The sequence below is a fragment of the Somniosus microcephalus genome, chromosome 4, assembly GCF_052327205.1.
Source record: "Somniosus microcephalus isolate GS21.2 chromosome 4, FLI_Smic_1.0, whole genome shotgun sequence".
Taxonomy (NCBI): domain Eukaryota; kingdom Metazoa; phylum Chordata; class Chondrichthyes; order Squaliformes; family Somniosidae; genus Somniosus; species Somniosus microcephalus.
Genome location: NC_140990.1, coordinates 107,064,791 through 107,136,879, shown reverse-complemented (window position 1 = coordinate 107,136,879; position 72,089 = coordinate 107,064,791). Strand labels below are relative to the sequence as shown.

Below are 72,089 nucleotides of genomic sequence, written 5' to 3'. Positions count from 1 at the left end.
TGGTATCAGAGGGAATTGAGGAGAGCAGGGAGAAAGGATCTCTGGGTTGATGTGCAGTGAGTTCAGTTAGTTGGTATCAGGGGGAATTGAGGAGAGCACGGAGAAATGATCTCTGGGGTGATGTGCAGTGAGTTCAGGTAGATGGTATCAGAGCGAATGGAGGAGAGCAGGAGAAAGGATCGCTGGGGTGATGTTCTGTGAGTTAAGGGAGATGGCATCAAAAGGAATGGAGGAGAACCGGGAGAAAGGATCGCTGCTGTGATGTTCAGGGAGTTCAGGTAAATGGTACCAGAGGGAATGGATGAGAGCAGGAGAAAGAATTGCTAGGATGATGTTCAGTGAATTCAGGTAGATGGTAACAGAGGAAATGGATGAGCGCAGGGAGAAAAGATCGCTGGGTAGATGTTCAGTGAGTTCAGGGAGACTGTATCAGAGTGAATGGAGGAGAGCAGGGAGAAAGGATCATTGGGGTGATGTGCAGTGCATTCAGGTAGATGGTATCAGAGGGAACGGAGGACAGCAGGAGAAAGAATCGCTGGGATGATGTTCAGTGAATTCAGGTAGAGGGTATCAGAGGGAATGGAGGAGAGCAGGGAGAAACGATCCATGGGGTGATGTTCAGTGAGTTCAGGGAGATGCTATCAGTGGGAATGGGGGAGTGCAGGGAGGAAGGATTCCTGGGGTGACATACAGTGAGTTCAGGTAGATAGTATTACAGAGAATGGAGGAGAGCAGAGAGAAAGGATCACTTGGGTGACGTTCAGTGAGTTCAGTTAGATTGTACCAGAGGGAATGTTAGAGAGCAGGAGAAACAATCGCTGGGGTGGTGAACAGTGAGTTCAGGTTGAAGCTATCAGAGGGAATGGAGGAAAGCAGGGAGAAAGGATTTCTGGGTAATGCTCAGTGAGTTCAGATAGATGGTATCAGAGGGAATGGAGGAGAGCAGAGAGAACGGATATCTGGGGTGATGTGCCCTGAGTTCAGTTAGTTGGTATTAAAGGGAATGGAGGAGAGCAGGAGAAAGGATCTCTGTGTTGATGTTCAATGAGTTCAGTTAGTTGTTATCAGAGGGAATGGAGGAGAGCATGGGAGAACGGGTATCTGGGGTAATGTGCCGTGAGTTCAGTTAATTGTTATTAAAGGGAATGGAGGAGAGCAGGGAGAAAGGATTACTGGGGTGATGGTCAATGAGTTCAGTGAGCAGGTATCAGAGGGAATGGATGAGAGCAGTGAGAACGCACCCCTGGGGTGATGCTCAGTGAGTTCAGGTAGATTGTATCAGAGGAAATGGAGGAGAGCAGGCAGAAAGTATCCCTGGGGTGGTGATCAGTGAGTTCAGGTAGAAGGTATCATAGTGAGTGAAGGAGTGCAGGGAGAAGGTATCCCTGGAGTGATGTTCTGTGAGATCTGGTAGATGGTGTCAGATGGAATGGAGGAGAGCAGGGAGAAAGGATCCCTGGGGTGATGTTCAGTGAATTCAGGTAGATTCTATCAGAGGCAATGTAGGAGAGAATGAGAAAGGATCTTGGGGTGATGTTCAATGAGTTCAGGCAGATGCTATCAGAGGGAATGGAGGAGACCAGGGAGAAAGGATCCCTGGGGTGATGTTCAGTCATTTCATGTAGATGGTATCAGAGGGAATGGAGAAGAGCAGGGAGAAAGGAACCCTGGGGTGATGCTAAATGTGTTCAGGTAGAAGGTATCAGAGTGAGTGAAGGAGTGCAGGGGGAAGGGATGTCTGGGGTGATGTTCTGTGAGATCTGATAGATGGTATAAGAGGGAATGGAGAAGAGCAGGGAGAAAGGATCGCATGGGTGATGTTCAGTCAGTTCATGTAGATGGTTTCAGAGGGAATGGAGGAGAGCAGGGGGAAAGGATCTTGGGGTGATGTTCAATGAGTTCACGGAGATGGTATCAGATGGAATGGAGGATAGCATGGAGAAAGGATCCCTGGGGTGATGATCAGTGTGCTCAGGGAGATGGTATCAGAGGGAATGGATAAGAGCAGTGAGAAAGCACCCCTAGGGTGATGCTCAGTCCGTTCAGGTAGAAGTTATCAGAGTGAGTGAAGGAGTGCAGGGGGAAGGGATGTCTGGGGTGATGATCTGTGAGATCTGATAGATGGTATCAGATGGAATGGAGAAGAGCAGGGAGAAATGATCCCTGGGGTTATGTTCAGTGAGTTCAGGTAGATGATATCAGAGGGATTGGAGGAGCGCAGCGAGAAAGTATCTCTGGGTTGATGATGAGTACGTTCAGTGAGATGGTATGAGAGTGAATGTTAGAGTGCAGTAGAAAGGATCCCTTGTGTGATGTTCATGTGAATTCAGGTAGATGGTATCAGAGGCAATCTGGGAGAGCAGGAGAAAGGATCGCTGAGTGATATTCAGTGAGTTCAGGGAGATGTTATCATAGGGAATGTATAAGAGCAATGAGAAAGCACCCCTAGGGTGATGCTCAGTGATTTCAGGTAGATGGTATCAGAGGAAGTGGAGGAGTTAAGGGGGAAGGGATCTCTGGGGTGATGTTCTGTGAGATCTGATAGATTGTATCAGAGGAAATGGTGCAGAGCAGGAGAAAGAATCGCTGGGATGATGTTCCGTGAGTTCAGGTAGATGGTGTCAGTGGGAATGGTGGAGAGCAGGGAGAAAGGCTCACTGGGGTGATGTTCAGTAAGTTCAGATAGAGGGTATCATAGTTATGGGAGGAGAGCAGGGAGAAAGGATCACTGGGTTGTTGTGCAGTGAATTCAGGGACATGGTATCAGAGGGAATGGAGGAGAGCAGGGAAAAGGATGACTGGGTTGATGTGCAGTGAATTCAGGGACATGATATCAGGGGGAATGAAGGAGAGCAGGATGAAGAATCGCTGGGATAATGTTGAGTGAATTCAGCTAGATGGTATCAGAATGAAAGGAGGAGAGCAGGGAGAAAGGATCCCTGGGGTAATGATTAGTGATTTCAGGTCGAAGGTATCAGATTGAGTGATGGAGTGCAGGGAGAAGGGATCTCTGGGGTGATGTTCTGTGAGATCTGATAGATGGTATCAGAGGGAATGGTGCAGAGCAGGAGAAAGAATCACTGGCATTATGTTCAATGAGTTCAGGTAGATGGTATCAGAGGGAATGGAGGAGAGCAGGGAGAAAGGATACCTGGGGTTATGTTCAGTGAGTTAAGGTAGATGGTATCAGAGGGATTGGGTAAGAGCAGTGAGAAAGCACCCCTAGGGTGATGCTCAGTGCGTTCAGGTAGAAGGTATCAGAGTGAGTGAAGGAGTGCAGGGGGAAGATATGTCTGTGGAGATGTTCTGTGAGATCTGATAGATGGTATCAGAGGGAATGGAGAAGAGCAGGGAGAAATGATCGCAGGGGTGATGTTCAGTCAGTTCATGTAGATGGTTGCAAAGGGAATGGAGGAGACCAGGGAGAAAGTAGCCGTGGGGTGATGATCAGTGAGTTCAGCGAGATGTTATCAAGGGGAATGGAGGCGAGCAGGGAGAAAGGATATCTGGTGTGATGTGCAGTGAGTTCAGTTAGTTGGTGCCAGAGGGAATAGAGGAGAGCAGGGAGAAAGGATCGCTGGGGTTATGTTCAGTGAATTCAGGTAGATGGTATCGGAGGCAATGTAGGAGAGCAGGGAGAAGGGATCTCTGGGGTGATGTTCAATGAGTTCAGGTAGAGGGTATCAGATGGAATGGAGAAGAGCAGGGAGATAGGATTCCTGGGGTGATGTTCAGTGAATTCAGGTAGATTCTATCAGAGGCAATGTAGGAGAGAATGAGAAAGGATCTTGGGGTGATGTTCAATGAGTTCAGGCAGATGCTATCAGAGGGAATGGAGGAGACCAGGGAGAAAGGATCCCTGGGGTGATGTTCAGTCATTTCATGTAGATGGTATCAGAGGGAATGGAGAAGAGCAGGGAGAAAGGAACCCTGGGGTGATGCTAAATGTGTTCAGGTAGAAGGTATCAGAGTGAGTGAAGGAGTGCAGGGGGAAGGGATGTCTGGGGTGATGTTCTGTGAGATCTGATAGATGGTATAAGAGGGAATGGAGAAGAGCAGGGAGAAAGGATCGCATGGGTGATGTTCAGTCAGTTCATGTAGATGGTTTCAGAGGGAATGGAGGAGAGCAGGGGGAAAGGATCTTGGGGTGATGTTCAATGAGTTCACGGAGATGGTATCAGATGGAATGGAGGATAGCATGGAGAAAGGATCCCTGGGGTGATGATCAGTGTGCTCAGGGAGATGGTATCAGAGGGAATGGATAAGAGCAGTGAGAAAGCACCCCTGGGGTCATGCTCAGTCCGTTCAGGTAGAAGTTATCGGAGTGAGTGAAGGAGTGCAGGGGGAAGGGATGTCTGGGGTGATGATCTGTGAGATCTGATAGATGGTATCAGATGGAATGGAGAAGAGCAGGGAGAAATGATCCCTGGGGTTATGTTCAGTGAGTTCAGGTAGATGATATCAGAGGGATTGGAGGAGCGCAGCGAGAAAGTATCTCTGGGTTGATGATGAGTACGTTCAGTGAGATGGTATGAGAGTGAATGTTAGAGTGCAGTAGAAAGGATCCCTTGTGTGATGTTCATGTGAATTCAGGTAGATGGTATCAGAGGCAATCTGGGAGAGCAGGAGAAAGGATCGCTGAGTGATATTCAGTGAGTTCAGGGAGATGTTATCATAGGGAATGTATAAGAGCAATGAGAAAGCACCCCTAGGGTGATGCTCAGTGATTTCAGGTAGATGGTATCAGAGGAAGTGGAGGAGTTAAGGGGGAAGGGATCTCTGGGGTGATGTTCTGTGAGATCTGATAGATTGTATCAGAGGAAATGGTGCAGAGCAGGAGAAAGAATCGCTGGGATGATGTTCCGTGAGTTCAGGTAGATGGTGTCAGTGGGAATGGTGGAGAGCAGGGAGAAAGGCTCACTGGGGTGATGTTCAGTAAGTTCAGATAGAGGGTATCATAGTTATGGGAGGAGAGCAGGGAGAAAGGATCACTGGGTTGATGTGCAGTGAATTCAGGGACATGGTATCAGAGGGAATGGAGGAGAGCAGGGAAAAGGATGACTGGGTTGATGTGCAGTGAATTCAGGGACATGATATCAGGGGGAATGAAGGAGAGCAGGATGAAGAATCGCTGGGATAATGTTGAGTGAATTCAGCTAGATGGTATCAGAATGAAAGGAGGAGAGCAGGGAGAAAGGATCCCTGGGGTAATGATTAGTGATTTCAGGTCGAAGGTATCAGATTGAGTGATGGAGTGCAGGGAGAAGGGATCTCTGGGGTGATGTTCTGTGAGATCTGATAGATGGTATCAGAGGGAATGGTGCAGAGCAGGAGAAAGAATCACTGGCATTATGTTCAATGAGTTCAGGTAGATGGTATCAGAGGGAATGGAGGAGAGCAGGGAGAAAGGATACCTGGGGTTATGTTCAGTGAGTTAAGGTAGATGGTATCAGAGGGATTGGGTAAGAGCAGTGAGAAAGCACCCCTAGGGTGATGCTCAGTGCGTTCAGGTAGAAGGTATCAGAGTGAGTGAAGGAGTGCAGGGGGAAGATATGTCTGTGGAGATGTTCTGTGAGATCTGATAGATGGTATCAGAGGGAATGGAGAAGAGCAGGGAGAAATGATCGCAGGGGTGATGTTCAGTCAGTTCATGTAGATGGTTGCAAAGGGAATGGAGGAGACCAGGGAGAAAGTAGCCGTGGGGTGATGATCAGTGAGTTCAGCGAGATGTTATCAAGGGGAATGGAGGCGAGCAGGGAGAAAGGATATCTGGTGTGATGTGCAGTGAGTTCAGTTAGTTGGTGCCAGAGGGAATAGAGGAGAGCAGGGAGAAAGGATCGCTGGGGTTATGTTCAGTGAATTCAGGTAGATGGTATCGGAGGCAATGTAGGAGAGTAGGGAGAAAGGATCTCTGGGGTGATGTTCAATGAGTTCAGGTAGAGGGTATCAGATGGAATGGAGAAGAGCAGGGAGATAGGATTCCTGGGGTGATGTTCAGTGAGTTCCGGGAGATGGTAGCAGAGGGAATGGATAAGATCTGTGAGAAAGCACCCCTAGGGTGATGCTCAGCGAGTTCAGGTAGATGGTATCAGAGGAAGTGGAGGAGAGCAGGCAGAAAATATCCCTGTGGTGAAGATCAGTGCGTTCAGGTAGAAGTTTTCAGAATGAGTGAAGGAGTGCAGGGGGAAGGGATCTCTGGAGTGATGTTCTGTGAGATCTGATAGATGGCATCAGAGGGAATGGAGGAGAGCAGAGAGATAGGATCACTGGGGTGATGTTCAGTGTGTTCACGGAGATGGTGTCAGAGGGAATTGAGGAGAGCAAGGAGAAAGGATCTCTGGGTTGATGTGCAGTGAGTTCAGTTAGTTGGTATCAGGGGGAATTGAGGAGAGCACGGAGAAATGATCTCTGGGGTGATGTGCAGTGAGTTCAGGTAGATGGTATCAGAGCGAATGGAGGAGAGCAGGAGAAAGGATCGCTGGGGTGATGTTCTGTGAGTTAAGGGAGATGGCATCAGAAGGAATGGAGGAGAACCGGGAGAAAGGATCGCTGGGGTGATGTTCAGTGAATTCAGGTAGATTCTATCAGAGGCAATGTAGGAGAGAGTGAGAAAGGATCTTGGGGTGATGATCAATGAGTTCAGGCAGATGCTATCAGAGGGAATGGAGGAGACCAGGGAGAAAGGATCACTGGGGTGGTGGTCTTTGTTTTCAGAGAGATGTTATCAGAGGGAATGGAGGAGAACCAGGAGGAAGGATCTCGGGGGTGATGCTCAGTGAATTAATGTAGATATTAGCATATGAAATGGATGAGAGCAGGGAGAAGAGATCTCTGGGGTGATGTGCAGTGAGTTCAGTCAGTTGGTATCAGAGGGACTGGAGGACAGCAGGAGAACCGATCGCTGTGGTGATGTTCAGTGAGTTCAGAGGGATGGTATCAGAGGTAATGGAGGAGAGCAGGGAGAATGGATCCTTGGTGTGATGTTAAGTGATGTAAAGGAGATGATTTCAGAGGGAATGGAGGAGAGCAGGGAGAAGGGATCACTGGGGTGCTGTGCAGTGAATTCAGGGAGATGGCATCATTGGGAATGGAGGAGAGCAGGAGAAAGAATCGCTGGGGTAATGTTCACTGAGTTCAGGTAGATGGTATCAGAGGGAATGGAGCAGAGCAGGGAGAAAAGATCCGTGGGGTGATGTTCAGTGAGTTCAGGGAGATGCTATCAGTGGGAATGGAGGAGTGCAGGGAGAAAGGATTCCTGGGTTGACATACAGTGAGTTCAGGTAGATAGTATTAGAGGGAATGGAGGAGAGCAGGGAGAAAGGATCCCTGGGGTGACGTTCAGTTAGTTCAGTTAGATTGTATCAGAGGGAATGTTAGAGAGCAGGAGAAAGAATCGCTGGGAAGATGTTCAATGAGTTAAGGTAGATGGTATGAGAAGGTCTGGAGGAGAGCAGAGAGAAAGGATTTCTGGGTAATGTTCAGTGATTTCAGGGAGATTGTATCAGAGGGAATGGAAGAGAGCAGGGAGAAAGGATCACTGGGGCGATGTGCAGTGAATTCAGGGAGATGGTATCAGAGGGAATGGAGGAGAGCAGGAGAAATAATCGCTGGGTTGATGTTCAGTGTGTTCAGGTAGATGGTAGCAGAGGGAATGGATGAGAGCAGGGAGAAAGGATACCTGGGGTGATCCTCAGTGAATTCAGGGAGATGGTTTCAGAGGGAATGGAGGAGAGCAGGGAGAAAGGATACCTGGGGTGATGTGCAGTGAATTCAGGGAGATGGTTTCAGAGGGAATGCAGGGAGTAGGAGAAAGGATCGCTGTGGTGATGATCAGTGAGTTCAGGGAGCTTGTTTCAGAGGAAATGGAGAAGAGCTGGAGAAAGAATCGATGGGGTGATGATCAATGAGTTCAGGTAGATGCTATCAGTGGGAATGGAGGGGTGCAGGGAGAAAGGGTTCCTGTGGTGATATACAGTGAGTTCAGGTAGCTAGTATTAGAGGGAATGGAGTAGAGCAGGAAGAAAGGATCCCTGGGGTGATGTTCAGCCAGTTCAGGTAGATGGTATCAGAGGGAATGGAGGTGAACCGGGAGGCAGGATCCCTGGGTTGATGTTCAGTGAATTATTTTAGTTGGTATCAGAGGGAATGGAGGAGAGCAGGAGAAAGGATTGCTGGGGTGATGTTCAATGAGTTCAGGGAGATGGTATCAGAGGGAATGGAGGAGAGCAGGGAGAAAGAGTCACTGGGGTGACGTGCATTGTCTTCCAGGAGATGGGCTCAGAGGGAAATCAGGAGACCAGGTAGAAAGAATCCCTGGGGTCATGTTCAGTTAGTTAAGGTAGTTTGTATCAGAGGGAATGGAGGAGAGCAGGGTGAAAGGATCCCTGGGGTCGTGTTCAGTGGCTTCAGGTAGATGGTACAAGAATGAATGGAGGAGAGCAGGGAGACATGATCCCTGAGGTCATGTTCAGTGAGTTCAGCTAGATTGTATCAGAGTGAATTTTAGAGAGCAGGAGAAAGGATCGCTGGGGTGATGTTCAGTGATGTCAGGTAGATGGTACCAGAAGGAATGCATGAGAGCAGGGAGAAAGGATCTCTCGGTTGATGTGCAGTGAGTTCAGTTAGTTGGTGTCAGTGGGAATGGAGGAGTGCAGGACAAAGTATCCCAAGGGTGTTGTTCAGTGAGTTGAGTTAGTTGGTATCAGAGGGAATGGAGGAGTGCAGGACAAAGGATCGCTGGAGTGATGTTCAGTGATTTCAGGTAGATGGTATCAGAGATGAGGGGGAATTTCTTCACTCAGAGAGTGGTGAACCTGTGGAACTCATTGCCACAGAGGGCAGTGTACGCCAGCTCATTAAATATATTTAAGAGGGAATTAGATATATTTCTACGGGCAAAAGGGGTTAAGGGTTACGGAGAGAAGGCGGGGACGGGATACTGAATTAAAGGATCAGCCATGATCTCATCGAATGGCGGAGCAGGCACGAAGGGCCGAATGGCCTACTCCTGCTCCTATCTTCTATGTATCTATGTATCTATGTATCAAAGGTAATGGAGGAGAGCAGGGAGAACGTATCCCTGGGGTCATGGTCAGTGAGTTCAGGGAGATGGTATCAGAGGGAATGATTGAGAGCAGGAGAAAGAATCACTGGGGGGATTGCATTGAGTTCCGGGTGATGGGTTCAGAGTGAATGGAGGAGAGCAGGGAGAAAGGATCCCTGAGGTCATGTTCCGTGCGTTCAGATAGATGGTACAGGAGTGAATGGACGAGGGCAGGGAGAAAGGTTCACTGGGTTGATGTGCAGTGAATTCAGGGAGATGGTATCAGAGGGAATGGAGGAGAGCAGGAGAAAGAATCGCTGGGATGATATTCAGTGAATCAATGTAGATGGTATCAGAGGGAATGGAGGAGAGCAGGGAGAAAGGATCCGTGGGGTGATGTTCAGTGAGTTCAGGGAGATGCCATTATTGGGAATGGAGGAGTGCAGGGAGATAGCAATCCTGGAGTGATATACAGTGAGTTCATGTAGATGGTATTAGAGGGAATGGAGGAGAGCAGTGAGAAATGATCCCTGTGGTGACCTTCAGTGAGTTCAGTTAGATTTTATCAGAGGGAATGGTAGAGAGCAGGAGAAAGGATCGCTGGTGTGATATATAGTATGTACATAAGAACAGAAGACCATAAGAAATAGGAGCAGGAATAGGCCATACGGCCCCTCGAGCCTGCTCCGCCATTCAATAGGATCATGGCTGATCCGAATCTAGACTCACGTCCACTTCCCTGCCCTCTCCCCGTAACCCCTAATTCCCTTATCTGCTAGGAAACTGTCTATCTCCATTTTAAATTTATTTAATGTTGCAGCTTCCACAGCTCTCTGGGGTAGCAAATTCCATAGATTTACTACCCTCTGAGTGAAGAAGTTTCTCCTCATCTCAGTTTTGAAAGGGCAACCCCTTACTCTTAAATTATGCCCCCTAGTTCTGGTCTCACCCATCAGTGGAAACATCCTCCCCGCATCCACCCGATCAAGCCCCCTCACAATCTTATATGTTTCCATAAGTGCGCCTCTCATTCTTCTGAACTCCAATGAGTAGAGTCCCAACCTACTCAACCTTTCCTCATACATCAACCCCCTCATCTCCGGGATCAACCGAGTGAACTTTCTCTGAACCACCTCGAGAGCAAGTATATCTTTTCTTAAATATGGAAACCAAAACTGCACCCAGTGGGGTTACGGGGATCGGGTGGGATATGTGTTGGTGCAGGCTCGATGGGCCGAAATGGCCTCTATCTGCATTGTGGGGTTTCTGTGATTCTGTTATATACCAGGTGTGGCCTCACCAATACCCTGTATAACTGCAGCAAGACTTCCCTGTTTCGGTCCGACCCGAAACGTCAACTCAAATTTCTGTCCACGGATGTTGCCTGACCTGCTGAGTTTTTCCAGCATTTTCTGTTGTTATTTCGGATTTCCAACATCCGCAGTATTTTGCTATAGTACATTTATCCCAACTCTTTGTTTTCTGTTAGATAGCCAATCTTCCACCCATGCCAGTATATTATCCCCAATTACTTGATTTTTTATCTTGATCAGCAATCTTTTGTGTGGAACCTTGTCAAATGCCTTTTGGAAGTCCAAATACACTACATCCACTGCTTCCCCTTTATCTACCCTGTATGTTACATCCTCAAAGAATTCGAGCAAATTTGTCAAACATGACTTCCCCTTCATAAAACCATGCTGACTCTGTCCTATTAAATTATGTTTATCCAAATGCTCTGTTACTGTTTCCTTAATAATGGACTCCAACATTTTGCCAACCACAGATGTTAGGCTAACTGGTCTATAGTTTCCAGCTTTTTGTCTACTTCCCTTCTTAAATAAGGGTGTTACATTAGCAGCCTTCCAATCTGCCGGGACCTATCCTGAGTCCAGGGAGTTCTGGAAAATAATCACCAATGCATCCACAATCCCTACCGCCACTTCTCTCAAGACCCTAGGATGTAGGCCATCAGGTCCGGGGGATTTATCCGTCTTAAGTCCCATTATTTTACTGAGTACCATCTCCTTAGTGATTTTAATCGTCTTTAGCTCCTCCCCCCCCCCTCTTTGCCCCCTGTTTGTCCAGTGTTGGGATATTTTTAGTATCCTCTACTGTAAAGACTGATACAAAATATTTATTCATCGTCTTTGCCATCTCCATGTTCCCCACCACTAGTTTCCCGGTCCCATCCTCTAAGGGACCAACGTTCAATTTAGCCACAATTTTTCTTTTTATATAGCTGTAGAAACTCTTACCATCTGTTTTTATATTTTTTGCTAGTTTACTTTCATAACCTTTCTTCCCTTTCTTAATTAATCTTTCAGTTATTGTTTGCGGGCTTTTAAAAGCTTCCCAATCTTCTATCCTCCCACTAAATTTGGCTACTTTATATGCCCTTGTTTTCAGTCGGATACTATCCTTTATTACTTTACTGAGCCACGAATGGCTGTATTTTCTTTCACTCCCCTTTTTCCTCAGTGGAATATATTTATCTTGAAAGATGTGAAATATCTCCTTGAATGTAGACCACTGCTCTTGTACCGTCTTACACTTTAATCTGTTTTCCCAGTCCACTTTAGTCAATTCTACACTCATACCTTCATAGTCTCCTTTATTTAAGCTCAGTATGCTGGTTTGAGATCCAACTCTCTCACCCTCAAACTGAATTTGGAATTCAACCATATTATGGTCACTCATTCCAAGGGGATCCTTTACTAGGATATTTTTTATTAATCCTGGCTCATTACACAGGACCAGATCTAAGATTGCCTGTCCCTTGGTTGGTTCAGTTACATACTGCTCAAGGAACCCGTCCCTAATACGATCTATGAACTCTTGCTCAAGGCTGCCATGCCCCATTATAATTATTCTAGTCAAGATGAAATTTAAAATCCCCCATGATTATTGCTGTGCCCTTATTACAAGCCGCAACTATTTCCTGATTTATACTCCGACCAACAGAGTTGCAACTGTTAGGAGGCCTATTGACTACGCCCACTAGTGACTTTTTCCCCTTCTTATTCCTTATCTCCACCCAAACTATTTCACTATCCTAATTCTTTGACCCAATATCATTTCTGACTATTGCAGTGATTCCATCCTTCATTAACATAGCAACCCCACCTCCCTTTCCTTCCTGTCTGTCCTTTCTAACATACCCTTGTATGTTTAGTTCCCAGTCATGATTATCTTGCAGTCATGTTTTCGTAATGGCCACCAGATCATACCCATGTGTAGTTATTTGTACCATCAACTCGTCAATTATGTTATGAATGCTGCGTGCATTCAGATAAAGAATTTTCAAATATGTTTTCTGACAATTTATTCCTGCTTTTACCCCTTTTACTACTTTACCTTTATCATTATATATTCTGTCCCTTCCTGACACGCTCTGGTTTTTTATTCCCCCACTGCTACCTTGCTCTATTGCCTTCTCCGCTGTCATTTTTATTTTTTGCTCACTTAAAACCTCCCCCCCACTAACTAGTTTAAAGCCCTCTCTACAGCCCTAATTATTCGATTCGTCAGGACTCTGGTCCCAGCACTGGCCAAGTGAAGTCCATCCCAATGGAACAGCTCTCTCCTGTCCCAGTACTGATGACAGTGTCCCAGGAAGCAAAACCCATTTCTCCTACACCAGGCTTTGAGCCACGCATTTAACTCTCTAATTTTATTTACCCCAGCCAAATTTGGACGTGGCTCAGCTAGTAATCCAGAGATTATTGCCATTGTGGTTCTGCTTTTTAATTTGGCCCCTAGCTGCTCAAACTCCCTCAGCAGAACCTCCTTCCTTGTCCTATCTATGTCGTTGGCACCAACATGGACCACGACAACTGGATCCTCCCCCTCCCACTCCAAGTTTCTCTCCAGGCCAGAGGAGATGTCCTTAACCCTGGCACCGGGCAGGCAACACAGCCTTCTGGACTCTCGCTCTCAGCTGCAAAGAACTCTATCTATCCCCCTAACGATACTATCCCCTACCACTACAACATTTCATTTATCTCCCCCCACTTGAATGGCCCCCTGGTCCACGGTGCTGTGGCCTGGTTGCTCATCCTCCCTGCAGTCCCCGTTCCCATCCTCACAGCGAGTAAGAGCCTCAAACCTGTTGGACAAGAGCAAGGGCTGCAGCTCCTCCAACACTACCTCCTGGATCCCCGTACCTGGCTCACTTCTAGTCACACCATCCTGACCCTGGCCACGGACTACATCTGAATTAATTAATCTAATTGGTGTGACTACCTCCTGATACACAGAGTCCAGGTAACTCTCCCCCTCCCTGATGTGTCTCAGTGTTTGAAGCTCGGACTCCAGCTCTTCAACACGGAGCCAGAATTCCTCGAGCAGCCAACACTTACTGCAAATGTGATCACTGTGAGCATCAATGGTGTCCACCAGCTCCCATATATTGCAGCAGCAACACATCATCTGATCTCCCATTCTATGTAATTAATTAAATTTATTAATATTATTCTTAAATACCCTCTGCCCCGAATCTAGATGATGAATATCGCACCTTATAAACTGCAAACCACAGAGTCTAAGCTTCAAAAGAGAGAAATACTCACCAAGCAATCACTTTCACGCTTTCTGGTGACGTCACACTTGGATTACTTTTTACCTCTCTCCTTCCCTCTGACTTCGGAGACTGGAGATTGGTAGGCCTTACCTGGGTCTCTGAAGCCTTTATAAGCTTCCCGCTCGCGCCTCCCGCCGACACCCGCGGTCTGAGGCCTTACCTGGGTCTCTGAAGCCTTTTAAAGCTTCCCGCTCGCGCCTCCCGCCGACAACCGCAGTCTGAGGCCTTACCTGGGTCTCTGAAGCCTTCTTAAGCTTCCTGCTCGCGCCTCCCGCCGACACCTGCGGTCTGAGGCCTTACCTGGGTCTGTGAAGCCTGTTTAAGATTCCCGCTCGCGCTTCCCGCCGACACCCGCGGTCTGAGGCCTTACCTGGGTCTCTGAAGCCTTTTTAAGCTTCCCGCTCGCGCCTCCCGCCGACACCCGCGGTCTGAGGCCTTACCTGGGTCTCTGAAGCCTGGGTACAGGGAAATGCTGTCAGAGGGAATCGAGGAGAGCAAGGAGAAAGGATCACTGGGGTAATGTGTAGTGAGTTCAGGTAGATGGTATCAGAGTGAATGGAGGAGAGCAGGAGAAAGAATCGCTGGGATGATGTTCAATGAGTTCAGCTAGATGGTGTCACAGTGAATGGAAGAGAGCAGGAGAAAGAATCGCAGGGATGATGTTCAGTGAGTTCAGCTAGATGGTATCACAGAGAATGGAGGAGAGCAGGAGAAAGGATCGCTGGGATGGTGTTCAGTGATTTCAGATAGATGGTATCAGAGAGAATGGAGGGGAGCAGGGAGAAAGGTCCGTGGTGTGGTGTTCAGTGATTTCAGGGAGATGGTTTCAGTGGGAATGGAAGAGAGCAGGAGAAAGATGGTATTAAAGGGAATGGAGGAGAGCAGGGAGAAATGATCCCTTGGTTGACGTTCAGTGTGTTCAGTTAGATTGTATCAGAGGGCATGTTAGAGAGCAGGGAGAAAGTATCCTTGGGGTAATGATTAGGGAGTTCAGGTAGAAGGTATCAGAGGGAATGGATAAGAGCAGGAGAAAGAATCGCTGGGATGATGTTCAGTGTGTTCAGGTAGATGATACCAGAGGGAATGGATGAGAGCACGGAGAAAGGATTACTGGGATGATGTTCAGTGAGTTCAGGTAGATGGTATCAGATGGAGCGGAGGAGAGCAGGGAGAAAGGATTTTTGGGTGATGTTCAGTGAGTTCAGGGAGATGGTATCAGAGGGAATGGAGGAGAGCAGGGAGAAAGGATTACTGGGATGATGTTCAGTGAGTTCAGGTAGATGGTATCAGATGGAGCGGAGGAGAGCAGGGAGAAAGGATTACTGGGATGATGTTCAGTGAGTTCAGGTAGATGGTATCAGATGGAGCGGAGGAGAGCAGGGAGAACGTATTTCTGGGTGATGTTCAGTGAGTTCAGGGAGATGGTATCAGAGGGAATGGAGGGGAGCAGTGTGAAAGAAGCGTGTGGTGATGTTCAGTGAGTTCAGGGAGATGCTATCAGTGGGAATGGAGGAGTTCAGGGAGAAAGGACTAATGGGGTGATATACAGTGAGTTCAGTGAGTTCAGTTAGATTGTATCAGAGGAAATGTTAGAGGGCAGGGAGAAAGGATCACCGGGATAATGATTAGTGAGTTCAGGTAGAAGTTACCAGAGGGAATGGAGGAGAGCAGGGAGTTGGGATCTCTGGGATGATTATCAGTGATTTCAGATAGAAGGTGTCAGAGGGAATGATGGAGAGCAGGGAGAAAGGATCACTGGGGTGACCTGCAGTGAGTTACGGGAGATGGTACCAGAGGGAATTGAGGAGAGCAGGGTGAAAGGATCCGTGGTGTGATGTTCAGTGATTTCAGGAAGATGGTTTCAGTGGGAATGGAGGAGAGCAGGAGGAAATGGTATTAAAGGGAATGGAGGAGAGCAGGGAGAATTGATCCCTGGGTTGACGTTCAGTGTGTTCTGTTAGATTGTTTCAGAGGGCATTTTAGAGAGCAGGAGAAAGAATCGCGGGGTGATATACAGCGAGTTCAGGGAAATGCTGTCAGAGGGAATAGAGGAGAGCAGGGAAAACTGATCCCTGGGGTAATGATTAGTGAGTTCAGGGAGAAGGTTTCAGAGGGAATGGATGAGAGCAGGAGATAGTATCTCTGGGATGATGTTCAGTGAGTTCAGGTAGATGGTATCAGATGGAGCGGAGGAGAGCAGGGAGAAAGGATCTCTGGGGTGATGTTCAGTGAGTTCCAGGAGATGGGTTCAGAGGGAATGGAGGAGAGCAGGGAGAAAGGCTCCCTGAGGTCATGTCCAGTGAGTTGAGATAGATGCTATCAGACTGAATGGAGGAGAGCAGGGAGAAATGATCACGAGGTTGATGTGCAGTGAATTCAGGGAGATGGTATCAGGGGGAATGGAGGAGAGCAGGAGAAAGGATTACTGGGGTGAGAAACAGTGAGTTCAGGTAGATGGTATTAGAGGGAATGGATGAGAGCAGGGAGAAAGGATCTCTGGGGTGATGCTCAGTGAGTTCAGTTAGATTGTATCAGTGGGAATGGTAGAGAGCAGGAGAAGGGATCGTTGGGGAGATATACAGTGAGTTCAGGGAAATGCTATCAGAGGGAATGGAGCAGAGCAGGGAGAATGGATCCGTGGGGTAATGATTATTGAGTTCAGGTAGAATGTATCAGAGTGAGTGAAGGAGTGGAGGGAGAAGGTATCCCTGGAGTGATGTTCTGTGAGTTCTGGCAGATGGTTACAGATGGAATGGAAGAGAGCAGGAGAAAGGATCGCTGGGGTAATGATTAGTAAATTCAGGTAGAATGCTTCAGAGTGAGTGAAGGAGAGCAGGGAGAAGGAATCTCTGGGGTGATGTTCTGTGAGATCTCGTAGATTGTGTCAGGAGGGCCGAGAGAACGGGACCCTAGTGTGATGAAATGTGAGTTCAGGTAGATGGTATCAGAGTGTTTGGAGGAGAGCAGGGAGAAAGGATCACTGAGTTGATGTGCAGTGAATTCAGGGAGATGGTATCAGAGGGAATGGAAGAGAGCAGGAGATAGTACCGCTGGGGTGATGTTCAGTGAGTTCAGGGAGATGCTATCAGTGGGAATGGAGGAGTGCCGGGAGAAAGGTTTCCTGGGGTGATATGCAGTGAGTTCAGGTAGATGGTATTAGAGGGAGCGGAGGAGAGCAGGGAGCAAGGTTCCCTGAGGTCATCTTCAGTGAGTTCAGCTACATGGTATCAGAGAGAATGGAGGAGAGCAGGGAGAACGGATTCGTGGAGTGATTTTCTGTGAGATCAGGTAGATTGTATCAGAGGGAATGGTAAAGAGCAGGAGAAGTGATCGTTGGGGTGATATACAGTGAGTTCAGGGAAATGCTATCACAGGGAATGGAAGAGAGCAGGGAGAATGGATCCGCGGGGTAATGATTAGTGAGTTCAAGTAGAAGGTATCAGAGTGAGTGCAGGAGTGAAGGGAGAAGGTATCCCTGGAGTGATATTCTGTGAGTTCTGGTAGATGGTGTCAGTGGGAATGGAGGAGGGCCGAGAGAAAGGAACCCTGGGGTGATGATATGTGATTTCAGGTAGATGGTATCAGAAGAAATGGATGAGAGCAGGGAGAAAGGATCCGTGGGGTGATGTTCAGTTAGTTCAGTTAGATTGTATCAGAGGAAATGGAAGAGAGCAAGAGAAAGGATCGCTGGTGTGGTGTTCAGTGAGTTCAGGGAGATGCTATCAGAGGGAATGGAGGAGAGCAGGGTGAAAGGATCGCCGGGGTGATGTTTTGTTAGCTCAGGCAGATGGTATCAGATGGAATAGAGGAGAGCAGGGAGAAAGGGTCCCTGAGGTCATGTTCAGTGAGATCAGACCGATGGTATCACAGTGAATGGAGGAGAGCAGGAAGAATGGATTCGTGGAGTGATTTTCAATGAGTTCAGATAGATGGTATCAGAGGGAATGGAGGAGAGCGGGATAAAGAATTACTGGGGTGATATACAGTGAGTTCAGGGAAATGCTGTCAGAGGGAATGGAGGATAGCAGGGAGAAAGGATCGCTGGGGTAATGATAAGTGAGTTTAGGTAGAAGGTACATTGTGAGAGAAGGAGTGGAGGAAAAGGGATCTCTGGGGTGATGTTCTGTGAGATCTGGTAGATAGTGTCAGTGGGAATGTAGGAGCGCCGAGAGAAAGGATCATTGGGGTGATGTGCAGTGACTTCAGGTAGTTTCAAACAACGGAGGAGAGCAGGGAGAAAGGATGCTTCTGATGATGTTCAGTGACCTCAGGCAGATGGTATCAGAGGGAATGGTGGAGAGCAGGGAGAAAGGATCATTGTGTTGATGTGCAGTGAATTCAGGGAGATTGTATCAAAGGGTATGGAGGAGATCAGGGGAAAGAATCGCTGGGATGATATTCAGTGAGTTCAGATAGATGGTATCATCGGGAATGGAGGAAAGCAGAGAGAAAGGATCGCTGGGGTGTTGTTCAGTGAGTTCAGGGAGATGGTATCAGAGGGAATGGAGGAGAGAATCGGGAAAGGATCATTGTGGTGATGTGCAGTGAGTTCCAAAAGATGGCATCAGCGGGAATTGAGGAGAGCAGGGAGAAAAGATCCCTGGGGTGCTGTTTAGTGAATTCAGGTAGATGGTATCAGAGGCAATGTCGGAGAGCAGGAGAAAGGATCGCACGGGTGATGTTCAGTAAGTTCAGGTAGATGGTATTTGATGGAATGGAGGAGAGCAGGGAGAAAGGATTTCTGGGGTGATGTTCAGTGAGTTCAGAGAGATGGTATCAGAGGGAATGGAGGAGAGCAGGAGAAAGGATCGCTAGGGTGATCTTCAGTGATTTCAGGTAGTTGGTAATAGAGGGAATGGAGGAGAGCAAGAGAAAGAATCACTGGGGTGATATGCATTGAGTTCCGGGAGATGGGTTCAGAGGGAAAGGAGGAGACAAGGGAGATACGATCCCTGGGGTGATGTGCAATGACTTCATGTAGATAGTTTCAGAGACAATGGAGGAGAGCAGGGAGAAAGGATCCCAGCAATGATGTTCACTGAGCTCAGGCACATGGTATCAGAGGGAATGGAGGAGAGCAGGGAGAATGGATCAATGAGGTCATGTTCAGTGAGTTCAGCGAGATGGAATCAGAGGGAATGGAGGAGAGCAGGGAGAAAGCATCAATGAGGTCATGTTCAGTGAATCAGATAGATGGCATCAGAGTGAATGGAGGAGACAGGGAGACAGGATTCCTGGGGTGATGTTCAGTGAGTTCAGGAAGATGGTATCAGAGGGAATGCAGGAGAGCAGGAGAAAGAATCGCTGGGTTGATGTTCAGTGAGTTCAGGGAGATGGTATCAAAATGAATGGAGGAGAGCAGGAGATTTGTCCCTGGGGTAATGAGTAGTGAGTTCAGGTAGAAGGTATCAGAGTGAGCGAAGGAGTGGAGGGAAAAGGGATCTCTGGGGTGATGTTCTGTGAGATCTGGTAGATGGTGTCAGTGGGAATGGAGGAGGGCCGAGAGAAAGGAAACCTGTGGTGAAGATACTTGATTTCAGTTAGATGGTATCAGATGGAATGGAGGCGAGCAGGGAGAAAGTATCCCTGGGTTGATGTTCAGTGTGTTCAGAAAGATCGTGTCAGAGTGAATGGAGGAGAGCAGGGTGAAAGAATCCCTGGGATGATTTTCAGTGAGTTCTGGTAGGTGGTATCAGAGGAAATGGAGGAGAGCCGGGAGAAAGGGTCACTGGGCTGATGTGCAGTGAATTCAGGGAGATGTTAACAGTGTGAATGGAGGAGACAGGGTGACAGGATTCCTGGGATGATGTTCAGTGAGTTCAGGTAGGTGGTATCAGAGGGAATGCAGGAGTGCAGGGAGAATGGATCACTGGATTGATGTTCAGTGAGTTCTGGGAGGTGCTATCAGAGGGAATGGAGGAGAGCAGGGAGAAAGGATCAATGGGATGATGTGCAGTGAGTTCTGGGAGATGGTGTCAGAGGGAATTGTGGAGAGCCGGGAGAAAGGATCTCTGGGGTGATGTTGAGTGAGTTCAGGGAGATTGTTTCAGAGGGAATGGAGGAGAGCTGGGAAAAAGGCTCCCTGGGGTGATGTGCAGTGATTTCATGGAGATGTTATCAGAGGGAATGGAGGAGACCCGGTAGAAAGGATCCCTGGGGTGATGCTCAGTGAGTTCTGTTAGATGGTATCAGAGGGAATGGAGGAGAGCAGTGAGAAAGGATTCCTGGGGTGATCTTCAGTAAGTTCAGGTAGATGGTATCAGAGGGAATGTAGGAGAGCAGGGAGAAAGAATCACTGGGGTGATGTTCAGTGAGTTCAGATAGTTTGTATCAGAGGGAATCGAGTAGAGCAGGGAGAAAAGATCACTGGGATGATGTGTAGTGTGTTCAGGGGCATTGTATCAGAGGGAATGGAGGAGAGTAGGGAGAAACGATCGCTGGGATGAATTTCAGTGAGTTCAGCTAGTTGGTATCAGAGGGAATGGCGGAACGCAGGGAGAAAGGATCCCTGGCGTGTTGATCAATGAGTTCAAGTAGATGGTATCAGAGGGAATGGAGGAGAGCAGGGAGAATGGTTCCCTGGGGTGATGTTCAGTGAGTTCAGCGAGATAGTATTAGAGGGAATGGAGAACAGCTTTGAGAAGTGATCCCTGGGGTGATGTTTAGTGAGTTCAGGTAAAGGATATCAGGGGGAATGGAGGGGAGCAGGGAGAAAGGATCCCTGGGTTGATGTTCAGTGAGTTCAGGTAGATGGTATCAGAGGGAATGGAAGAGTGCAGGGACAAGGATCCCTGAGGTGATGTTCAGTGAGTTCAGGTAGCTGGTATCAGAGGGAGTGGAGGAGAGCAGGGAGAAAGGATCACTTGGGTGACGTTCAGTGATTTCAGGCAAATGCTATCAGAGGGAATGGAGGAGAGCAGGGAGAAAGGATCCCTGGGGAAATGATCAATGAGTTCAGGTAGATGGTGTCAGAGGGAATGGAGGACAACAGGGAAAGCATCTGTGGGATGATGTTCTGTGAGTTCTGGTAGATGGTGTCAGTGAGCATGTAGGAGAGCCGAGAGAAAGGATCCCTGGGGTGATGATATGTTAGATCAGGTTGATGGTTTCAGACGGAATGGAGGACAGCAGTGAGAAAGGAGCTTTGGGGTGATGGTCAGTCGGATCAGGGAGATGGTATCAGAGGGAATGGAGGAGAGCAGGGAGAAAGAATCCCTGGGGTGATGTTCAATCAGTTCAGGGAGATGGAATCAGAGGGAATGGATGAGAGCAGTGAGAAAGCACCCCTGGGGTGATGCTCAGTGAGTTCAGGTAGATGGTATCAGAGGAAATGTAGGAGAGCAGGGAGAAAGGATCCGTGGGGTGATGTTCAATGAGTTCAGGTAGATGGTATCAGAGGGAATGGAGGTGAACAGGAGAAAGGATCCATGTGGTGATGTTCATTGAGTTCAGGTAGATGGTATTATAGGGAATGCAGGACTGTAGGGAGAAAGGATCCCGGGGTGATATTTAGTGAGTTCAGGTAGATGGTATTATAGGGAATGGAGGAGTGTAGGGAGAAAGGATCCCGGGGTGATATTTAGTGAGTTCAGGTAGATGGTATTATAGGGAATGGAGGAGTGTAGGGAGAAAGGATCCCGGGGTGATATTTAGTGAGTTCAGGGAATGGGTATCAGAGGGAATGGAGGACAGTGGGGAGTAGTTATCCCTGCATTGATATTCAGTGAGTTCAGGTAGATGGTATCAGAGGGAATGGAGGAGAGCAGGGAGAAAGGATCCCTGGGGTGATGTTCAATGAGTTCAGGTAGATGGTCTCAGACATAATGGAGGCGAGCAGGTAGAAAGGATCACTGGTTTGACGTTCAGTGAGTTCAGGGAGATGGTGTATGAAAGAATGGAGGAAGACAGAGAGAAAAGTAATCAGGAATCAGCACACAGAAGGTCAGGGTTAATGCGTGTTGCTGAGATTGTAGAAGATTTGGAAGTGATTGCTCATCTCCGTGGACTTTGTAAAACATTTGGACTCGCGACTCCTTTAAAGAAGTTAGTCCAAAATAAATACATTCTATAGTGCCCTCCCCGTGTGGAGGGTTCCACTCGCACACGTGGCCTGAACAAAACTAAAATTATATTGGAACAGAATTACATTTTGCCCTTCTATCACACAGCCTGTATCCCACTTGCCCAAATGACTGAAAAAACCCGCGGCCAACATGTGATCCCTCCTCTCTTCTGTCTCAAATACTGTCTAAAAACAGGAGACAATTTGTGTGTACAAGTGAAAAATGGAGAGAGTCGATGTGTATAACAGGAAATGGCCGATGTAGTGTTTGTGTGTCTGATTGGCCCAAGGCTCTGAGATTCACTCCCAGGGGTTGAGCTCCCAGCCGTGCCTGTGTCAGATATCGAACTGTGCTATACCTGTCCTGGGACTGTTTGATGGGACAGTGTAGCGGGAGATTTACTCGGCATCGAACCCGTGCTGTACCTGCCCCGGGAGTGTTCGATTGGGCAGTGTAGAGGGAACTTTACTCTGTATCTGACCCGTGCTGTAGCTGCCCTGGGAGTGTTTGATGGGACAGTGTAGAGGGAGCGTTACATTAAATCCAAACAGTGCTGCACCTGCCCTGGGAGTGTGTGATGGGATAGTGTAGAGGGAACATAACTCTGTATCTAACCCGTGCTGTACCTGCCCTGGGAGCGTTTGATGCGACAGCGTAGAGGGAGCTTTACTCTGTATCTAACTGGTGCTGTAACTGTCCACTGCATGTTTGATTGGACAGTGTAGAGGGAGCATTACTTATTTATTGAACCGTGCTATACCTGCCCTGTGAGTGTTTGATGGGACAGTGTAGAGGTAATTTTACTCTGCATCTAACCGGTGCTGTACCTGCCCTGGGAGTATTTAATGGGACAGCCTAGAGGGAGATTTACTCGGTATCTAAACCGTGCTGTACCTGCCCTGGAAGTGTGTGATGGGACAGTGTAGAAGGGGCTGTACTCTTTATCTAACCGGTGCTGTATCTGCCCTGGGAGTGTTTGATGGGACAGTGCAGAGGGAGCATAACTCTGCATTTATTCCGTGCTGTACCTGCCCTGGGAGTGTTTGATGGGAGAGTTTAGAGGGAAATTTATTCTGTATCTGACCCGGGCTGTCCCTGCCCAGGGAGTGTTTGTTGGGGAGTTTAATGGAAGATTTACTCTGCCTTGTACTGCCCTTTATCAGGCTATGATGCAGCATACTCCTGCTCTGCAATAGAACCTGACATGTGACTCTACAGACCATAATATTAGAGGAGACTGCATTGTGCGCCTGGTCACTGTGCAGTCATTGCACCTTTCGGGCTTGACATAAATAGGCCTGGTAAAGATGTCTTTTCTATGATGGGACACTGGGTGGCGCAGCGGCTCCTTAACCGAAGGGACTTGAGTTCAATGACAACCCAGGCAGGACGGGGGGGCGAAAATACCTGTCGATGAAAAAAAGAAAATGTGATAGGGAAAATGGAGCGGTGTGGAGGACCTCGGAGAAAGGAAATCAGCAAAGTCTAAGTTAGTCAATTTGTCATTCAAGATTTATTAACAATTTCACAGCTTACGATTTACAGAGAATGGTTTAAAAAGGTAACACAAAGTGAATATAATAACTGAGCATCACATTGAGAACTGATCACAGGCGGTCTGAGCTGGCAGCTATCTGTACAACTGTAACAGACACCAGAGAGAGAAAAAAGGGGCTCAACATAAAGGGAAAGGAACAACTGTAAATTAGGAATGAGAACATTGACTTATTTACACATGAAATATTCAAACAACTCTAACGTACATTTACATTATACCCATGATTATCTCACACATTTCAAACAGAAAGACGGAAATCCCGTTTGTATTTTTCTCAGCTATTCATTCGGATCTTTTAACTGAAGGGATTTTACTGTGAGAATAACCAAGAGGACATATTTTATTTTCAGAGCACAGCAACGTTAATAAACAGATGAGGAAAATCCACGGCATCCGAATTTCAACCGATCACTTGGCTTGTAAAAGAGGGATAAAAGAATGAAGCAGAGTTTTAGTGGTCTGGGACATTTATCTCAGGGTTTTTATCAATGAAACTTTTAGAGATTTGTCAAACCGCTTCAGCCAGGTCGAAGTGTGAGTGGATTGAATCTTCTCACCTTCACGAGAGTGACGGCAGCGCTGTATGAAATGCTCAGGAAGGAAAGGAGGACGAATGTGAAAGCGGTTGCCCAGATGTTGCCGCTCTCGTCCTCATAGTCTTCAATCCAGATGTGGTCTGAGGAATCTACGGGGATGTAAAGGAAGGATTATATTCAGATCGTCTGTTAATCCAGGATATCATATTATTATTATATATTCTCTTTCCTTTTCCTTAAGGTCCTGGTTTTTTCTCTAATTTTATTTTCAGTGTATATTGTGTGTTAAGTGAATCACTTTCAGAATGTATCTATTTTCCAAACTCCACAGTCGCTCTTCCTTTATAATCCTCATGTAGTCCGTTTGGAAAACGTGATATTATTTCTTCCCTGTCAGAAGCTAATTGATTTTCCATCAATTTCTTACGATCTATCGTTGGGGACTAATATGATGAAATATCGAGGCAGGTTTACTGATTAATATCGATTATTTTAACGATAGGTTTAGAGAGCTACGTATTTGGAGAGTGTCAAGGTGCCTGGGTAAGAGATCAGATGTGAGCTATAAGCTTATTTATTTTTAATAGTGATGGCAATGCTCTGAACATAATTATATTTTCTCAGTTTCCAAATAAGAACTTTGATTCAGTGTATGTGTAGGACCAGAATAGAGAAATGTCAGATGTTCAGATGTTATGGTATCAGGAATTGTTTAATCAGGACAATCGTTGGAGACTGTGTCCGTTCAAAGAGTGCACTTTAAATCTACATTCTTCTATAGCCAGACGTTTCTGTGCCCTTTAGCGTTTGCCTATGTGTGTATGACTATCTCTTGTTTTGCTTTCCTTTATGTTTGTGTGTTAATGTGTGTGTTTATCTGTAAGTGTGTGTGTTGAAATACAAGCGTGTGTGTGCATTATTTGTGTAAATGTGTGTGTTCATGTGTAATTCGATGTAAGTGTGTTATGTGTAAGAGTGCGTATGTGTGTATTTTTGTAAGTTTGTGTATGTTTATGTCTAAATCTTTGTGTGTTTTTGTGTAGCTGTGTGTGTTTAAATGTAAGTGTCTGTGCTTATCTGTAAGTGTGCCTGTGCTTTTTGTAGGTGTGTTCATGTGTATGGTTACGTGTAAATGTTCGTGTATGTTTAGGTGTAAGCGTCTGTGTGTTTATTTCTAACATGGGTGTGTTTGCATGCAAGTGTGTGTGTTTAGTTTTGTGTGTGTTTGTGTAGATGTGTGTTTATGCGTGTGACTGCATGTGAGGTAATGTCTGTGCTTGTGTGTGTTTTGTGTAAGAGTGTGAGTGTATTTTTGCTACTGTTCAAAGTTTCAGGGAATACTGATAACTGGGTCTGACATTGATGATATGTGTTTTAGTCTGTTTATATGTAATATTCTGTGTCAGTGTGTTTGTGTGTAAGTCTGTGTGTGTGTTTATGTGTAAGTGTGCACAGAGCGGGTGGAATGCAACATTTCAGCCGATAGGCCTCAGCAACATCAGAGACAAAACCGGGAGAAACCATCAGAGGATTCAATCACCAGTTTAGATCTGGACTGTTAGAATACAATCTGTTAGTTTACGAATAAAATGGACATATTTACCCCAAAACCTGTTTATATATAATACGATGAAAAATTATTTATTTTACAATATGATTCCCATGGGGCAATTTTAACATTTTCGGACAATGAGTTAGAAGCTGACTTTAACTGATAATAACTGACTTTATATAATACAGATTGCTTTACTTCCCCCCCCCGTCTTTCTCGGGTGTGGGAATGGGAGGTACAGTGGAACAATAATTTCCCTTTCCCCAGCTCCCTGGTGGTGGAGTGGAGGGTACAGTGGGTTAATAATTGGCCTTTTCCCCGCTGTCACTGGTGCTGGAGTGTGGGTACGGTGGATTAATAATTGCCCTTTCCCCCTTTCTCTGGTGGGGATTGGGGGTAAAGTGGGATAACAATTGCCCTTTCCCCTCTCTCTGGTGAGGGAGTGGGGGTACAGTGGGTTAACAATTGCCCTTTCCCCTCTCTCTGGTGAGGGAGTGGAGTACAGTGGGTTAACAATTGCCCTTTCTCTCTCTGGTGGGAGATTGTGGGGTGCAATGTATTAACAATTGCCCTTTCCCATCTCTCTGGTGGGGGAGTGGGGTACAGTGGATTAACAATTGACTTGTGCCCTCTCTCTGGTGCGGAGTGTGGGTACAGTGGGTTAACAATTGCCCTTTGCCCTCTCTCTAGCGGGGAAGTGGGAGTACAGTGGGTCAACAATTGCCCTTTCCCCTCTCTGGTGGGGGAGTGTGGGGCGCAGTGGATTAACAATTGACGTTTCCCCCTCTCTGGTCGGGAGTGGGGTGCAGTGTGTTAACAATTGCCCTTTCCCTCTCTCTGGTGGGGGAGTGGGGGTACAGTGGTTTAGCAATTGCCCTTTCTCCTCTCTCTGGTGGGAGACTGGGGAAAAGCGGGTTAACAATTGTCCTTTCCCCTATTAATGGTGAGGGACTCGATTACAGTTGGTTAACAATTGCCCTTTCCCCTCTCTGTGATGAGGGGAAAGTGGGGTACAGTGAGTTAACAATTGCCCTTTTCCACCTCTCTATTAGGGCAATGGGAGGCAAAGTGTATTAGAAATTGCCCTTTCCCCTCTCTCAGGTGGGAGGTTTTGGGTACAGTGGGTTAACAATTGCCCTTTCCCCTCTCTCTGGTGGAGGATTGTGAGGCACAGTGGGTAATCATTTGCTCCTTCTCCTCTCTCTGGTGGGAGAGTCAGCGGTACGGTGTGTTAACAATTGCCCTTTCCCCTCTCTCTGGCGGGGAATTGCGAGATTCAATTCGTGTTACTGTGTGGCCCTCACTTCAGCGTTTGCGATGCTGCAACGCAAAAGTCCCCAATTCTGAAGGAATGGACAACAAGAGAAACACGGAGACTGAGATGCAAATATGCAGCGTTCATTTGTTGGAATGGGATTTTTCAGATTCCCCCAGCTGGAGGAAATTTGCTGAAGTTACTTTGTGGAATGCTGTAGTGAGAGAGGTTCACTCTATCTCTAACAAAGCCAATTACGTAGTTATGAGGGACGAGTTGGCTAAGGTAGATGGGGAAACTACATTAAAAGGTATGACAGTGGACCAGCAATGGATTGCATTTAAATAATTCATACATAATTTACGACAAACATACATTCCTTTAAGGCACAAAAACCCCACAGGAAAAGCGGTCCAACAGTAGCTAACAAGAAAGGTTGAAGATGATATCAAATAAAAGGAAGAGGCTTATAATTCTGCCAAAAAGAGAAGTAAGCCAGTGGACTGGGAGGATGTTAGAATTCATTAAAATTGGACCAAGAAATTGAAATAGAAGGAGAAAATAGAATATGAGAGTACACTAGCAAGAGACATAAAAAGATATTGTAAATGTTTTATAGGTATGTAAAAAGGAAAATATTAGCGAAAGTAAATGTTGGTCCTTTACAGGCTGAGAAAGGAGAAATTATAATGGGGAATAAGGAAATTGCAGAGAAATTAGACAAATACATTTTGTCTGCCTTCACGGAAGAAGACTCAAAAAACTTCCTGGAAATAGTAGATTGTGGATTGGTTAACGAACAGAAAACAGAGAGTAGGAATAAACAGGTAATTTTCGGGTTGGCAGGCTGTAACTATTGGATTACCACAAGGATCAGTGCTTGGGCCTCAGCTATTCACAATCTATATCCATGATTTGGATGAGGGGACCAAATGTAAAATATCCAAGTTTGCTGATGATACAAAGCTGGGTGGGAATGTAAGTTGTGAGGAAGATGCAAGGAGGCTTCAAGGGGATATAGACAGGGTAAGTGAATGGGCAAGAACATGGCAAATGGAATATAATGTGGAGAAATGAAAAGTTATCCACTTTGGTAGGAAAAACAGAAAAGCAGAGTATTTTTTAAATGGTGATAGATTGGGAAATGTTAGTGTTCAATGGGACCTGGGTGTCCTTGTACACGAATCACTGAAAGCTAATATGCAGGTACAGCAAGCAATTAGGAAAGCAAATATTATGTTGGATTTAGAACAAGAGGATTTGCGTATAAGAGTAAAGACTTCTTACTCCAATTGTATCGTGCTCTGGTGAGACCACACCTAGAGTATTGTGTACAGTTTTGGTCTCCTTACCTAAGTAAGGATATACTTACCTTAGAGGGACTGCAACGAAGTTTCACCAGACTAGTTTGTGGGATGCGGGATTGTCCGATGGGGACAGATTGAGTAGACTAGGCCTTTATTCTCCAGAGTTTAGAAAAATGAGAGGTGATCTTATTGAAACATACAGCATTCTTACAGGGCTTGACAGGGTACATGCAGGGACGATGTTTCCCCTGGCTGGGGAGTCTAGAACCAGGGGTGAGAGTCTCACAATAAGGGGTCCGCCATTTAGGACTGGGATGAGGAGAAATTTCTTCACTCAACGGGTAGTGAATCTTTGGAATTCTCTACCCCAGAGGGCTGTGGATGCTAAGTCGTTGTGAGTATTCAAGACAGAGATCGATAGATTTTTGAATATTAAGGGAATCAAGGGATATGGAGAAAGTTCAGGAAAGTGGAGATGAGGTAGGAGATCAGCCATGATCTGATTGAATGGCGGAGCACGCTCGAAGCTCCTAATGGCCTACTCCTGCTCCTATTTCTTATGTTCTTATGCTCTAACCCGTGGTGTATCTGAGCTGGGAGCGTTGGCATTCCAAGCCTTTGGCCCGAGACCCGCAAACACCCTACTTCAGATTAACAGCCCGCCCCTTGGCAAAAATTGGAAACAAAGTTAATTGAGCGGCTGTGTGTTTAACCCACGATTAGAAGAAAAGGCTTTTATTGATATTTATTTAAGAACTGAAATGTAGTAGAGAGTTTCTCATTGATAAGAATTGATGTAGTCCATCAGTACAAAGGAACCGTTCATAACCATTGTTTACCACGGGATTTATTGACCGTTCTGGTGATGATCATCAAGGGGAGCACTTCATGTCCCACCACACAGGAGTGGGAAGTGCCGCTGGCCCACTCCTCTGCTGCAATGGATAACAGGCTGTAGATGAAGAAGGAACTGCTGCTATTCTCCGTCATCACCTCGGTGGTCTTGTAGTTGCCGGAGTTCACCGGCTTGTCATTGACGGTCCACTTGATGAAGATCTCTCGGGGGTTCAAACCTCTCCCTAAGCAGGTGAGGGCGACGGAACTCTGAGCAGAGACTTCTTCTGCCGAGGGCAGGAAGACAGACACAGACGATTGTCACGAATCTTTAGCTGTAGGACAATTACAATAAAGGACAAGGTGTGGAGATGCCGGTGTTGGACTGGGGTGGACAAATGTAAGAAATCACACAACACCAGGTTATAGTCCAACAGCTTTATTTGTAATCACAAGCTTTCGGAGCGCTGCTCCTTCGTCAGGTGAAATGGAGAGATGCATAAAAACACAGCTTATATAGTCAGAGAATAATGTCAGATGTTTACAGGTAATCTTTCTAACTGCCATTTATCACACCTCGGCAGAGAGATGATAAACTGGAAAATTCCAGAGACAATGAAACCGGTGGTTTGATGTGAGAGAAATGGACTTTATGCTGAACTTTAAAGGATCTCTTTCTCCTCTGGGCCCTGTTCGGGTTTTCAGCCCGCAGCTGAGGGCTATGCAATCCTTCTCTCTGAGAGCTTGAAGAGTTAAATTTACAGCACAGATACAGGCCATTCGGCCCAACAGCTCTGTGCTGGTGTTTATGCTCCACAGGAGACTCTACCCACCTTCTTCATCTAACCCCAATAGCATTACCTTATATTTCATTTTCCCTCATGGACTTAACTAGCTTCCCCTTAAATGCAGCATTTCGGGACCCAAAATGTTTAGATAGTGGAATTATCAACCTGAATGATCAGAGTATTCCATTAATGCTCTTAATATAATGAATTGGCACAAGCACAGCAAATAGCCACAGCATCTCATTTATTGCTACAATCTCACCGCTCACCTCTTTCCTTGTGGATGGAATCTCTTATAGGAGTCGGCATATCCTGATGGCTCACCACACAGCAGGTCTCATCCCCACTCAGCCAGGCTTGTGTCAAGAAGTTGATGTTGCTGATCACGCTGTTGGGATCCTCTCCGGGTTGAGCGGCAAACTCTGATTTCAGAGTCTCCTTTTCTTGGATCCAGGTCTCGTTGACCCCATAAGGAGCATTAGACACGACGTAGGTTAAGGTCACCGTCGCCTCCAGTAAGACCTGTTCTAGTGACGGTTGCTGAAGAGTAATCACTGGATCGCTGCTTGAGGGAGGATCTGTGAAACCGAAATGAAAGTCAAACAATGCTTCATCTTCAGAATCGGGATTGCAGTGTTGAGCCATTACTGTCCGAAAGAGAATAAATCACCTTTGTGATGTCACCCTGTCACTGTTGCTGAAACACCATCTTTATTGGAATGATGAGGAATTTGCAACGATTCCTTAGAACTCCAACATTCCCTGTGTATTTACACCCAGAGCCTCCTGTAATGGGCTGTGAAGCAAATACATATGCAAGAAAATGAATAAATTCGGGCAGATTTGTGTTACTCACTGAATACCGCTATTCCCAAAATCACTTACGCCCATCTATACATACTTGAATACGAACACATCGCCGCTCATTTTAATGGCTCCGCCCCAGGGCCAAGAGCTCTGCACGAAAATTACACTGGTTCAAAACCTTTCAAACAAAATCCATGATTTTAGGTGCAACAGGAAAAAGTTAATTTTCTGGTGTCTTGTTGCGATTTTTGTGGCGATTAAAATGTGCAGGAATCAGTTGCAGCCCCCGTCAGAGGAGAATTGAAAGTTCGGGAGAATGGAGATCCGAGGGGTCTTTTGTGGTGGGGTGTATTTTGTAATGCCGGTGTGAGGTAGACACATAGAAACATAGAAGATAGGAGCAGGAGTAGGCCATTCGGCCCCTCAAGCCTGCTCCGCCATTCAATGAGATCATGGCTGATCATCCAAATTCAGTACCCGGTCCCTGCCTTCTCTTCATATCCCTTGATCCCTTTAGCCTTAAGAAATATATCCAACTCCTTCTTGAATATATTTAATAAATTGGCCTCTACTGCCTTCTTTGTCAGAGATTTCCACAGGTTCACCAACCTCTGGGTGACGAAATTCCTCCGCATCTCTGTCCGAAATGGCTTACCCCTTATTCTTAGACTGTGACCCTTGGTTCTGGACTCCCTGGCCATCGGAAACATCCTTCCTGCATCTAGTCTGTCTAGTCCTGTTAGAATTTTATAAGTTTCAATGAGCTCTCCTCTCATTCTTCTAAACTCCAGCGAGTAGAAGCCCAATCGACCCAATCTCTGCTCATACGTCATTCCTGCCATCCCAGGTATCAGCCTGGTGAATCTTCACTGCACTCCTTCCATGGCAAGGACATCCTTTCTCAGATAAGGCGACCAAAACTGCACACAATACTTAAGATGTGGTCTCACCAAGGCCCAGTACAACTGCAGTGAGACATCCTTGTTACTGTACTCAAACCCTCTCGCTACGAAGGCCAAGGTATTTTGTTAATTTCTGTCATTAGTGAACATTTGGTGAGGATTTGAGTACAGGAGTAAAGAAGTCTTATATAGGGCCTTGGTGAGACCACACCTGGAGTACTGTGTGCAATTTTGGTCTCCTTCCCTAAGGAAGGATATACTTGCCATAGAGGGAGTGCAACGAAAATTCATGAGATTGATTCCTCGGATGGTGGGACTGTCCTATGAGAAGTGATTGAGTAAACTAGGCCTTTATTCTCTGGAATTCAGAAGAATGAGAGGGGATCTCATGGAAGCATACACAATGATTACAGGGCTTGATAGGGTGGATGCTGGGCGAATACTTCCCTTGGCTGGGGAGTCTAGAACCAGGGGCCACAGCCTCAGGATAAAGGATAGGTCATTCAGGGCTGAGGTGAGATGAAATTTCATTACACTGAGGGTGGTGAATCTTTGGAATTCTCTACCCCAGAGGGCTTTGGAGGCTCAGTCATTGAGTACATTCAAAAGAGAAGTCAATAGATTTCTGACTAGTAAGGGCATCAAGGGATATGGCGAAAGGGCCGGTGAATGGAGCTGAGGTCGATAATCAGCCATGATCCCGTTGAATGGCGGCGCATGCTCGAAGGGCCGAATGGCCTACTCCTGCTCCTACTTCTTATGTTCTTATGTTCTTATCGTGGCTGGTGAGCAAGAGTGAGAATGAAATATGACCACAGGGCAGCAATAGCAACACAGGAACAGGTGAAGGTCATTCATCCCATCCAACTTGTTCCAATATTCAATTAGTTCATGGCTGATCCATACCTAAAGACCATCTACCTGCCTCGTTTCTGTAACCCTTGATACTCTTGCCGAACAAAAATCTATCAATCGCAGTTTTGATTTTTTCACTTGACGCCCATCCTTAACAGCTCTTTGGGAGAGAGAGTTCCGGATTTCCACAGTCCTTTGCACAAAGAACTGGTTCCTGACCTCACCCCTGAACGTTCTAGCTCTAATTTTACGGTTATGCCCCCTTGATATGGACTCCCCACCAGAGGAATTACTTTACCTCTATCTACCCTCACAATTTCAAAAAATATCGACGTTAATTCACCCCTTAATCTTCTATACTCAAAGTAATACAAGCCTATTCAGTGCTACCTGCCCTCATAATTTAAACATTTTAGCCCCGTATCATTCTGGGTAAATCTGCACAGCAGCCCCTCCAACTCCAGTATGTCCATCCTGATGGGAGGTGCCCAGAATTGAACGTAGTTCTCTAAATAGGGTAGATGACCTTCCTACTGTGGGTCAATGGACAGTTACCAGTAAAGCGTTCAGACACCTACTGCCGCTCCGAATATGATCAGCCAACTCAGGATAAGCCTCTAACCAAGGACATTTCAATCACTGTCTGACATCAGAGCAGAGAGAAACCTTCTTTGGTGAATTTATGAAATCCTGGACAGTGAGAAATCCCAAGTCAGCACTTACATCGGAAGGAAACACAAACTACTTGATTGGAAATTAGAATTTTTTCTGTGCTATGTATTAATTCCAATAAAGCCCTGACTGAGATCAGCGCTCAGAATGATCTAGAAATTCCCGGGAACTTACCCTGAGATCTGGCAATGTTTCGGCTTTGGGTGACTCCTTCATGAGTAACCTGGCAGGTGTTGACCAAGCCGGTGATTCATTCCCCCACGGGGATCGTAAGCTGAATGTTCACTGAGAAGGTCCTCTTCACTTCACAGACGGGAGAGGTGACGACGACCGAATCCATGGGTAGTCCATTCTTCAGCCAATTCACAGTCAGTGAATTTGTGCGGAAATCCATGATTGAACATATGACGGTTGCAAATCTGCTATTGGTGAATTCTTCACTGGAACTCAATGTGAGGATAACAGTTGGTGCGATGCAGTTCCATTTAGGAGCTTCAAGAGAACACATGTTAATAACATTCCTTGCAAATTAAATGATTAACAAATGCAATGCGCCCTTATATATTAACAGGTCCCTTTCTACCAGGTTCAAATTGATCTGGCACTTCCAGAGAACAGAACTGTTCACAGTGCACCAAGTGTGATATGGAGACCAAATTCTGCACAGTATTCTAAGTGTGATATGAAGAATAGGACTCTGCACAGTTTTCTAAGTGTGTAGTGGAGACTAGGACTCTACACAGTATTCAAAGTGTGACATGGAGATCAGACCTCTGCACAGTATTCAAAGTGTGATATGGTGAACAGTACTCTGAACAGTATCCTAAGGGTGATATGGAGACCAAACTCTGCACAGTATTCTAAGTGTGATATGGAGACTAGGACTCTGCACAGTATTCTAAGTGTGATATGGAGACCAGGACTCTACACAGTATTCAAAGTGTGACATGGAGATCAGACCTCTGCACAGTATTCAAAGTGTGAAACGGAAACCAGGACTCTGAACAGTATCCTAAGGGTGATATGGAGACCAGGTCTCTGCAAAGTATTCAAAGAGTGACATGGAGATCAGACCTGTGCACAGTATTCAGAGTGTGACATGGAGACTAGGACTCTGCACATTATTCAAAGTTTGACATGGAGATCAGACCTATGCACAGTATTCAAGGAGTGATATGGACACCAGGACTCTGAACAATATCCTAAGGGTGATATGGAGACCAGGACTCTAAACAGTATTCAAAGTGTGACATGGAGATCAAACCTGTGCACAGTATTCAGAGTGTGACATGGAGACTAGGACTCTGCACAGTATTCAAATTGTGACATGGAGGTCAGACCTGTGCACAGTATTCAAAGTGTGATATGGAGACCAGGACTCTGAACAGTGTTCTGATTGTGATATGGAGACCAGGACAGTACATAGTATTCTAAGTGAGATATGGAGACCAGGACTCTGCACAATATTCTAAGTGTGAAATGGAGACCAGGACCCTGCACAGCACTCTAAGTGCGATATGGAGACCAGGACTCTGCGCAGTATTCAAAGTGTGATATGGAGACCAGGGCTCTGCACAGTATTCTAAGACTGATATGGAGAACAGGACTCTGCACAGTTTTCAAACTGTGATATGGAGACCAGGGTTGTGGGTAGTATTCTATGTGTAACATGGAGACCAAGACTGTGGGTAGTTTTCTAAGTGTGATATGGGACCAGAGCTCTGCACAGTTTGATGGAGCGGACCTGCGGCAGGAATGGAGTCGGTGCAGTGTGCTGCAGAGACCTAGGAGTCTGAGCGAGCAGACTACCTGCGAGCAAGACAGCTGGCAGGTGACACAACGAAGGAGTGACATCAGAATTCAAAGGTGTCGCTGGCACAAGGGAGATGAGAGGTGAGTGTCGGTTGAGCATTTTAGGTAATTTATTTTGTTCTGTTTTCAGTATATTTCTGCTAAGAAGTTCATAGCATATCTAACAGAGGGAAGTGATGAAATGGTGGGTAGCTGTTGAGTGCTTCTTATTAAGTTTTTTGCTGCAAAATTACCTCCATAGTCTGGTAAATAGAGGCATGGCAGGGCAGCTCGTCCCATGATTTGCACATCCTGTGCCATATTAACCAAATTATTAACAATAATGTGGAGGAGGAATTCCTAAAGTGTATACAGAATGGTTTCCTGGACCAATATGTCCAGGAACCAACTAGAGATCAGGCCATCTTCACTGGGTATTATTTGATGAAAAAGGATTCATTAGCAATCTTGTCATGCGAGGCCCCTTGCAGAGGAGTGATCATAATATGATAGAATTTTTCATTAAGATGCAGAGTGAAGTATCTGACTCGGAGACTAAGGTCATGAATTTAAATGAAGGAAACTACGATGGTATGCGGCACGAGTTGGCTAGGATGGATTAGGGAACATTAATCATAGAATACATAGAAGATAGGAGCAGGAATAGGCCATTCGGCCACTCGATCCTGTTCTGCCATTTAATGAAATCATAGAGTCATAGAGTCATAGAGTTTTACAGCACAGAAAGAGGCCCTTCGGACCATCGTGTCTGCGCTGCCCATCCATCCCTGTCCAGTCTAATCCCATTTTCCAGCATTTGGTCCATAGCCTTGTATGCAATGGCATTTCAAGTGCTCATCCAAATGCTTCTTGAATGTTGTGAGGGTTCCTGCCTCTACCACCCTTTCAGGCATTGAGTTCCACATTCCAACCACACTCTGGGTGAAAAAGTTCCTCCTCAAATCCCCTCTAAATCTCCTGCCCCTTACCCTGAATCTATGCCCCCTTGTTATTGACCCCCCTACTAAGGGGAAAAGTTCCTCTTTGTCTACCCTATCTATGCCCCTCATCATTTTGTACACCTCAATCAGGTCCCCCCTCAGCCTTCTTTGCTCCAAGGAAAACAACCCCAGCCTGTCCAGCCTCTCTTCATAGCTGAGGCGCTCCATCCCAGGTAACATCCTGGTGAATCTTCTCTGCACCCTCTCCAAAGCAATCACATCCTTCCTATAGTGAGGCGACCAGAACTGCGCACAGTACTCCAGCTGTGGCCTCACCAGCGTTTTGTACAGCTCCATCATAACCTCCCTGCTCTTATATTCTATGCCTCGGCTAATGAAGGCAAGTATCCCATATGCCTTTTTAACCACCTTATCTACCTGTTCCGCTGCCTTCGGGGGTCTATGTACATGTACACCAAGGTCCCTCTGACCCTCTGTACTTCCTAGGGTCCTACCACTCATTGTGTATTCCCTTGCCTTATTTGTCCGTCCAAAATGCATCACCTCGCACTTTTCAGGGTTAAATTCCATTTGCCACTTTTCCGCCCATCTGACCAACCCGTTTATATCGTCCTGTAGCCTAAGGCTTTCCTCCTCACAATTTACCACCCCACCAATTTTCGTGTCATCTGCAAAATTACTGATCATACCTTTTACATTCTCATCCAAATCATTTATGTAGATCACAAACAACAAGGGACCCAGCACCGATCCCTGAGGTACCCCACTGGACACAGGCTTCCAGTCACAAAAGCAACCTTCGACCATCACTCTCTGCCTCCTGCCACTCAGCCAGTTTAGGATCCAACGCGCCAAGGCACCCTGGATCCCATGGGCTCTTACCTTCTTGACCAGTCTCCTATGCGGGACTTTGTCAAAAGCTTTACTGAAGTCCATGTAAACCACATCCACAGCATTTCCCTCATCCACCCCCCTAGTCACCCCCTCGAAAAATTCAATCAGATTTGTCAGACATGATTTACCCTTGACAAAGCCATGCTGACTATCCCCGATTAATCCTTGCATCTCCAAGTGGAGACTAATTTTGTCCCTCAGAATTTTTTCCAATAATTTCCCTACCACAGATGTTAGGCTCACTGGCCTGTAATTCCCTGGTTTATCCCTGCTACCCTTCTTGAATAATGGTACTACGTTAGCTGTTCTCCAGTCCTCTGGTACATCCCCTGTGGCCAGAGAGGTTCTGAAAATTTGTGTCAGAGCCCCTGCAATCTCCTCCTTTGCCTCCCACAGCAGCCTGGGATACATCTCGTCCGGGCCTGGGGATTTATCCACTTTTGGCCTGCTAAAACCGCTAGCACCTCCTCCCTCTCGATGCTAATATGTTCAAGTATGTCACAGCCCCCTTGCCCGATTTCTATGTCTGCATCGTCTTTCTCCATAGTGAACACAGATGCAAAACATTCATTTAAAACCCCGCCTACATCATCTGGCTCTACACACAGATTGCCACTTTGGTCCCTAATGGGCCCTACCCTTTCCCTGGTTATCCTCTTGCCCTTAATATACTTATAAAACATCTTAGCATTTTCCTTTATTTTGCTCACCAGTGTTATTTCATGGCCCCTCCTCGCCCTCCTAATTTCTTTTTTAAATATGCCCCTGCATTTTTTATACTCCTCTAGGGCTTCTTCCGTCTTTAGTCTTTTGTAACTGCCAAAAGCCCCCCTTTTATTTCTAATGCATTTTTGTATATCCCTTGTCATCCAAGGTTCCCTTTGCTTGTTGGTCCCACCCTTGACCTTTACAGGAACATGTTGGCGTTGTACTCTCTCTATTTCCCTTCTGAAAGTCTCCCACTGTTTGGCTGATCATCCAAATTCAGTACCTTGTCCCTGCTTTCGCCCCAAACCCCAGATCCCTTAGCCTTAAGAAATATATCTAACTCCTTCTTGAATAGATTTAATGAATTGGCCTCAACTGCCTTGTGTGGTAGAGAATTCCACAGGTTCACCACACTCTGGGTGAAGAAATTCCTCTTCATCTCAGTCCTAAATGGCTTACCACTTATCCTTACACTGTGACCCCTGGTTCTGGACTCCCCCGCCATTGGGAACATCCTCCCTGCATCTAGTCTGTCTATCCCTGTTAGAATTTTATAAGATTCAATAAGATCCCCTCTCATTCTTCTAAACTCTAGCGAATACAAGCCTAATCGACCCAATCTCTCTTGGTATCATGCCTCTCTGGTGCCAGGGTCAATGATGTCACTGAGCGGCTGCATGGCACTCTGAGGGCGAACAGTAAGAGGTCGTTGTCCATATCGGTAACAACGATCGAGGCAGAAAGAGGAATGAGGTCCCGCAGGCAGAGTATAGGGAGTTAGGAAAGAGATTAAGAAACAGGACATCAAAGGAAGTATTCTCTGGATTAATCCCGGTGCCACGTGCTAGTGTGTGTAGGAATAGGAGGAGTGAACAGATGAATGCGTGGCTGGAGAGATGGTGCAGGGGGCAGGGCTTTAGATTCCTGAGGCATTGGGACCATTTCTGGGGAAGGTCAGATGTGTACAAGCCGGACGGGTTACACCTCATCAGAGCCGGGACAAATATTCTTGCGTGGAGGTTTGCTAATGCTGTTGGGGAGGAGTTAATGTAGCTTGGCAGGGGGATGGCCACCAGCATGTAGCAGTGGAGTGGAGGAATGAGGTGCGTGGAAGAATGAGTGTGTTGGATGTTACTGGAGGGCAAGGTAGTGCTGGAGGCGGAAGTAGTGCCATATTAGTTAGGAGCAGACTGGGAAAGACTACGAAAAATTCAAAAATGGGTTTAGAATGCATGTACGTAAAGGCACAAAGTGTGGTGAATAACGTTGGTGAGCTAGAAGCGCAATCAGCCATGTAGCAATATGGGCCCAGAAATTCGGGTCCCAATGCGTGACTACGCACGGGGCACTCAGGCGTAGGTCCAACAAAAGTGCCAGTTTCGTGCATACACTGCGCATGCGCGGGAAACCAGCACTTCCGATCCCCTGAAAGAAGGGGTTCAGTGGTCGAACACATGTGCCGGAGAGGCAGTGCGTGCGCATTGAACTTACAGTTTTTTTGCAGGTTTCTCCAGGATGGTAATTGTTCAGCAGTAACACTTTTAAAAAGCAGGCGCAAGGCCTGCTTTTAACAAGGTAAGTGGTGAATTATTTAAAATTAAAACATTTTTTCCACAGGTTTATTATTTTTAAATACTTTAAGGAAAGGTAAGTTGATTTTTAGCACCGTTAGAAAATGTAATTAATATATTCAAAGATTTAAATTTTTGTTTAAAATAATTATTTCATGTAATTTATAGTTATTTTAAAAATGTGAGTTTTTTTATTTATTTGAAGTTTTAGTGATGTTTTGGAGCTTATGCTATTTATAGGTTTGACAGCTCTTCCTGTCAACGTTATGAATGAAGCATTCCCTGCTACCATTGGCTCTTCATGGCCCACGTGATCCCAGGGAATGCATCGAAGTAACTGTGCCCCTGGGATGCACAAGAACTGTGCGCCGGCAGTTGAAGGAGGCCCAGGATCGGAATCCCACGTTGGCCCACAGCTCAACGGCTGGCGCGCTAGGTAATTGCAAGTCGGGGGCTTGCACCTGTGGGAAGCCCCTGACCCGAATTTCTGGGCCATGATGTTATGGCAATAATGGACACGTGGCTTAAAAACAGGAGGATTGGGCAATACATTTTCAAAGATACAAGGTGCTCACAAATGATACGGAAGAAAAAAGGGAGGTGGGTGGCAGTGCTCATTAAGGAAGACATTGTAGTGTTGGAAAGGTAGGATATTCTTGAGGGGACAAGGACAGAATCCATTTGGGTGGAGTTGCTGAGCAAAAAGTGTATGATCACACTATTTGTGTATTCTATAGGCCTCCAAATAGTGAGAGGGAGGTAGAGGAGGAAATAAATCTGCAGGGAAATCGCAGAGACATGCAAGAGCTCTAGAGTGGTGATTTTGGGAGACTTTAATTACCCAAATATCGTATGGGATAATGCTAGGGTAAAGGTTAGGAGGGGTACGAATTTCTGAAATGTGTTCAGGAGAATTTACTTCACCAGTATGTTCTTGGCCCTCTAGAAAAGAGGCATTGCTGGAACTGGTGCTGGGGAATGAGGTGGGCCAGGTCGAGGAGCAAGGAACAATCTAGATTGGAACTTCTAAACTGGCATAGGGCTAACTTCAATGGGTTGCAAAATGATCTAGCCAGGGTAAAATGGAACCAACGACTGACAGGAAAAACAATAATAGAACAATGGATGGTATTTAAGGAGGAGACGTTTCAAGTACGGGCTAAGTATATTCCAACAACAGGGAAGGGTAAGGGAACCAAAGAAAGGGATCCTTGGATGGCAAGGGATACTTAGATAACGAGGGAGACTGAGAAGATGATGAAACAAAAAAGAGGGTGTATGATGAATTTCAGGTGAATTCGTCAAGGGAGAACCAGACCAAATGCATTAAGTTGAGAGGGGAATTAAGATGAAATTAAGATTGGTAAAGAGAGAAAATGAGCAGTAGAATGGTGGGTAAAATAAAAGGGAGCTCAAAACTGTTCTACTGGCATGTAAATGGTTATATGGGTAGTAAGAGGTGGGGTGGGGTATATTAGGGACAGGGGATAGGGCAGGGGAATTAGTCTGACTGGGTTGCACTACAGAGATCCGGCATGGGCTCGATGGGCCGAATGGCCTCCTTCTGCGCCGTTCTTACTCTATGAATCTATGAGTCTATTCTAAGTGCGATATGCAGCCCAGGACTCTGCACAGTATTCTAAGTGTGAAATGGAGCCCAGGACTCTGCACAGTATTGTAATTGTGATATAGAGACCCGGACTCTGCACAGTATTCTAATTGTGATCCTGATGAAGGGTTTTGACCTGAACCGTTGACTCTATTTCTCTCTCCATGGATGTTGCCTGGCCTGCTGAGTTTATCCAGTACTTTCTGCTGTTATTTCTAATTGTAATATCGAGATCAGGATTCGGCAGAATATTCTAATAGTGATATCGAGACCAGGATTCTGCATAGTATTCTAAGTGTGTTATGGAGGCCAGGAATCAGCACGGCACTGTCAATGTGATATCGAGGCCAGGACTCTACACAGTTTACTAAGTGTGATATGGAGACCAGGTCACTGAACAGTATAATAAGTGTGATATGGATACCAGATCACTGCACAGTATTCTAAGTGTGATATGGAGAGCAGGACACTGAACAGTATTCTATTTGTGATATGGAGACCAGGTCACTGCACAGTATTCTAAGTGTGATATGGAGACCAGGACTCTGGACAGTATTCTAAGTGTGATGTCGAGACCAGGACTCTGAACAGTATTCTAAGTTTGATATGGAGACCAGGACTCTGCACAGTATTCTAAGTATGATATGGAGACCAGGTCACTGAACAGTATTCTAAGTGTGATATGGAGACCAGGTCACTGCACAGTATTCTAAGTGTGATATGGAGACAAGGAATCTGCACATTATTCTAAGTGTAAGATGGAGACAAGGTCACTGCACAGTATTCTAAGTGTGATATGGAGACCAGGAGTCTGCACAGTATTCTAAGTTTGATATGGAGAGCAGGAGTCTGCACAGTATTCTAAGTGTGATATGGAGACCAGGAGTTGGCACAGTATTCTAAATGTAATATGGATACCAGGAATCTGCACAGTATTCTAAGTGTGATATGGAGGCCAGGATTCAGCACGGCACTGTCATTGTTATATCGAGACCAGGACTCTACACAGTTTACTAAGTTTGATATGGTTACCAGGACACTGCACAATATTCTAAGTGTGATATGGAGAGCCAGACTCCACACAGTATTCAAAGTGTGATATCGGGAGCAGGACTCTGAACAGTATTCTAATTGTGATATCGAGACCAAGACTCTGCACAGTATTCTAAGTGTGATGTGGAGACCAGGACTCTGTGCAGTATTCTAAGTGTGATATGGAGACCAGGGCATTGAACAGTATTCTAAGTGTGAAATGGAGACCAGGGCTGTGGGTAGTATTCTATGTGTAACATGGAGACCAGCACTGTGGGTAGATTTCTAAGTCCGATATGGGACCAGATCAATGCACAGTTTGAGGGAGCAGAGATGCAGCAGGATGGGAGTCGGAGACCGGGGATAATGACAGTGCCCTGCAGAAAACTGGGAGTCTGAGCGAGCGGGCTACCTGCAAGCGAGACATTCGGCAAGTGACACAATGAAGGAATGATGTCAGAATTCAAATGTGTCACTGGCACAAGGGAGCTGAGAGGTGAGTATCGGTTGAGCATTTGTGTTAATTTATTTTGTTCTGTTTTCAGTATATTTCTGCTAAGTAGTTCATAGCATACCTAATAGAGGGAAGTGATGAAATGGTGGGTAGCTGTTGAGTGCTTCTTATTAAGTTTTTTATTCTACTAAATTAGCTCCATAGTCTGCTAAATAGAGGCATGGCAGGGCAGCTCAGTCCCATGATTTGCACATCCAGTGCCATATTAACCAAATTATTAACAATACTCTGGAGGAGGAATTCCTAAAGTGTATACGGGATGGTTTCCTGGACCAATATTTCGAGGAACAAACAAGAGATCAGGCCATCTTTACTGGGTATTATTTAATGAGAAAGGATTAATTAGCAATCATGTCATGTGAGGCCCCTTGCGGTCGAGCGATCATAATATGATAGAATTCTTCATTAAGATGGAGAGTGAAGTATTTGACTCAGAGACTAGGGTCGTGTATATTTGAATAAAGGAAACTACGATGGTATGAGGTGCGAGTTGGCTAGGATGGATTGGGGAACATTAATCATAGAATACATAGAAGATATGAGCAGGAGTAGGCCATTAGGCCATTCGAGCCTGTTCCGCCATTTAATGAAATCATGGCTGATCATCCAAATTCAATACCCTTTCCCTGCTTTCTCCCCATACCCTTGATCCTTTAGCCTTAAGAAATATATCTAACTCCTTCTTGAATAGATTTAATGAATTGGCCTCAACTGCATTGTGTGGTAGAAAATTCCACAGGTTCACCACATTCCCGGTGAAGAAATTCCTCCTCATCTCAGTCCTAAATGGCTTACCACTTATCCTTAGACTGTGACCCCTGGTTCAGGACTCCTCCGCCATCGGGAACATTCTTCCTGAATCTAGTCTGTCTAGTCCTGTTAGAATTTTATAAGATTCAATAAGATCCCCTCTCATTCTGCTAAACTCTAGCAAATACAAGCCTAATCGACCCAATCTCTCTTGTAATGATGCCTCCCTGCTGCCAGGGTCAATGATGTCACTGAGCGGCTGCATCGCACTCTGAGGGCGAACAGCAAGAGGTCATTGGCCATATCGGTACCACCGACATAGGCAGACAGTGGAATGAGGTCCCGCAGGCAGAATATAAGGAGCTAGGAAAGAGATTAAAAAACAGGACCACAAAGGCAGTATTCTCTGGATTGCTCCCGGTGCCACATGCTACTGAGTGCAGGAATAGGAGTATAGAGCAGATGAATGCATGGCTGGAGAGCTGGCGCAGGGGGGAGGGCTTTAGATTCCTGAGGCAATGGGACCATTTCTGGGGAAGTTCGGACCTGTACAAGCCGGACGGGTTACACCTGAACAGAGCCAGGACCAATATTCTTGTGTGGAGGTTTGCTAGTGCTGTTGGGGAGGAGTTAAAGTAGCTTGGCAGGGGGATGTCCACCAGCATGTAGGAATGGAGTGGAGGAATGGGGTGCATTGAAGAATGAATGCGTTGGATGTTACTGGAGGGCAAGGTAGTGCTGGAGGCAGAAGTCGTGCCATATTAGTTAGGAGCCGACGAAGAAAGACTACGAAAAATTCAAAAATGGGTTTAGAATGCACGTACATAAAGGCACAAAATGTGGTGAATAACGTTGGTGAGCTAGAAGCACAATTAGCCATGTGGCAATTTGGGCCCAGAAATTTGGGTCCCAATGCGTGACTACGCATTGGGTACTCACGCATAAGCCCAACAAAAGTGCCAGTTTTGTGCATACACTGCACATGCGCGGGTATCCAGCACTTCCGATCTCTTGAAAGAAGTGGATCAGTGGTCGAACGCGTGCGCCAGAGAGGCAGTGCATGCGCATTGAACTTACAGTTTTTTTGCAGGTTACTCCAGGAGGGTAAGTCTCCAGCAGTTACACTTTTAAAAAGCAGGCGCAAGGCTTGCTTTTAACAAGGTAAGTGGTGAATTAAATAATTAAACATTTTTTCCACAGGTTTATTATTTTTAAATACTTTAAAGAAAGGTAAATTGATTTTTAGCACCGTTAGATAATGTAATTAATATTTTCAATAATTTAAATTATTTATTAAAACAGTTATTTCATGTAATTTATAGTTATTTTAAAAATGTGAGTTCTTTAAAATTTATTTTAAGTTTTAGTGATGTTTTGGCGCTTATAGTATTTATAGGTTTGACAGCTCTTCCTGTCAAACATATGAATGAAGCATTCCCTGCTACCAATGGCTCTCCATGGCCCACGTGATCCCAGGGGATGCATCGAACTAACTGCGCCCCTGGGATGTGCAAGCACTGCGTGCCGGCAGTTGAAGGAGGCCCAGGCTCGGAATCCCACGTGGGCCCACAGCTCAACCGCTAGTGCGCTAGGTAAGTGGAGGTCGGGGGCTTGCACCCGCGGGAAGCCCCCGACCCGAATATCTGGGTCATGGTGTTGTGGCAATAACAGAAACATGGCTTAAAAACGGGAGAACTGGGCACTACATTTTCAAGGATACAAGGTGCTCACAAAAGATAGGGAAGAAAAAAGGGTGGTGGGTGGCAGAGCTCATTAAGGAAGACATTGTAGTGTTCGAAAGGGAGGATGTTCTTGAGGGGAGAAGGACTGAATCCATTTGGGTAGAGTTGCTGAGCAAAAAGGGTATGAGCACGCTATTGGGGTATTCTATAGGCCTCCAAATAGTGAGAGGGAGGTAGAGGAGCAAATAAATCTGCAGGGAAATCGCAGAGACATGCAAGAGTTATAGGCCTAGAAATTCAGTATAGCCACTTTTGGGGCAGTAAAGTCGGGCGGCCGCTAAAGTTTGCGCCCGGCACAAAGTCGCGCCACCTTCGCCGATATTCAGTCGCATCACCCCAAAAGGTTGCTGCTGCGCTAAAACAGATGATGCACGACTATCTTTAGGCGCTAAGCCGGCGGTGCTGAGCGATACCCCCGAGGCCGGGCGCAGCGCCGGTGCGGCGAGTTGTTGATTGACGGCAGACACTCTGGCGCCGGTCAGCTCTTAAAGGGGGAGGGTGGATTTGTTTGCCTGCCACGCCCTGCACACTGCAGCCCTCAACCTAGGCCTGACCACTTCAGCTTCACCTGCACAACGCCCAGGGCTATGGAGAAGGTGACCTGTGGCTGCTGGTTGGTGGAGTGGAGCAGGCGCCATGTTCTGTTCCCAGAAGGTGGCAAGAGGCCGCTGCCCAGTGCCTACCGGAAAGCCTGGAGGGAGATCTCAAACAGGGTGTCTTCCAACAGCGTGGTTGCCAGGACTCCTGTGCAATGCCAGAAGAAGTTCAACGACCTCACTCGGGTTGCCAGGGTGAGTACCCTTTCCAGTGTCCTTCTCATCCCTGCATGTGCACCTCACTTTATGGGCAAAGGGACCTGAAAGCCCTAATGGCCAGCCCTCATCCAGCAGCTATGGGACTGTCATGAAAATCACTTGCACATTCAGCACTTTACACACTGTACAAGCTATTCGAGCATGGGAGGCATTGCAGACAAGATCAGGGCTACACACTGTACAAGCTATTCGACCATGGGAGGCAGTGCAGACAAGATCAGGGCTTCACACTGTACTTAGAGGCCGTCCATTCTCTTGCAGGCCAAGGTGGTGCACAACCGGCGGAAATGAACTGACACCGGGGGAGGCCATCCTGACGTCAAAGAGCTCTCTGACCTCGACCAGCGTGAGGAGCGCATTATGGCAGGCCGGCTGATTGGCCCCGTCGCCACTGGAGATGCCGACCCTGTTCTGGGCACCAATGGTAAGGGCATCACCTTTTTGACCTCTCTCGTTACACTTGTGCCTCACATCAGCATCCTTTGCCACTGACCGACCAATGCAGTGCATGGCAGCACTCATGCCTCCCTCGCTGCCGCCCTGTCCTCACTCTAAAGCTACTCTTGTGCCTTCCTGACTTCAGATGGTGAATCGCCAGGTGAGGAGGCGGTCCCTCAAGCTGCCACTGTCAGCGCTTCCGAATTCGAGGAGGAGGAAGAGGAAGCCAGCCCATCAGTGCCACCCTCAGCCGCGCCAGCCCATGCCGAGGAAGGGGACACGTCTTCCCTGGAGGGGAGCCGGGGGGAAGGGTCGGAGGAGAGTGAAGCTCCGGGGCCCAGCGGCCTGCAGCAACGCGGGAGGGGTGGGGAAGCTTGGCGGACTTCTACCCAGAGGGTGAGTGCGGCCTCCAGTCCTGCGATGGTAAGCGCAGAGGAGGTGCGGCTCCTGGAGGAAATGGCCATCCAGGCTGAGCGCAGGCACAATGAGCTCATGGCTGCAGTGGCAAGGATGCCTGACTCCATTAAGTCTTTGTCAAGGAGTGTGCAGCAATTTGGAGCAGCACAGGCCAGGAGCCGACAGGACTTCACGGCAGCACAGGCGGCTTCGAGCCAAGTGCTCAGTCATGCCGTCCATTCACTAGCTGTTGTCATGCGGAACAGACCAGGGCCACACGGGCACTAACTGCTGCCACACTCACTGGATCAGCCAGGCATCGCCAGGGCACACACCGCGCAGCAGCAGCCCAGCAGTCTGTTCTTCAGCTGTTTGCTGCGCATGCTGCAGTGCTGGCCCGTGCGAGTGCCAATGTCTCAGGCGACCAGCGAGCACCTGTGATCTGCCAGGTTGGCACCATTCCTGCAGCCGACACTGCCACTCCGCCATTGCAGCTGACACGAGCCGCTGGACAGACTGCTGCCGCCCAGGCAGAGTTGGAGCAGTCAGCAGCCGGCCCCTCCAAGGCCATAGCTGGTGCAGGCCGACCCCCAAGGGCATCTGCCGTCTCGCCATCTGACCCTCAGCAGCCTTCCCCCAGCCTTGCTGCAGCCACTGGGCTCCCATTGAGGAGGAGCTGCAGGGCGGGCAGGGGCCAGGCAAGGATGCAAAAGGCATCGCCCTCGCAGGGCAAAATGTAGAAGCCCTGCACAAATGCCTGGTGCTTTTTTTAAGGCCGAGATTGGTGTAGTTGTGTTTTTGTAAGGCCGAGACTGGTGTCTTTCTTTCTTTTTGTAAGGCCGAGACTGGTGTAGTTGTGTTTTTGTAAGGCCGAGACTGGTGTCTTTCTTTCCTTTTGTAAGGCCGAGACTGGTAGTTTTGTGTTTTTGGGGGGGCTTCTCCACATGAGGTTGTAATGTGGGAAGGGCAGAGGTTTGCAATAAATTATTGTTCTTAAATTGCACTGTGCATGGTTTTTTTGTCAAGTCCTGGTTGCCCTGCTCGGCTGAGGGCTTGTGCAGCGGCTACATTCATCTGCTGACATTGGCACAAGCCATTCCCTGAGAGGGGGCCTAGAAGCGATGTTCAATAAGCCGGCGACGTGCGGCCCTTGCACTTTCTGCCTCCCTCCTCTGCTCGTCCTCCTCCTCCTCCGCCTCCTCCTCCTCGTCAGGTGGTCCTCCAATCTCTGGTGGCAGTGGCTGAGTCCTGCGGATAGCCAGGTTGTGCAGCAGGCAGCAAACGACCACGAAATGGGAGAATCGCTCCGGCGAATATTGTAGGGCTCCACCGGAACGACCCAGACAGCAGAACCATTGCTTCAGGACGCCGATTATTTGTTCGATGATGTTCCTGGTCGCTTGATGGCTTTCGTTGTATCCCTCTTCAGCAGGGGTGCTGGGCGCACGGAGCGGGGTCATCAGCCAGGTACACAAAGGATAGACTTTGTCCCCGATAAGCCATCCTCGTGGGTGAGGCTGGGCCTGGAACATGTCTGCCACAGAAGTCTGTCGCAGGATGAAGGCATCATGGCTGCTGCCTGGAAAGTGGGCATTGACAGCTAGGATGAGCTGCCTGTGGTCACACACCAGCTGGACGTTGAGAGAATGGTAGCCCTTCCAGTTGCGGTAATCCTCGGCATTCTCCAGAGGTGCCCGCAAAGCCACATGCATGCAGTCAATGGCGCCCTGCACCATGGGGAAGCCCGCGAATGTTGCAAAGCCCATTGCACGCTGTTGCTGCTTGGCAAGGGCCATGGAGAAGGAGATGAACTGACGTCTCCTTTTGAAAAGGGCATTGGTCACCTGGCGGATGCAGCAATGCACGGCGAACTGGGAGATGTTGGAAATGTCCCCAGTCGCGGATTGGAAGGAGCCGGTGGCATAGAAGTTGAGAGCCACCGTCACCTTCACTGCCACCGACAGAGACGTCCTGCTCCTCAGCTGTGGCTGCAGATCACCGCCAAGCAGGTGGCAGATCTCTGTGACCAGCTCCCTTCGGAATTGCAGCCTCTGAACACACTGCTCATCAGACATGTTGAGATAGGAGAAATGCTGGCGGTATACCCTGGGTCGGTAAGGCCTCCTTTCCCGACGCCTTTTGCCCCCTCTCCTTCTAGCCAGGGCTGCCACTCTCTCACGGCGTCTGTGAGCCCTTTGGATGCAATGGAGAAAGCCAGCGTTTGCACCCATTGCAGCCCCCATAATATGTTCGCAAAGAATGATATATCAATGAGGCAAAGAAAAGTGGAAAGCTGTGGCCTGAAGCCACAAGTACCTGTCCGAGTGTTGAGCCAAAGCAGAAAGCTCTCTACCTTGGTCTCTCTGCAAAGATCCCTTTCTCAAGAAGGAGTGCTGTGAAATGGCAGCCTTTTCTAGTGCTGGAGGAGTGCCCTTTAATTTGCGCCCCCCGCGCCCCGCATCGACTGAGCACCATTCCACTCTACCAGTCGCTAGGGGGCCAGGCACACAATGGGGCATCGCGACTGAATTTCCGGTTGGGGGCGCACAAAGGGCGTTGCACGAGGAAATGACGTCATGATCTGCCGCTAAATCTCTAGTGAAGTTGGGGAGAGGCGCAGTTCGCGCTGCGCCCGGCCGCTAGCCACCTAGTGCCCGACATCTACTCCACCTAAGGTGCTATCGGCTGGCGCAACCACCTGAATTTCTAGGACATGGAGTGGTGATATTGTGGGACGTTAATTACCCAAATACCTATTGGAATAATGCTAGGGTAAAGGTTAGGACGAGTACATATTTCTGAAATGTGTTCAGGAGAATTGACTCGACCAGTATGTTCTTGGCCCACTCGAAAAGAGGCATTCCTGGATCTGGTGCTGGGGAATGAGGTGGGCCAGGTCGAGGGGCAAGGAACAATCTAGATTGGAACTTCTAAACTGGAATAGGGCTAACTTCAATGGGTTGCAAAAGGATCTAGCCAGGGTAAAATGGAACCAAAGGCTGACAGGAAAAACTGTAATGGAGCAATGGGCGATATTTAAGGAGATGTTCCAAGTACGAGCTAGGTATATTCCAACAAGAGGGAAGGGTAAGGGAACCAAAGCAAGGGATCCTTGGATGATGAGGGAGATTGAGAAGATGATGAAACAAAAAAGAGGGTGTATGATGAATTTCAGGTGAATTTGTCAAGGGAGAACCAGAACAAATGCATTAAGTTGAGAGGGGAAATGAAGATGAAATTAAGATTGATAAAGAGAGAAAATGAAAGTAGAAAGGCAGGTAAAATAAGAGGGAACCTAAATATCTTCTACCGGCATGTAAATGGTTATTGAGTAGTAAGAGGCCAGGTGGGGTCTATTAGGGACAGGGTATAGTGCGGGGGAATGAGACTGACTGGCTTGCTCTACCGAGAGCCGGCACAGACTCGATGGGCTGAATGGCCTCCTTCTGTGCCGTTCTGACTTGATGAATTTATGAATCTATTCTAAGTGTGCTATGGAGACCAGGACTCTGCACAACATTGTAATTGTGATATAGAGACCTGGACTCTGCACAGTATTCTAATTCTGATCCTGATGAAGGGTTTCGACATGAAACGTTGACTCTATTTCGCTCTCCACGGATGTTGCCAAGCTTCTTGAGTTTTTTCCAGCTTTTCCTGTTGTTATTTCTAATTGTAACATCGAGATCAGGATTCGGCACAATATTCTAATTGTGATATCGAGACCAGGACTCTGCACAGTATTCTAAGTGTGATATAGAGGCCAGGATTCAGCACGGCACTGTCATTGTGATATCGAGACCAGGACTCTACACAGTTTACTAAGTGTGATATGGATACGAGGACACTGCACAGTATTATAAGTGTGATATGGAGACTGGGTCACTGAACAGTATTCTAATTGTGATATGGGGACCAGGACTCTGCACAGTATTCTAAGTCTGTTGTGGAGACCAGGACTCTGCACCGTATTCTAAGTGTGATATGGAGACCAGGTCACGAAACAGTATTCTAAGTGTGATATGGAGACCAGGACTCTGCACAGTATTCTAAGTGTGATATGGAGACCAGGTCACTGCAAAGTATTCTAAGTGTGATATGGAGACCAGGAGTCTGCACAGTATTCTAAATGTGATATGAAGACCAGGACTCTGCACAGTATTCTAAGTGTGATATGGAGGCCAGGATTCAGCACGGCACTGTCATTGTGATATCGAGACCAAGACTCCACACAGTTTAGTAAGTCTGATATGGAGAGCCGGACTCTGCACGGTATTCTAACTGTGATATGGAGAGTAGGACTCTGAACAGTCTTCTAATTGTGATATCGAGACCAAGGCTCTGCACAGTATTCTAAGTATGATATGGAGGCCAAGATTCAGCACGGCACTGTCATTGTGATATCGGGACCAGGACTCTACACATTTTACTAAGTGTGATATGGATACCAGGACACTGCACAGTATTCTAAGTGTCATATGGAGACCAGGTCACTGAACAGTATTCTAAGTGCGATATGGAGACCAGGACTCGGCACAGTATTCTAAGTGTGATATGGAGACCAGGACTCTGCACAGTATTCAAAGTGTGATGTGGAGACCAGGTCACTAAACAGTATTCTAAGCGTGATATGGAGAGCTGCACTCTGCACAGTATTCTAAGTGTGATATGGAGAGCAGGACTCCGAACAATATTCTAATTGTGATATCGAGACCAAGACTCTGCTCAGTGTTCTAATTGTGATATGGAGAACAGGACTCTGCACAACATTCTACGTGTGATATGGAGACCAGGACTCTGCACAGCATTCTAAGTGTGATATGGAGACCAGTTCACTGCACAGTATTCTAATTGTGATATGGAGACCAGGTCACTGCACAGTATTCAAAGTGTGATATGGAAACCAGGTCACTGCACAGTATTCTAAGTGTAATATGGAGAGCAGGACTCTGCACAGTTTTGTGTGATATCGAGCCCAGGACCCTGCACAATGTTCTAAGTTTGATATGGAGAGCATGACTCTGCACAATATTCTGATTGTGATATCGAGACCAGGACTCTGCACAGTATTCTAAGTGTGATTTGGAGAGCAGGACTCTGCACAGTATTCTAAGTGTGATATGGAGAGCAGGGCTCTCACAGTTTTTTAATGTGATATTGAGAGCAGGACTCTGCACAGTATTTTAAGTGTGATATGGAGGCCAGGATTCAGCATGGCACTGTCATTGTGATATCAAGACCAGGACTCTACACATTTTACTAAGTGTGATATGGATACCAGGACAATGCACAGTATTCTAAGTGCCATATGGAGAACAGGTCACTGAACAGTATTCTAAGTGTGACACGGAGACCAGGTCACTGCACAGTATTCTGCATGTTATATGGAGACCAGGACACTGCACAGTATCCAAAGTGTCATATGGAAAGCAGGTCATTGAACAGTATTTTAAGTGTGATATGGAGAGCAGGACTCTGCACAGTTTTGTGTGGTATCGAGAACATGACCCTGCACAATATTCTAAGCGTGATATGGAGAGCTGCACTCTGCACAGTATTCTAAGCGTGATATGGAGAGCTGCACTCTGCACAGTACTCTAAGTGTGATATGGAGAGCTGCACTCTGCACAGTATTCTAAGTGTGATATGGAGAGCAGGACTCCGAACTGTATTCTAATTGTGATATCGAGACCAAGACTCTGCTCAGTATTCTAAGTGTGATATGGAGAACAGGACTCTGCACAGTATTCTAAGTGTGATATGGAGACCAGTTCACTGCACATATTCTAATTGTGATATGGAGACCAGTTCACTGCACATATTCTAATTGTGATATGGAGACCAGGTCACTGCACAGTATTCAAAGTGTCATATGGAAACCAGGTCATTGAACAGTATTCTAGGAGTGATATGGAGAGCAGGACACCGCACAGTTTTGTGTGGTATCGAGAACATGACCCTGCAAAGTACTCTAAGCTTGATATGGAGAGCAGGACTCTGCACAATATTCTAATTGTGATATCGAGACCAGGACTCTGCACAGTATTCTAATGTGATATGGAGAGCAGGACTCTGTACAGTATTCTAAGTGTGATATGTAGAGCAGGGCTCTGCACAGTATTCTAATGTGATATTGAGAGCAGGACACTGCACAGTATTGTAAGTGTGATATGGAGAGCAGTGGTCTGCACAGTATTCTAATTATGATATCGAGTCCAGGACCCTGTACAGTATTCTAAGTGTGATATGGAGAGCAGGGCTCTGCACAGTATTCTAATTGTGATATCGAGACCAGGACTCTGCACAGTATTCTAAGGCCTAGAAATTCAGTTGGGCGTGCCAGCCGTTAGCGCATTAGTAGGAGTAGATCTCGAGCGCTTGGCGCTTAGTGCCCGGGCGCAGCGCGATCTGCGCCTCGCCCCAACTTCAGTACACATTTAGCGCCGTCGCAATTTTTAGCGCGCGCCCTCCTGCGCGCGCAGATCATGACGTCATTTCCTAGTGCAACGCCCTTTGTGCGCCCCGAACCGGAACTTCACTCGCGCTGGCCCATTGTGCACCGGGCGGCCCTAACGACTGTGAAGTGGAACAGTACACAGCCGAGGCGGGCCGCGGGGAGCGCTAATTAAAGGGCACTTACCCTGCACTATAAAGGCCAGCCATTTTGCAGCATTCACTCTTGTGCAACGGTTTTTTGGTGAGAGACCAAGGAGGAGAGCTTACTGGTTTGGACCAACACTAGGACAGGTATTTTTAGCTCAGGCCAGAGCTTAGCAATTATCTTTGCCTTCATTGAGAGCTCAGTGTTTGCCAGCATATAATGGGGGCTGCATTGGGTGCCAATGCTGACTTTCAGCCTTATGCCAGAAGGGCTTACAGACGCCGTGAGAGAGTGGCAGCCCTGGCTAGACACAGAGGGGGCAACAGGCATCGCCGGCTGAGGCCTTACCCACCCAGGGTATACTGCCAGCAGTCCTCCTATCTGACCATGTCTGCCGCGAAGTGTGTTAGGAGGCTGCGATTCAGAAGGGAGGTGGTTGCAGACATCTGCCAGCTGCTTCACAGCGATCTGCAGCCACAGCTGATGCGCAGGACGTCTCTGTCGGTGGCAGTGAAGGTGACGGTAGCTCTCAGCTTCTATGCCACCGGCTCCTTCCAATCCACTGCTGGGGACATCGAAAACATCTCCCAGTTCGCCGTGCATTGCTGCATCCGCCAGGTGACCGATGCCCTTTTCAGAAGGAGACATCAATTCATCTCCTTCCCCATGACCCTGGACAAGCAGCAGCAGCGTGCAGTGGCTTTTGCAAGAATAGCGGGCTTCCCCATGGTGCAGGGCGCCATTGATTGCACGCATGTGGCTTTGCGGGCACCTCTGGAGCATGCCGAGGATTACCGCAACCGGAAGGGCTACCATTCCCTCAACGTACAGCTGGTGTGTGACCACAGGCAGTGCATCCTAACTGTCAATGCCTGCTTTCCAGGCAGCAGCCACGATGCCTTTATCCTGCGACAGACAACTGTGGCTGACATGTTCCAGGCACAGCCTCACCCTTGAGGATGACTTATCGGAGACAAAGGCTATCCTTTGTGTACCTGGCTCATGACCCCGCTCCGCGTGCCCACGACCCCTGCTGAAGAGTCATACAACGAGAGCCATCAAGCGACTAGGAACATCATAGAACAAACAATCGGCGTCCTCAAGCAATGGTTCCACTGTCTCGATCGCTCCGGGGGAGCCCTCCAGTATTCGCAGGAGCGAGTCTCCCAATTCGTCGTCGTTTGCTGCATGCTGCACAATCTGGCTATCCACAGGACTCAGGCACTGCCACCTCATGTTGGACCACCACCTCAGGAGGAGGAGCAGGAGGAGCATGAGGAGGAGGAGGACGAGGAGTGCCAGCCCAGGAGGGAGGCAGAAGGTCCAAGGGCCGCCCGTCGGCGGCTTATTGAACGTCACTTCTAGGCCCCCTGTCAGGGAATGGCTTGTGCCAATGAAAGAACATGATTGCAGCTGCTCCGCATGCCCTCAGCCGGTTATGGCAACAAACACTTCAAAGATCAAACATGGACAATGTTAATAAATAAAATGCTTTATTGTACAAACTCAGGGCCCTTCCCACATGAAAACCAAAAACAGACGATGCCCCCAAAAAACACTCAAACACATTACTCGCTCCCACAACCTGGAGAGGATTAACAAAACAGTGCAACTAAAATGGCCGTCATCCTCGGCCTTCGTAAAAAACAAACATCACATCCTCGGCCTTCAAAAAATAAACATCCAATTCTCGGCCTTCAAAAAACAAACATGCAATTCTCGGCCTCAAAAAACAAACATCCAATTCTCAGCCTCAAAAAACAAACACAACTGGCCACACATTCGACTTTTTGGCCCGCTAGGGCGATGCCTTGGCCATCTTTGTGTGGCCCCTGCCCGCCCTGCTGCTCCTCCTCAAAGTAAGGCCATTGGCTGCTGCAAGGCAGGGGGCAGGCTCCTGAGGGGCACATGTCGTGACGGCAGATGCCCTTGGGGGTTGGTCGAGTCGAGGTCTGGCCGTCGAGTGGGCGGCTGTTGAATGCTGCAGCTGTGGCTGGCCAGCATCAGTCGCTGCAGCAGCTCCTGGCAGTTCCACTGGGGGAGTGGCAGTGGCGGCTGGAGGAATGGGGGCAAGCTGGTGGATGGCAGGCGCTCGCTGGTCGCCTGATACTTTGGCACTCGCCCGGGCCAGCACTGCAGCATGCGCACCAATCTGCCGAGGGACAGACCGCTGTGCTGCTGCAGTGCGCCGGGTGCCCTGGCAATGCCTGGCTGACACAGCGAGTGTGGCAGCAGTGAGTGCCCGTGTTGACCTGTTCAGTGACCTCATCAGAGCACCCAGTGACTGCACGGCACCACTGATCAGCTGCCCACTCGCTACCTGAGCTGCCCCGAATGCCGCCCGACTCACTGCCTGATCTGCCCCAAATGACGCCCGACTCGCTGCCTGCTCTGCCCCGAATTCCGGCAAACTGATGGCCTGTGAGGCCCCGATGTCGGTCACACTCCGAGAGACGGACTCGATGGCCTCAGGCAACCGTGCCACTACCCCCATGAGCTCCGTGTGCTGGCGCTCCGAGTCCGCGGACAAGTCCTCGAGGCGTTCCATCTCCTCGGCGAAGACAATCTCCGGACTGGAGGCCGGACTCTCCCTCTGGGGAGAAGCCCGCCGAGCTGGCCGACCCTTCCTGCGTTGCTGGACGCCGCTGGGCCCAGCAATTGGACTCCCCTAGGACCCTTCCCCCCTCTGGGGAGAAGGCCGCCGAGCTGGCCGTCCCTTACTGCGTTGCTGGACGCCGCTGGGCCCAGCAATTGGACTCCCTTCTGACCCTTCCCCGCTCTGGGGAGAAGGCCGCTGAGCTTCCACCCCCCTCCCGCGTTTCTGCAGGCCGCAGGTCCCATGAGCTCCCCTCCCCTCTGAAACTTCCGCCACGCTCCCCTCCAAGGAAGACGTGCCCCTACATTCGCATGGGTTGCCGCGGCTGAGGGTTCCCCTGATGGGCTGCCTTCCTCTTGCTCCTCCTCCTCCTCCTCTTCTGAGGGGCTGTCACTGGCAAGTTCAGGGACCTCCTCCTCACCATCTGAAAGCAGGAAGGCACAAGAGTAGTTTTGGTGAGGAGAGGGCATCAGCGAGGGATGCATGAGTGGTGGCATTCAGCGCATTGGTCGGACAGTGTCAAAGGATGTAGATCTGATGCGCAAGTGGGACGAGAGAAGTCCAAAAGGTTATGTCCTTACCATTGGTGCCCAGAACAGGGTCGGCATCTCCACATGCAACGGGGCCAATCACCCGGCCACCCATGATGCGCTCCATGCGATGTTGCAGCTCAGTGAGCGGCTGGATCTGGGGTCGGCCTCCCCCGGTCACAGTCCGGCTCTTCTTATTATTGGCCAGCTTGGCCTGCAAGAGAAAGGACGGCCTCTAAGTACAGTGTGTAGCCCTGATCTTGTGTGCACTGCCTCCCATGGTGGAATAGCCTGGCCAGTGTGTCGCCCTGATCTTGTTTGCACTGCCTCCCATGGTGGAATAGCCTGGCCAGTGTGTCGCCCTGATCTTGTGTGCACTGCCTCCCATGGTGGAATAGCTTGGCCAGTGTGTTAAGTGCAGAATGTGCAATTGATGTTCATGCCTGTCCCATAGCTGCTGCTGAGGGCTGGCCATTAGGGCTTTCAGGTCCCTTTGCCCATAATGTGAGGTGCACATGCAAGGATGAGGAGGACACTGGAAAGGGTACTCACCCTAACAATCCGAGTGAGGTCATTAAACTTTTTGCGGCATTGGACACCGCTCCTGGGGACCTCGCTGTTGGCTGACACCTTGCTGATGACATGCCTCCAGGCTCTCCGGTAGACGCGGACCGGCGCCTTCCTGCCATTGTCCGGGTACAAAATATGGCGCCTCTTCTCCACAGCACCAACCAGCACACTCAGATCAAGCTCTGAGAAGCACTGCGCTCGTTCACGGGCCTTCTGCATGGCTTCAGGCGCTATTTGGGTCCAGCAGCAGTGTTCAGGCCTAGCTGGAGGGCTCCACTATCCAGGGCGTGGCAGCAGACCAAGTCGACCCTTCCCCCTTAAGAGCTGGCTGGCACCAGGGTGTCTGCTGTCAATCACGAGATGGCCGCACCTGCGCTGCGCCCGGCCTGGGTGCTCTCGCTCAGCACCTCCGGCTTAGCGCCTAAAGAGAGGCGTGCAGCGCCAGTTTTAGCGCTCGAGCAAACTCTTAGGGCGAAGCTAATGAATATCGGAGAAGTGGCCTTGATTTTGTGCCAGGCGCAAACTTTAGAAGCCGCCCGACTTTACCGCCCCAAAAGTGGCTACAATGAATTTCTAGGCCTAAGTGTTTTATGGAGAACAGCACATTACACAGTATTCGAAGTGTGATATGGAGTCCAGGACTCTGCACATCATTCTAAGTGTGATATGCAGGCCAGTTCACTGCACTGTATTCTAATTGTGATATGGAGACCAGGTCACTGCACAGTATTCAAAGTGTGATATGGAAACCAGGTCACTGAACAGTATTCTAAGTGTGATATGGAGAGCAGGACTCTGCACAGTTTTGTGTGGTATCGAGACCAGGACCCTGCATAATATTCTAAGCTTGATATGGAGAGCAGAACTCTGCACAATATTCTAATTGTGGTATCGAGACCAGGATTTTGCACAGCATTCTAAGTGTGATATGTAGAGCAGGGCTCTGCACAGTATTCTAATGTGATATTGAGAGCAGGACACTGCACAGTATTCTAATTGTGATATCGAGACCAGGACTCTGCACAGTCTTCTAAGTTTTTTATGGAGAACAGGACATTGCACAGTATTCTAAGTGTGATATGGAGACCAGGAATCTGCAAATTAGTCTAAGTGTGATATGGCGACCAGGACTCTGCACGGTATTCTAAGTGTGATATGGAGACCAGGAATCTGCACAGTAGTCTAAGTGTGATATGGAGACCAGGACTCTGCACAGTATTCTAAGTGTTATATGGAGACCAGGAATCTGCACAGTATTCTAAGTGTGATATGGAGAACAGGACTCTGCACGCTATTCTAATGTGATATGGAGACCAGGAATCTGCACAGTAGTCTAAGTGTGATATGGAGACCAGGAATCTGCACAGCATTCTAAGTGTAATATGGTGTCCAGAACTGTGCTCATTAATCTAAGTGTGATAAGGAGACCAGAACTTTTCACAATTCTCTACGTGTGGACTAACCAAGTTTCTATATAAGTTGAACATAACTTCACTGCTATTCACAGTTTCCCCTGTATCCCACAACACTAACCTGGCATTGTGGTGTTCCAGACCAACCCGCTGTGTCGAATCACACAGTAGATTGTGCTGCTCCCCACCTCTGACTCGGTGATGGTTAACTGGCTGCTCAGGGTTTAGGTTCCCCTTTTGTTGAGCACTGGTGGATAAGTCCTCAATCCAGTTGCGATCGACTCTTTATCTTTCTTCCAGGAAAGGCTGGTGATTTCGGGGGAGCAGTCCATCGCCAAACAACTGTAGGTCACGGAGCTGTCGGTGTTGGGTTGTTCACAGGAGGAGAGCAGGGCGTAGAGTGTGGGAGGAGAGGGTGTCCCCTTGAAAGAATGGCCAATTGAACAAGTTAAACTCTGTAATCCATGCTCATAAAACATCAAACAATTCGAAATTTGACTCCAGGATAACCTCATTCCATCATATTCCGATCACAATCGATATCAGCATTTGAGCTTCTGTCAGTGCCATCATATGCACCTGTAGATCCCCTGGTCAGGAACACACCTCTCCGTCCCCGAGCTCTGTCACATTACAGTGATAAGAACCTTATCACCTCACCTCCAAAAAGTTTCTTTAATTGGATAATAAAATAGAAGAGCAGATACCTTTCCCTGCTATTTTGGCCAGCATTTATTTTCCAATCAACACCAGTTATAGTCATTTATTTCATTGCAGTTTTGGGAAATTTGCTCTGTGACAATTGAATGCTGCCTCTCCTTACAAAACAGCAGTGACTACACTTCAAACGTAACAGCATAATCCGTGAATATAAAATTAGCAGGAAACCCTCAAAAATTAACAACCATAGATTTGAACAGGGAAGTTTTCCACTCCCTAGTTTCTAAGATTCAAGCTATGGATGAATCGGGATTAATTCGAATCTATCTCTCTAATTATCAGTATTTGAGGAAGAGCGATCTTTTTCAAAGCTCTTTGATTTGTGTTCTGTCCCATTCTATTGAATGGATGTCTCCTGAGATTCCTCTTTCCTCCCGCTCAATTAATAATCCACGTTAAATACAATTCCAAAATGCAGTTAATTGGAAGTGTCTCTTTAAATGGCCCATTTCATTTACCAAAGAAAATTCCGACGTCCTACCAGTGAGAACATGCGCTGCTTTCTGGTTCGTAACAGGCTGCTCTTGTTGCTGTTTGTATCGAACATAATCTAAACATTGAGACAGGTTTCTTTTCTAAATATCGAATATTGGCCAACCTTGAACATTATAAATCGATTTGATGCAGAGAGTAGTGTTGAACGGATGTCTTTCTAACTGGATAAGATTATGCAGTGGAGGCCCCCATTAGGACCTCTGTTGTTCTTGTTATATAAAAATTACCTGGACTTGGATATGGGGAGAATAATTTCGAAGTTCGCAGATGATTCAAAACCTGACAACATAGCAAATAGTGAGCAGGATAGTAACATACTTCATAGAAACATAGAATCATAGAAACATTGAAGATAGGAGCAGGAGTAGACCATTCGGCCCCTCGAGCCTGCTCCGCCATTCAATGAGATCATGGCTGATCATCCAAATTCAGTACCCGGTCCCTGCCTTCTCCCCATACCCCTTGATCCATTTAGCCTTGAGAAATATATCCAACTCCTTCTTGAATATATTTAATGAATTGGCCTCTACTGCCTTCTGTGGTAGAGAATTCAGGAAGACATAATCAGACTGGGGAAATAAACAGGCACATGGAAGGTGCAATTTAATGCGGATAGGTATAAAGCATGGGGTTAGAAACTGACTAAAGTACCTTCTATAGTCTCCCTGCAGTGTTTCTGAACTGCTCCTTCTGAACGTCACAAACTCATTTACTGATCTCATTTCCGAGGCGCCTCCTCAACCTTAAAGTCAGCCGTTTAAGCTTCTCGCAGATAACAGTTTCTTCAATAACTGAGTCAAATTACATTCCCTGAAATAGAGGAGCACGAACCAAGTTTACAACCAGTCAGGAGGACTCCTGATTCTCACACTGTGAGCAGTCGCACGGAAACAGAACAGGCACAAATGGAGAAACAATGGTGCTCCCGGCAGATAGATCTGTTCAATCTCTCAATTTCAATCAAGCTGTTGGATTTCTAATTTATTTCTTGTCAATTTCCGTACGATCTTTGAAATGAAACTGGTATTAATGTGAAAAACTCTTCAACGTAAAACAATGTATCACCCTCTGTCGACAATCTTGCAAACCATGTAAGATTTAATTTCCCTGAACAAGTATAACGAAATAATTCACATTCCAGGATAATTTGCTGCCCTTAACATGGGACTCAGCGGCAGAGTAAAAATTTAGCAAACCAGGGAACATTGACATTGAAAACCGATTACCCACTGATTTGGTATAATTTTATAATTAAATATAACCTATAAAATCATCGAGGGTAAACACGAAGTTAATTCATTAAAATCTGTGGCGACATCTTATCGAGCTGAGAAAGAAATGCATTGGTTCCTAATTTAATTTTAGACTTAAATAAAAATTCTCTCCAACCCTTCAGATTTTGCGGTAACAGTAATCCTGGCCAGTATACAAGGCAATTTTGAGCAGTCTTTATATATAATGAATTAACACTGATGTTATGTTCTAAGTTAATCTTCATGTTAGCTGATGTTACACTGTATCATTGAAAATATTCTGTGGGCCTGTCTGGCCCTTCCTCCTCAGAACCAGCCGCACCTGGAACTTGTGTAATCAAATTAATCTTGTTGAATATCAATGTTTTATTTGTCATCTCCAGCCTTATTAATAAAAAAAATTAATAGTAATTGTAAACCTGTTTCTGCCTGGTAACTTCTGATATATTAGGGTAGAAATTAAATTATCATGACAATTAAACAATATTAAATTATTAAGCATCATATTAATACATAAATACATTCAGACAATATATTACTTTTACTTAAATCGAATCACATTTGAATTATTTAAATGATCACAAACTGTTAATACTGTCCCGCTTTCTACCTACAACTTTTTAATCTCTTCATGTTTCTGCCCTCTCTGATATTACATAAACTCTGTCTATTCTCAGCGTGTAGTTCACATTATGGATTTAGGAGTGGATTATTTTAAATAGTTCATTTCCAGCCGGGGTCACATCTCACTAACTACCGATGGGCTAAAACACCGCGGCCTAGAAATTCAGTGCCCTTAGAGCCGATTTTGCGGCGCTAGAGGGCCTAGCGCTGCAATTGGCGCCGGCGCCTAAATTGCCTGGGGCCCTTCCGCCGCGGTAGACCGGTAGCGCTGCGCCGGCACCGATGATGTCATCGGTGTGCGCAGCGTCCCGGTTGCCATGGTAACCCGCCCGAACTGGGAAATTGACTTGCGGCCGCATCGCCCGTGGCAGCCGCAAGCAACGTTCTGGCAGAGGTGCCTTGCACAAGTTTGCGCCGGCGCATTAAAGGCCCCGCGGCGGCCGGCCGCTTTCCCGCCGCCCGCCCGGCCGCAGCTCCCTCCCCGGACTTCCCCCCCCCCCCCGGAACAGAAGCAAGCCCGGCACTTGTCCGAGGTGCCGGGCTCATTTTTAATAAGATTATCGCGGGCCGCGGCCGGGTGCAGGCAGGTCCTCCTTAAGGGAAGGAGGAGGCCTGCACTTCCCGAACCTGCCGCACCGCAGCGGGCGACGCAGCGCCGGAATAGCGCCGAAATTCAGCGCATAGCGCCAGTTTTCAGGCGCTAACAGGTTTCAGCAGCGCCGGTAGCCGTTTGGGCGCAGAAGTAGTGAATTTTTGGCCCGACCAGCGCGACTTAGCTCCGGCACTAACTTCCGGCGCTAAAGCCGTTGCTGCGCCAAAACCCAATTTCTAGGCCAAGATGTCCTTTGTCTATCGTTTTATCCCGTATAGAGCACAGCTATGGGAGACAGGATGTTGTTTTAAATTCAAAATAATATGAATGTAAGTTGTGAGGGTGATTCAAGAAGGCTTCAAGGAGCTATAGACAGGCTAAGTGAATGGGCAAGACATGGAAAAGGGAATATAATGTGGAGAAATGTGAAGTTATGGACTTTGGTAGGAAAAATAGAAAAGCAGAGTATTTTTTAAATGGTGAGAGATTTTGAAGTTGAACATCAGCCAGGATCTTATTGAATGGTGGAGCAGCTCGAGGGGCTAAATGGTCTACTCCTGCTCCTATTTATTATGTTATTATGTGCTTAATACATGCTATATCTCCCGCTGAAGCCGATCACAAACTGGGCATTTCTCTACCTATTGGTAGCCAGGCTATGAGAGGGCTTGTTCAGGAATCCAAATCAGCACAAATTAAACAGTACATTACGCAGCTGCTAGTCAGTAATACAGGAGCCTTCAGTTTATATCAGGCGCAGAAATCTGAGAATATTCAAGGAAATACAGCGGTTTTAAGGCAATTCCATGTCTGTTTTGCTTACTTTGCGATTCGCACTCATCTCTTTACAGTGTGGGTATGGGGTTATTAAAATCTCTCTCCAGCACTTCAAGCAGTGTTGAATAATGGGTCTAAATTATCTAGAATTATCTTTATTTGGCAATAATTTAATTACATGGCATGTGGATCCATGTATTATTCTCTGATCCCATTTTATAATATTGTGAGCATAGAATTTACCGAAAATCATGCTTTAGATGTTATACCATGTGAAATGTATCGGCTGAAAATTCAGTAGCCTTAGCGCCTCATTTGAGGCGCTAGAGGGCCTTGCGCCGGAGTTATGGCCAGTAGTGAAATTCCCTGGGGCCCTAAATCGGCATTGCTCCGGTAGCGCTGCGCCGGCACCGATGACGTCATTGGTGTGCACAGCGTCCCGATTGCCGTGGTAACCTGCCCGAACTCCGAAATTGAGTTGCGGCCGCCTCGCCCGTGGCAGCCGCAACCAGCGTTTTGTCAAAGGTGCCTTACTGCAGTTAGCGCCAGTGCATTAAAGGCCCCGCAGCGGCTGGCCACTTTCCCGCCGGCCACCTGCCCGCAGCTCCCTCCCCGGACTTCTCTCCCCCCCCCTGGAACAGATGCAAGCCCGGCACTTGTCCGAGGTGCCGGGCTCATTTTTAAGCAGATTTGCGCGGGCCGCGGCCGGATGCAGGCAGCTCCTCCTTAACGGAAGGAGGAGGCCTGCACTTCCCTAGCCTGCCGCACCGCATCGGGTGCCGCAGCGCCGGAATTGCGGCGCGAACCGGCAGTTAGCGCCCTTTTCCAGGCGCTAAGACCCTTCAGTAGCGCCGGCAGCTGTTTGGGCACGGCGCCACTGAATTTATGGCGCACGCAGGGGACTTAGCGCCGGCACTAATTTGGCTAAGCCAAAACCCAATTTCTAGGCCTATATGTCTTGTGACAGCGCTACTGAATTATTTAATGTTAAAATAGATAAATCCCCTCTTGCTCCCATTCATATTCACGCTAATCTGCACCACACAGTATTTGGCAGCAACCCAGCTGACTGCCGTTAGCGAGGCTCGAACACCCAGTGTAATTTTCATGAATCTTCTGGGGTTTCTGTGCAGTAAATCAAAGATCTGTTTCCTCCCTACTGAATGCCTGGCTGAAAGCCAACTTCAAATCCTTTACATTGCCAATTTACAGGAAACATCTGGGGGATCTGTGCAGTAAATCTAAGAACTGTTTCCTCACTACTGACCGCTTGGCTGAAACCAACAACAAACCATTTACATTGCCAATGTGGCTAGTTTATATACAAATCTACCCAGCAACAGTACTGGGGTCAATATTCATTTTTTTAGTTGTGTAACTGTCCGTTACATTTCCCATCTCTTAGGAAAGGAAATATAATCCAAAGTCTCAGAAACCATGTCAGTAGCAGCAGTCAGCTGGAGGAGCAGTCCCGCTCCTGACAACACTACAATAGATATAACAAAAGAAAATGCTGGAAAAACTCAGCAGGTCAGGCAACATCCGTGGAGAGAAATTTGAGTTGACGTTTCGGGTTGGACCCTTCTTCAAAACTATAATAGATAGATAGAGAGATAGACAGACAGACAGATAGACAGACAGACAGACAGGCAGAGAGAGAGACAGACAGACAGACAGAGAGAGAGACAGACAGACAGACAGCAAGAACCTCAGAGAGAGGATGTATTCTGAAATAAATAAGGACACATGTTTGTGTGGATGGATAGATGGCTACAGAAATGCAGGAATGATAGATAGTTAGCTGTCTGAATGTTTTATTATAAATGGACCGATGAGACATGGTCTCGTGTAACATAAACTGAGACAGAGCCAAGTGTAATATAAAGAGAGACAGGGTCCAGTGTAATATAAACAGAGACCGGTTCTAGTGTAATATAAACAGAGACAGGGTCTAGTGTAATATAAACAGAGACAGTGTCTAGTGTAAGATTAAAAGAGACAGGGTCCAGTGTTATATAAACAGAGACAAGGGGCTAGATTTTCAGTATAGGCAGTTTTGGGGCGCTAACCTTAGCGCCCGCCCGAAGTTAGCGCCCGCCCCAAAGTAGCGCCCCGTTGCCGGGAATTCAGTGGCTTCGCCCTAAGAGGTTGGTGGAGCGCTAAAAGAGGCGTTCCACTACTCTCTTTAGGTGCTAAGCCGGCGGTCCAGAGGAATAGCGCCCAGGCGGGGCGCAGCACGGGTGCGGTCATTTTTGCACTGACAGCAGACCCCGTGGTGCCGACCAGCTCTTAAAGGGGGAAGGGACGAATTGGTCTGCTGCCACGCCCTGCACACTGCAGCCTTGCAAAGAGGCCTCAACACTACTGCTCAGCCCCAGGGAGTCATGGCAACGCCAGAGAAGGCCCGTCAGCGTGCCCTGCGCTTCTCAGAGGGTGATCTGGACATAATGGTCACAGCTCTGGAGGTGAGGCGCAAGATCTTGTTTCCAGACAGTGGGAGGAATCCAACCCACCACGACTACACCAAAGCCTGGAAGCAGATCGCCCAGAGGGTGACGTTCACCGGCGAGGCCCCCAGGACCCACACACAATGCCGTAAGAAATACAACGATCTGACCAGGATTGTGAGGGTGAGTAGCCTTTCCAGTCTCCTCCTCATTCTTGCATGTACACCTGACATGATGGGCAAAGGGACCTGAAAGTCCTTTTGGCCAGCCCTCAGCCAGCAGCATTGGGACAGTCATGAGCATCAAATGGCCATTCGGCACTCTACACTTTGGCCAAGCTATTCCACCATGGGAGGCAGTGGACAGTACATCAGGGCTTCCCCCTGTCTAAGCTATTCCACCATGGGAGGCAGTGCACACTACATCAGGGCTTCACTCTGTCCAAGCTATTCCACCATGGGAGGCAGTGCACACTACATCAGGGCTTCACTCTGTCCAAGCTATTCCACCATGGGAGGCAGTGCACACTACATCAGGGCTTCACTCTGTCCAAGCTATTCCACCATGGGAGGCAGTGCACACTACATCAGAGCTTCACTGCGCACTTACAGCCCGTCCTTTCTCTTGCAGGCTAAAGTAGCGTTTAATCGCCAGGCCCGTGCCAGGGGTGGCCGCGCCAAGCTGCAGAAGCTCACTCGGCTGGAGGAGCGCGTGTGTGTGCTCATGAGAGCACGTGTGATTGTCCCCACAGCGTGCGGTGTATCCGACCCTCCACTGCCCGGCAATGGTAAGGACCTCGCCTTTTGGCCCTCTCGCGTCACACTGGCCCATCCGAGCTACCTCCTTTGCCACTGTCCCACCAATGCGCTGAATCCCACCAGTCCTAACTCCCTCGCTGACTCCGTCTCCTCACTCTGAAGCTACTCTTGTGCATTCCTGCTTTCAGCTGGTGACGACCAGGACCCTGAGGCTGCCAGTGACAGCACCTCCAACCAGGAGGAGGAGGAGGAGCAAGCCGGACCTTCGGGGGAACAGTCACGTCCCGCAGGAGAGGAGGAAATGCTCGACACCTCCTCACTGGACGAGTGCCTGGAGGAACTGTCGCAGGGCAATGCAGCTTCTGGGACCAGTGGCGTCCAGCCACCCAGCAGCCGTGCGCGTGGCCCGCGGCCTTCCCCCCAAAGGGGGGAAGGATCAGAGGGGAGTGCTGCTGCTCGGCACACTCGCCGTCACCAACGCGGCAAGGGTCCCCTAGTTCGGCCCCCTCCTCCCCAGCGGGAGAGTCGCAACTCCAGTCCGGACACCTTCACTTCGGAGGAGGTGCGGAAGCTCGATCAGATGGCCGACGACTCGGACCGGCGCCACACGGAGCTCATGAGTGTGGTGGGGCGCATGCCTGAGGCCATCGAGTCGCTGGCGACCAGTGTGCGCGAGTTTGGGGCAGCAACTGCCGCGACTGGCCGCATGCTAACTGATGCCGTCAAGACCCTGGCGGATGTGATGCGCGCGCACACCAGGACCACAGGGCCACTCACTGCTGCCACACGCGCTGTCTCAGGCAGGTATCGCCAGGGCAGGCGCCGCGCTGGACCATCCCAGCAAGCCGGCCGTCGGCTGATTGCTGCGGATCCTGCAGTGCGGGCCCGGCCGAGTGCCACCGCGCCACAGCACCAGCCAGCGCATCCCAGACGCCAGCTGGCCCACATTGCGCCATCCGTCGCCGCCATTCCCCCTCTGGGGCGTCAAGGGCAAGCGGCTGCAGCTGATGGTGGCCAGGCTCAGGTGCGCCACTCAGGAGACGGCCCCTCGAGGCCCAAACGCCGTGTAGGCCGCCCCCCAGCGGCATCTGGCGGAAGGGCATCTGAGCCTCAGGCGCCTTCCCACAGCCTCGCAGCAGCCACTGGGCAGAGCTTGCGAAGGAGCAGCAGGCAGGGCAGGGGAGGCAAAATGCTGGCCAAGGTCTCGCCCTCGCGGGCCACTCAGTAGAGGGTGTGGCCAGCTTTCCTTTAATATGGCGGTGGCCATCTTTATTTTGCCCATGGTTGTGCTTTTGGAGGGCTTTTTTTTTGCGTTAGGCCGACGTTGAGGCCCGGTTTCAATAAAGGTGGAGTGGCTCCTCCCCAGTTTGTGGGAGTGAGTCGTTTGTTGGGCTTTTTGTGGGGCCCGTTTATTGTTTTTGGGGATTCATGTGGGAAGGGCTTTTCATTTTTGTTTAATAAAAAATTATCTTTATTCATGCAGTCTCCATGGTTGTTCTTCTTAGTGTTTGTTGGCTTCGCCGGCTGAGGGCTTGCGGAGCGGCTGCATTCATCTTCCCTCATGGCCCCTGGCCATTCCCTGACAGGGGGCTTAGAAGTACCGTGTAATAAGGTGGCGTCGTGCGGCCCTTGGCCCTGGTCGCTCCCTCCTGGGAACGTACTCCTGCTCCTCCTCCTCCTCCTCCTCCTCCTCCTCATGCTCCTCCTGCTCCTCCTCCTGAGGTGCTGGTCCAACGTCAGGTGGCAGTGCCTGAGTCCTGCGGATAGCCAGGTTGTGTAGCATGCAGCAAACCACCACAAATTGGGAGACCCGGTCCGGCGAATACTGGAGAGCTCCTCCGGAGCGATCAAGGCAGCGGAACCGCTGCTTGAGGACCCCAATAGTTAGCTCGATGATGTTGCGGGTGGTTTGATGGCTCTCGTTGTAGGCCTCTTCAGCAGCGGTCCTGGGCGCGCGGAGCGGGGTCATGAGCCAGGTGCACAAAGGATAGCCTTTGTCCCCGAGTAGCCATCCTCTTGGGGGAGGCTGTGCCTGGAACATGTCATGCACAGTACTCTGCCGCAGGATAAAGGCATTGTGGCTGCTGCCTGGGAAGCTGGCATTGACTGCCATGATGCGCTGCTTGTGGTCACAGACCAGCTGCACATTCAGAGAATGGTAGCCCTTCCTGTTGCGATACTGCTCGCCATGCTCCAGAGGGGCCCGCAAAGCCACATGCGTACAGTCAATGGCGCCCTGCACCAAGGGGAATTCCCCGAGTCTGGAAAATCCCAATGCGCGCTGATGCTGGCTCTCCAGGGCCATGGGGAAGGAGATGAATTGGCTTCTCCTTCTGAACAGTGCTTCGGTCACCTGGCGGATGCAGCGATGCGCGCCGTACTGGGAGATGTTTGCTATGTCCCCAGCAGCGTATTGGAAGGAGCCGGTGGCATAGAAGTTCAATGCCACCGTCACCTTCACTTCCACCGACAGAGACGTCCTGCACCTGAGCTTTGGCCGCAGATCTCGGCGAAGCAGGTGGCAGATCTCTGCAATCACCCCCTTTCGGAATCGGAGCCTTTTAACACATCGCGCGGCACTCATGTTTAGGTAGGAGCGCTGCTGGCGGTATAGCCTGACAGGGTAAGGCCTACGTGGCCGACGCCTGTAGCCCCCTCTGCCTCTAGCCAGGGCTGCCCCTCTCACAATGCGTCTGCGAGCCCTACGGACATGGAGCTGCAGCTCCGCGTTGGCACCCCATGCAACCCCCATCAAATCCTGGCAAACAGTCTAATTTCCAAATGGCCACTTGCAGCGCTATTGCCTGAGTCCAAAAATACCTGGCTCTTGCTGCTTGAAACCAGTTAGCTATCCTCCTTCTTGTGTCTCCAGAAATGCGTTGCACAAGACTGTTTTCAGAAAAAAGGATGGCCTTTATACTGGAGAGGACGTTCCCTTTAATTAGCGCCCCCCGGGGCCCGCGCTGGTTGTGTTGCGTTCCTTTTTCCAAACGCTCCGGCCGCCCGCCGCACAATGGGGCGGTCCGACTGAAGTTTGCAATCGGGGCGGCCAAAGGGCGTTGCACGAGGATGTGACGTCATTTTCTGCGCGCGCATCCGGGCGGGCGCTAAAATTTGCGCCGGCGCTAACGGGCAACTTAATTTGGGGCGGGGCGCAAACTGCGCTGCGCCCGGGCGCTACACGCATAGCGCCCGGAAATCACTTCTCTTAAGGCGCTAACTGCTGGCGCAAGCAACTGAAAATCTAGCCCACGGTCTCTTGAAATATACACAGAGACAGGGTCTAGTGTAATATAAACAGAGGCAGGGTCTAGTGTAATATAAACAGAGACAGTGTCTAGTGTAAGATAAAAAGAGACAGGGTCCAGTGTTATATAAACAGAGACTTAGGGCTAGATTTTCAGTCGCTTGCGCCAGCAGTTAGCGCCTTAAGAGAAGTGATTTCCGGGCGCTATGCGTGTAGCGCCCGGGCGCAGCGCAGTTTGCGCCCCGCCCCAAATTAAGTTGCCCGTTAGCGCCGGTGCAAAGTTTAGCGCCCGCCCGGATGCGCACGCAGAAAATGACGTCACATCTTCGTGCAACGCCCTTTGGCCGCCCCGATTGCAAACTTCAGTCGGACCGCCCCATTGTGCGGCGGGCGGCCGGAGCGTTTGGAAAAAGGAACGCAACACAACCAGCGCGGGCCCCGGGGGGCGCTAATAAAAGGGAACGTCCTCTCCAGTATAAAGGCCAGCCTTTTTTCAGAAAACAGTCTTGTGCAACGCATTTCTGGAGACACAACAAGGAGGATAGCTAACTGGTTTCAAGCAGCAAGAGCCAGGTATTTTTGGACTCAGGCCATAGCGCTGCAAGTGGCCATTTGGAAATTAGACTGTTTGCCAGGATTTGATGGGGGCTGCATGGGGTGCCAACGCGCAGCTGCAGCGCCATGTCCGTAGGGCTCGCAGACGCATTGTGAGAGGGGCAGCCCTGGCTAGAGGCAGAGGGGGCTACAGGCGTCGTCCACGTAGGCCTTACCCAGTCAGGCTATACCGCCAGCAGCGCTCCTACCTAAACATGAGTGCCGCGCGATGTGTTAGAAGGCTCCGATTCTGAAAGGAGGTGATTGCAGAGATCTGCCACCTGCTTCGCCGAGATCTGCGGCCAAAGCTCAGGTGCAGGACGTCTCTGTCGGTGGAAGTGAAGATGACGGTGGCATTGAACTTCTATGCCACCGGCTCCTTCCAATACGCTGCTGGGGACATAGCAAACATCTCCCAGTACGGCACACATCGCTGCATCCGCCACGTGACCGAAGCACTGTTCAGAAGGAGAAGCCAATTCATCTCCTTCCCCATGGCCCTCGAGAGCCAGCATCAGCACGCATTGGGATTTGCCAGACTCGGGGAATTCCCCTTGGTGCAGGGCGCCATTGACTGTAGACATGTGGCTTTGCGGGCCCCTCTGGAGCATGGCGAGCAGTATCGCAACAGGAAGGGCTACCATTCTCTGAATGTGCAGCTGGTATGTGACCACAAGCAGCGCATCATGGCAGTCAATGCCAGCTTCCCAGGCAGCAGCCACGATGCCTTTATCCTGCGGCAGAGTACTGTGCATGACATGTTCCAGGCACAGCCTCCCCCAAGAGGATGGCTCATCGGGGACGAAGGCTATCCTTTGTGCACCTGGCTCATGACCCCGCTCCGCGCGCCCAGAACCGCTGCTGAAGAGGCCTACAACGAGAGCCATCAAACCACCCGCAACATCATCGAGCTAACTATTGGGGTCCTCAAGCAGCGGTTCCGCTGCCTTGATCGCTCCGGAGGAGCTCTCCAGTATTCGCCGGACCGGGTCTCCCAATTTGTGGTGGTTTGCTGCATGCTACACAACCTGGCTATCCGCAGGACTCAGGCACTGCCACCTGACGTTGGACCAGCACCTCAGGAGGAGGAGCAGGAGGAGCATGAGGAGGAGGAGGAGGAGGAGGAGCAGGAGTACATTCCCAGGAGGGAGCGACCAGGGCCAAGGGCCGCACGACGCCACCTTATTAAACGGTACTTCTAAGTCCCCTGTCAGGGAATGGCCAGGGGCCATGAGGGAAGATGAATGCAGCCGCTCCACAAGCCCTCAGCCGGCGAAGCCAACAAACACTAAGAAGAACAACCATGGAGACTGCATGAATAAAGATAATTTTTTATTGCACAAAAATGAAAAGCCCTTCCCACATGAATCCCCAAAAACAATAAACGGGTCCCACAAAAAGCCCAACAAACGACTCACTCCCACAAACTGGGGAGGAGTCACTCCACCTTTCTTCAAACCGGGCCTCAACGTCGGCCTAACGCAAAAAGTAAGCCCTCCAAAAGCACAACCATGGGCAAAATAAAGATGGCCACCACCATATTAAAGGAAAGCTGCCCACACCCTCTACTGAGTGGCCCGCGAGGGCGAGACCTTGGCCAGCCTTTTGCCTCCCCTGCCCGGCCTGCTGCTCCTTCGCAAGCTCTGCCCAGTGGCTGCTGCGAGGCTGGGGGAAGGCGCCTGAGGCTCAGATGCCCTTCCGCCAGATGCCGCTGGGGGGCGGCCTACATGGCGTTTGGGCCTCGAGGGGCCGTCTGCTGAGTGGCGCACCTGAGCCTGGCCACCATAAGCTGCAGCCGCTTGCCCTTGACGCCCCAGAGGGGGAATGGCGGCGACGGATGGCGCAATGTGGGCCAGCTGGCGTCTGGGATGCGCTGGCTGGTGCTGTGGCGCGGTGGCACTCGGCCGGGCCCGCACTGCAGGATCCGCAGCAATCAGCCGACGGGCGGCTAGCTGGGAAGGTCCAGCGCGGCGGCTGCCCTGGCGATGCCTGCCTGAGACAGCGCATGTGGCAGCAGTGCGTGGCCCTGTGGTCCTGGTGTGCGCGCGCATCACATCCGCCAGGGTCTTGACGGCATCAGTCAGCATGCGGCCACTCGCGGCAGTTGCTGCCCCGAACTCGCGCACACTGGTCGCCAGCGACTCGATGGCCTCAGGCATGCACCCCACCACGCTCATGAGCTCCGTGTGGTGCCGGTCCGAGTCGTCGGCCATCTTATCCAGCTTCCGCACCTCCTCCGAAGTGAAGGTGTCTGGACTGGAGTCGCGACTCTCCCGCTGGGGAGGAGGGGGCCGAACTAGGGGACCCTTGCCGCGTTGGTGACGGTGAGTGTGCCGAGCAGCAGCACTCCCCTCTGATCCTTCCCCCCTTTGGGGGGAAGGCCACGGGCCACGCGCACGGCTGCTGGGTGGCTGAACGCCACTGGTCCCAGAAGCTGCATTGCCCTGCGACAGTTCCTCCAGGCACTCGTCCAGTGAGGAGGTATCAAGCATTTCCTCCTCTCCTGCGGGACGTGACTGTTCCCCCGAAGGTCCGGCTTGCTCCTCCTCCTCCTCCTGGTCGGAGGTGCTGTCACTGGCAGCTTCAGGGTCCTGGTCATCACCAGCTGAAAGCAGGAATGCACAAGAGTAGCTTCAGAGTGAGGAGACGGCGTCAGCGAGGGAGTTAGGACTGGTGGGATTCAGCGCATTGGTGGGACAGTGGCAAAAGAGGTAGATCGGATGGGCCAGTGCGACGCGAGAGGGCCAAAAGGCGCGATCCTTACCATTGCCGAGCAGTGGAGGGTCGGATACACCGCACGCTGTGGGGACAATCATACGGGCTCCCATGAGCACACACACGCGCTCCTCCAGCCGAGTGAGCTTCTGCAGCTTGGCGCGGCCACCCCTGGCACGGGC

At 48.6% G+C, this 72,089-nt stretch overlaps 1 pseudogene; it reads right to left on the bottom strand.

The window, feature by feature from the left end:
- Positions 1-23,195: 23,195 nt before the first annotated feature.
- On the bottom strand, positions 23,196-58,164 carry LOC147119660 (Ig heavy chain C region, membrane-bound form-like; annotated as a pseudogene).
- Between the last annotated feature and the right edge of the window lie 13,925 nt (positions 58,165-72,089).